The 69,631-nt window shown below is 38.0% G+C and overlaps 2 protein-coding genes and 1 non-coding gene across 10 annotated transcripts in view; 2 read left to right on the forward strand and 1 right to left on the reverse strand.

Moving 5' to 3' along the window:
• LOC137271644 (cell surface glycoprotein 1-like) overlaps nt 1-3,384 on the forward strand; it is a 7,305-nt gene extending 3,921 nt beyond the window's left edge. The window contains exons 5-7 of the mRNA XM_067804079.1: nt 598-660; nt 1,710-1,772; nt 3,285-3,384. Of these exons, the coding sequence (XP_067660180.1) occupies nt 598-660; nt 1,710-1,772; nt 3,285-3,384 (226 nt within the window). The remainder of the gene's footprint in view (nt 1-597; nt 661-1,709; nt 1,773-3,284) is intronic.
• Nucleotides 3,385-9,486: 6,102 nt separating this feature from the next.
• Nucleotides 9,487-41,179, reverse strand: LOC137273406 (pre-B-cell leukemia transcription factor 1-like). 8 transcript variants are annotated; one of them, XM_067806069.1, is made up of 9 exons: nt 40,712-41,179; nt 40,512-40,585; nt 30,781-31,025; nt 30,400-30,590; nt 28,586-28,721; nt 16,005-16,146; nt 15,373-15,473; nt 13,438-13,533; nt 9,487-12,781 (listed from the first exon to the last, which is right to left on the reverse strand). In XM_067806069.1, exons 1-9 carry the CDS (start codon nt 40,954-40,956, stop codon nt 12,722-12,724), a joined length of 1,290 nt encoding a protein of 429 aa, XP_067662170.1. In that variant the 5' UTR covers nt 40,957-41,179; the 3' UTR covers nt 9,487-12,721. The 8 variants fall into 8 exon arrangements, with proteins under 8 accessions (XP_067662170.1, XP_067662169.1, XP_067662167.1 ...); XM_067806068.1 differs by having other exon boundaries at nt 40,700-41,152; XM_067806066.1 differs by having other exon boundaries at nt 15,349-15,473; nt 40,712-41,134.
• Nucleotides 41,180-49,336: 8,157 nt separating this feature from the next.
• On the forward strand, nt 49,337-49,409 carry Trnar-acg (transfer RNA arginine (anticodon ACG)). Its single transcript has one exon. It is a non-coding gene; the product is annotated as a tRNA-Arg (tRNA).
• Nucleotides 49,410-69,631: the final 20,222 nt, after the last annotated feature.

The following is a 69,631-nucleotide window of genomic DNA, read 5'->3' on the forward strand; positions in this document are numbered from 1 at the left end:
GTTACAGCAATCAGTTAAGTGATAGCAACTGAATCTTATAAATCAAAGATATACAACTGAACAACGAAGAAAATGTTCTTGGAAGATGTAATGACTGACATGACTGATGATTGCAAAATGATCCAACGCTTCAAACTGGTCAAAATTGTCATTGAGGTGTTTCCTATTCTATCTATATTTATGTTAAACCTATACCCGTATACGGGTGGTATAAGGGCGTGATAGTGTTACATTAATCCATCTATTGAACGTTGAGGAAGTAGCGAAGGTTGATGCCACTTTGAGGGATGGGGTTTAAGCCATACTTTAATGAAATGTCCCTGTGTGACAACGTGCAACATACTTGAACTAGTCCAGACTTAAACTGGTTTTATGGTGTTAGCTCACTTAAATACCATGCCGCAGTTAAGTACAAATACCCCACTCAGTCACATGCTAATACCGACTCCGAACCGATCAGTCCTTTTTGTACTCATTAATGCCAACCATCAGACAGGGACCAATAAGTACCATATATTAACATCTTTTGGTATGACGCGACCGGGGATGATACCACACTGTGATTATAGACTGATATTTACCTTTATCTCTACGCAGGTATTCTTCCTCTAGCTCGAACAGCAGCACATTCTCAGTGTACTACACAGATGAAGAGGACAGGTAACTCTTTCACTTTGTGTACACGAAAACTGAAGAAACTGAGCTACGAAAAAATGACCAGATTATAGAGAACACAATGATTATTATCTTACCCCTTACATAAACTCCGGCACTCCGTATAATGATCTAACACCCATGCTTCAAACTGGTCAAAATTATCATTGAGGTGTTCGTTAAGATAAATACGTTGTTCACTGGACACGAGTTCATTGGTTCATGCTGAACACCAGGGTTTGATTCCCCACTTGGGTACAATGTGTGAAGTCCCCACAGTGATATTTCTGGAATATTGCTAAACACGGTGGAAATCCACACTCACTTGTTCACTCTCTAACTATGCACTACATTCTGACATCGACAATGGCCACCTGGATACAGAATTTTATATGCTCATGCTCTATCGTGACAGCGGCCATAGTCAATCCTACAACGAATGTCGGAATTATTGTCAGACACTTTCGTTATAACTTTCAATACAATATCACATTTGCGAGAGCGTAAGATATTAACTGTCAAGCGGTTAGGTTTGTCGTATAAATAGGTTAGAATATTGTTCGACTCTATCTATCTTTATGTTAAACTCTATACCCTACGGGTGGTATAACGGCTTGATTGTATTATATTAATCCATCTATTGAAAGACGTTACAGAACCTGGAGGAAGTAGCGAAGGTTGATGCCACTTTGAGGGATGGGGTTTAAGCCATACTTTAATGTAATGTCCCTGTGTGACAACGTGCAACATACTTGAACTAGTCCAGACTTAAACTGGTTTTATGGTGTTAGCTCACTTAAATACCATGCCGCAGTTGAGTACGAATACCACACACAGTCACATGCTAATACCGACTCCGAACCGATTAGTCCTTTTTGTACTCATTAATGCCAACCATCAGACAGGGACCAATAAGTACCATATATTAACATCTTTTGGTATGACGCGACCGGGGATGATACCGCAATGTGATTATAGACTGATATTTACCTCTTTTATAGGCATTCTAGAAGTTGCTTAGATGAAGAATGATATTTACCTTTGTCTCTACGCAGGTATTCTTCCTCTAGCTCGAACAGCGGCACATACCCAGTGTACTACACAGATGAGGTGTACAGGTAACTCTTTCACTTTTTGTACACGAAATTGTAGAAACTGAGCTCTGAAAAAATGTCCAGATTATAGAGAACACAATGATTATTATCTTACCCCTGACATCAACTCCGGCATTCCGTATAATGATCCAACACCCATGCTTCAAACTGGTTAAAACTATCACTGACGTGTTCGCTAAGATAAATACGTTGTTCACTGGTCATGAGAGGAACATGGGTTGATGTACCCTCTATGTTTGATTATGTTCCCTGACCTCGAAGCCCCGAAAAAAACCAACAAATTATAGAGAGCAAAATAACTATTAAGACCCTAAAATTGTGTCAACGAAGAGCACTTGGATAGAACAGTTTTCTTCAGCATATAATACCTGCTGAATGTCTCATACTATCCACGAACATCCATTTTGACAATGACATATGTAGCTCGCTTAATTAGTTCTGAAAAATAATGGCTTGAGAAAACCAAAACACTCAATTCGCGCTTCCGGTTACGAAAATATTTTAAGGAATTATTTTACCGTTCACCTGATTCCGTTTACGTCCGTCTGTATATGCAGAGTATCATTTCTGCTAGGAATCACACTAATTCTATTGTTCTCCGTCACATTGCAGAGTTCCAGAAACGGAATCTGTCGCCGTGTCAGGTATTACATATGGGCAATCGTTGTAATGTTTCCGTCCTTTCGTACACTGCAATACATACCTGACTTTGTGACTGAAGTTAAACTATAATGAAAATGCCAAATGCTTTATTCATTGGTATCTCTTCAAAGGAGTCCTGGTAGAGCCAAGAATTGATAGAATGACGTGTAAAATGCTCGAAGTTTGATTCGTGAATGGGAGATGAATGAATGTCCTTTCTTCTACAGGCAAATCCAGAATTCGCCGCATGGGCAGGGCGATTCTCAGGGTAAGGACATATATAGGTGTATAAACGAAACGCGTTACCTCCACTCATTTCGATGCTGCAAATTATAGCGATTCTGAGGACAAGGGCATATATAAGTGTGTCAACAAACGCCCTACCTCATCCATCCATTATAGCGTTTGATAACAGGGTGGTCCTAACGGTAAGGACATATGTATAGGTGTATAAACGAAACGCAATACCAGCTTCTATTCAGTGCAATGTTTGATGAATGTAGGCAGAGCGATAATCAAAGTAAGGGTATATAGGTCTATAGCTGTAAAAGGGCGGTGTGGTAGCCTAGTGGTTAAAGCGTTCGCTCGTCACGCCGAAGACCCGGGTTCGATTAGCCACATGGGTAAAATGTGTGAAGCCCATTTTCTGGTGTCCCCCGCCGTGATATTGCCGGAATATTGCTAAAAGCGGCGTAAAACTAAACACACTCACTCACTCACTGTATCTGTAAAAACGTGTTACCAACGTTTCATCCAATGCAACATTTGATAATGCCATGAACAAATCTATGAAATTCGTTTCCAACATTTATTTAATTTATTCTAGTGTGTGAAATGTCCAGTCTCTACTATTGTTGTTTTGCTCTGTTCCAGGGACTCCGCATCTTGGCCCGACCATTTGTTAGCTGCTGCTGCAGCTGCCGCCGCCACCGGTGCTGAATATGACGTGTATGCTGACGAGCTGACATCCTGATATTGAAGAAGAAAACAGCTGAACTCAGTTTCGATACATTTTCATTCACATGGGAAATATTCTAATTGGAATAAGTAACTGTAATTTCAAATCTCTGACGGTGTCTGGTTCTCGTCGGGATGAGTTGTCAAGCCAGGAGTTGACCCAATACCCGGAAATGGTTGACCGGGTGACCGAGCTGTGATGTTCCTCCCCCACCCTCCGACTGTTTGACGATCCCAACCCCTCCCAAGGAGGAGGACTCGTCGGTCAACTGGTCAGTCTATCCGGGTGTTGAGTTGTACAGTCCTGATTGAACTCATCTTACGATAGTCGGGCTCCGTCCTTCAACCTCAAAATTCTAAATTATCATTGGACTATTCATATTTCTGGAACATTGGCACATTCTTGTCTTTTGGCGGTAACTGTAGGATGTAAGTTTGGTCAGCACGCTTATATATCACACCACAATACACGGTGCATTATGTAGATCTTTTATAGCAGTTTAGTATTATATTTGTTTACTTGGATTATGTTTTATTACACACATGAATAAATGTGCGGAAATCTTACCGAAATGCATACTTGGTTTTCTCTGAGTCTGAGATGATGCTATATATAAGACACGATCGCTGACTTGAAGATGTACTTTGCTTCAAGGCAATGTTCAGGGTGAGTGAGTGTAGGTTACTTCTCCTTCAAGAGACTACCAAGTGTACAACGGTGTGGAGGCTGGCTGTTGGGGGAAAGCCCGAGGTGATGCCAGTTTTACGCCCTACAACTTTGGTGAAATCCACGAGGTGAGTTGAAATGGGGTTTAACGTCGTACTTAAGAATATGTCGCTCACATGACGACGTGCATGTATGTGTGGCTGCTTGTACTAGGCCAGACATAAGCTAGTTTTACAGTGCTAGCTCACTGAGATACTATGTCGCAGTTAGCATGAATGCCCCACTCAGACATATTATATTGACTCCGATCCGTTAATGCCGAGCGCCAGGCAGGGACAAACAAGTAGCATATTTTAACGTTTGGTATGACGCGGCCGTGGATCGAACCCGCGACCTTCCGCTCTTCGTGTGGACGCTCCAACCACTACACCACGGAGGCAGTCCAGTAGGGTTTGGGCAGGTAGCCCGGATACCCGGGACAGGTGAGTAATGAGTTGTACCCGGGTACCCGTCTCAGTATTCGGACCCACTATGATCAGATGACTAACAGATTAAACAATGTCGAGCTGCTGTCATGTTGCTGGTTGAGGTTGTCGTTGTCCGAACTGTCTGTCAAGATGATCCGAGAGATGCTCTAGCGGATTCATATCCGGAGATCGTGCTGGCCAGCGCAATAGGTTCATGTTCACGTTGCTGTGGTAGTCTTGTACGAGCCTGACGTGCATTGTCCAGTTGCAAGATCAAACCCCTCGACACCGGTCTCAAGACTTTGTCTCTGTACCAGTCAAATATCCATGATGGATGACAAGTCGTGTTCCCTGCTGACCTCAAATCTGACCCCACACCATGACACCGCCACCAAAAGGGTGCACCTCTTGGACACAGTTTGGCGTCAGTCGCTCACTCCTATTTTGGGTAATCACGACTCATCATGACTCTCGTCTGTAAACAGAACTCTCCCCCAGTCACGTCACTGCAACCGACGTACAGTTCGAGCCCATTGTAACCTGCGTTGATAGCGTTGACGGGTCAAAGCCTTTCCACGAAAGGGACATTGAGCTCTGATGGCAGCAATATCGGGTCGTCGTAGCACGTCTGCCGACAGGGACTCCCACGGCCGTTGACGAATCTGTTCCGCAGGTGTGTAGCCCGGATGTAGCGGTCATCAACTGGCAGGGTAACCCTTGGTCTACCCGTTCTTGAAGTTGCGGAACAAGTTGCTGATGGTTGCTTGGCTGCAACTGATGACTTGAAATGTGGCGAAAAAATGTGAGGCTTCCATGTTTTGCTATACCAATGATTCTGTCACGTTCGGCTTGTGAAAGTCTCGACTTTTCTGTGCTCTTCTGGTTTTTTTTAAATAAAACAATTTATTGTCCGACAATCCCTGTTACACGATTGAGGATCACCTCAAGGGTAAGGGTGACACTCATTGGTACGGTAAGAATTCTTACTGATTGTACATCCGACATTTTCTATGAACAAATAATGCAACCACACAAACAAAACAAACAATCTGTGCACGTCTATGTTTATGCAACAATTGTGCACCGGTATTTTCAGCAAACTTATGTTATTGTCTTGCAACTTCTGAATCATATGTTTGCCGGCACTGTGATTAGTTAGCCGTTTGTCGCCAGTGACGTGTGCTTCACTTGTCGCTATCGAGCCGAATTTATTTTTACCTTTTCTTGAAATCTCATATCGATAAACACGGTGTGTGAAAAATTGCCTGTTTGTACCGTTTTGTATTTGATAGCATTTCATTGGTTTGTTCTCGTAGTAGCGAGACTGAACATTCGTGGTAAATTTGTAGTAAAAGGTTATGAATGAAAAAAGTAGTTCCACATTCCAGTGGGGTCATGGAGGTCATGGTCGGATAACTGACCAATGAAATTCGTTTTAGGGTTTATTACACATGTGCAACATATGATTTGTATGTACTCGGTTATGTGTCACTGTATGGATAATAAAGCGGCGTGAAACCCAACTCACTCACTAACGTGTGTTCTACGAAAATGCTTTTATAGTCCACGGATCTGAAGAATGAAAAGACGAATTATACCTCATGCTAAGTGCTTATTTTCACCTTACAATACTCACAGTCATGGAATCTTGAATTTAAACCATCAGGCTGATACTTTAGTCATTTGGAAGAGATCGTTTTTATCAGTGCTAATATTAGTGAAATAGAGTGGACATTCAGAAAATGCTTTCTATTGATCTTTAATTAAAAATATAATATTCGTCCATGTTTGATCCCGGCTTTAACGAAAACATAATAGATATATATATAATTGTGACGAATTTAGATAGGCACAGTGACGTTTAATTTGCATTGTTTCGACGACTCAGCATTTTTATGTTTTGACAACTTTTAGAATTTTGGGGTCGATCCACCTTACAATCTTTTCCCCAATCGATTTTTGTATCGTGACCCTTTCAGGGCGATGAATTACAGGGGCGCGATGTTACAGAACGTGACGAGATCTTACGAGAGTTTCGTGAAACGGCCTCCTGGTTAGCAATCCAGCGACCTTGGAGATGTCGGGATCGGGCCCTCCTGTGACCGGATGCAAAAAAACCCATAGAGTGAAGTTAAGTGTGCAGACTCTTTCATTGTTACAGGCTCTGTCACGACCCACAGGGTTCAGTACACAACCCAGTGCACTTAAAACAAGTCAAGAATGACCACTGGTGGTCAAATGAACACGTGCAAACACCTAGTTGTGAGTATTCAACAACAGTACTACAGTACAGCAATAATGGACAAAGTTCTGTCACACCCACCGTGGCTTTTCAACTGCGTAGCACAAAACACACGTTCTTACGTTTTAAAATTTCAAAAATGTTGTGATTCAAGATGTTTAATTTAAACATTTAATTTGTTTTCATGTTTCTGGTTTCTACCAAACACACAATGATGAGCACTTTCTACCTGTTATGGTCGGTCCTTTTACGCTTCACACACTGGAAATCCGACAACTCAGGGTTATCTCCCTTACTCATTTTCACCACATTAAAAGCATATACCTCAGTTACAGGAGGAACTTACAGGTCTACGATATTTAACAACACGAAGGAAGGCCAGTCCAAAATCATCATTTCCATTTTAGATTTGAACAAATTCGTTTCATTATGCTTTCGTTTCTGTTCGGTGTTATATTAAATCCTGTCATGACCTTTTACGCAAGGTCATTTGATGAAATTAATAATTAGTTATTTTGTTGACGTCTGCTGCCTTATGTCTTTCAAATCGATCACAATTTGGGGGTCGCTCCAGTTCAAATCTAAGAAGGGTAACACTGTAATTTCTGTCGTGCTGTGAATGGCATGATGTTATAGAATAAAGGGGTCTCCATATGTGACAGAGGGTTTCCAGTGAAACCCCATGGTTTGCTCACAGACATGTTTTGAAATAAAAAGCTGGAAATTACCGAATTATAGATCCAGTGGGGTGACTTATCAAGTGATGAATGAAAGTGGCGAATGATACTGTGAAATACTTGTAATCTGAAATAATTTATCCAAATCACTATAAACACTGTTCAAACCTAAATACAATAATTAGATCAATGCATGTACATCTTCCAATGCAATGAAAGACTTTTACAGGTGTATTGTGACAAAATACAGTGGTTACAGTGCTGTGATATCACACATGGATAGTGTTGTGATGTCATACAGGGTTACAGTGCTGTGATGTCATATATGGTAACAGTTTTCAGTGACGTCATATATGGTAACAGTTCAGTGATGTCATATTTAGTTACAGTGCTGTGATGTGACACAGCGTTACAGTGCTGTGATGTGACACAGGGTTACAGTACAGTGACATATATGGTTACAGCGCTGTCACAAAGGGTTACAGTGCTGTGATTTTGTACAAAGTTAGTGCATAGTTAAATGGCTGTAAGGTAATGCATAAATGTTACAATGCCATTACATCAAACATGTTAAAGTACGGTCACATCACTGTGTAAAATCACGGCTGTGATGTCACAAGGCATTTACAGTGCTGTCACCATAGCTAAAGACTTACAGCATTACCTATTTTCACAATTCATGTGATAATTATTTGATAAGTAACACTATTCCTTACCACAGCACCAGTGGAACCAGTCACAAATCATTAGAGAAATATGCATGTGAAATGACGTCATGAGAAAGGGCTGTTTTTTACCATACACACAGGAGATTGTGATTTTCTTTGTTATAATCATTTGTTTAGGTTATCATATAGTTTATTATTTGAAAATAATCAAATATTACTTCATCATTATCATTTTCAACATTGACAGGGTAGGGGATCTTTTATTTCAGGATTGTCCATGCTGACAATCCATGTTTGAATTATCCTGATTTGGTGTAATCAAATGGAAGACAAAAAAATTAATGAAAGACATCCTTGAGATGTTCAACTTGAAACATGTACCATGGTCCTGGAATAGGTTTTATTGTTATCTGGTGTTGTAAGAAATGTGATTTCCTATAAGGTGAATGATGACATCGTTGGGAATAGGAAAGTATAGGCACAGCAAAGTACTGAGTATGTAGGCCTGCACTTCACTGGAAAGATCTGACCTTTCACAAACTAAACTTCACAAAAATGTACACTTGTGACCATTATATGGCAACAGACCTAACAGACTTGTTTTAGCTTCATCCATGTCTGACCAAGCTATCAATAATGAAAACATTTGAGATGGACTAAACATGGCTTATCAGTTTATCAAAGGGTCAGAAATTCATGTTCTTATGGGCAGGGGAACTGGACGTTTGTTTCTTTAAGCCAACAACTGTAATTTTACCAATCAGGTGACCCATGAAGGTCAGGTGGTCAGGCTTGCTGACTTGGTTGACACGTCATCAGATCCCAATTGCAGATGGATGCTCATGTTGTTGATCACTGGATTGTCTGGTCCAGACCCGATTATTAACAGACCACAGACATATAGCTGGAATATTGCTCAGTGTGGCGTGAAACTCCACTCACTCACTCATCAAACAGGTAACAGACTGTCACTGTTCGACTGACTAATCATTATAATTGAATAAAATGCTGATGAGTACGGTCTAGAAAAATTTGCTATGCTCACTTACTATCTTGGAGAAATTCTTTCAGATTTGATGATGATTGTTTAGTTTGATGATGCCTTTTATGGAGATTGACCACCTCAAACCCATCCCATAATTTCCCAGCATACTCTATAAAATTGTGACCGCTAGTGCATGGTTACAAAATTTCACACATGCACACAAAACCATAAATTATGATCAGTGAAGGAAGGAAGGAAGATATCATGAATGATGTTGATAAATGTCCTACTGGATATCCATGTAAAGTACATCAAAGGGACACGACTCAAACTGTGGCACACAGCCAGGCCACTATGTGATCAGTGACATACGTCACACATTTCATAATGACATAAATAACACAATTCTAAATAAACGTTTACACATTTAATGCATGTTTGTCTTTTTTTTTTGAAGTACAGTACACAAATTTCACACAATATAGGACTGAAATGACCTCATGACCTTTGAATGACCTACAAAGGTCATGCCAGTCTGGCTGCAGAACAATAAACCTACAATTTGGCTATCTTTGTTATTGACTATGCAATTACTGAAATATTTGCATGCAAGCTAGGTTTAATTTTACTTGTTGGTTTGACATTTTCTCAATGATGAGGTAGCACCGCATATTAATCAATACGATAACTTGGCAATCAAATCTAGATGAGTGACTGGCACCAAATATCTCAACAATGGAGGTTAAGACCATGAAGACTTTGGTATGATCTGTCCAATGTGTATTCACAACACAATGATAATGAGAATGGGAGATCAAGATAATGACAACTTTCGCGAGAACATGAATTATTTCAAATATTTTACGTAATGTCATGATTCTGACAATGATATGAATACATAATGAATTTCACAAAGATGTCTAATGAATTTCACAAATATGTCTGACTATTTTTAAAGTATTTTTAGCAATATATTGTTACACTCACTGTATGATCTTGCCAGCTTTGAACATTTGTTTTTAAATTACACTGTCGCAGTAAATGATGTTGAATTGAGTATGTCGAGAATCTGACTTCCCTCTAACCTCCTTGCCTTAACTCATCTAGATAGGATGCACATGCTATCCCAGCTTAAGTTTTGGAATGGTCATCATTAAAGCTATGTACCACACAGTATTCACTAACAAGTCCCTGTGATTATGCAAAGAACAAACTTGTCTTCCACATACAACTCTCTCCAAAATGGCTTCATGACCAAAGGGAGGTAATTCTGACATCCATAATATTCATGTATCTTTTGGCTACTACCAAATATTGCAACCACATTTCAAACATCCAGACTCATAACAGAGTAAATGTATACATAATTTACGAAATAATTCAGTAACAACAAAATTCTTCAAAAAACAAGCAAAGTGAACATTATTGTTTCGAAAGAACAGTCACAATGTTTGGTTCAGCCAAAATCTGGATATCATATGACAATGGCACATACACTTAAAAACATATGAAGACAGTTGTATTTGGAAGTAGTAAGATTTGGACAATAATTACAGACGGACGAAAATTAAAATGACACAGTCAATGAAACAGGAAAACAAAGCATCTAGCAGCTCCTCGTATTTCCTGCAGCACTTGATAGTCTTTCAATATAAGTTATATATCAGCTGACATGGCACCTTGCACATAGTGTTGACAAGCAGTGTTAAGTCATCCTTCAGAAACTCACATGCGTCAACAATCACCAAAACAAAGTGAGATTGATGACGGATCAATGATCTGATTCATCTATCCAAACTGGGTTGTTCCCTGTTCAAGAATCAAGATATAGTTATTACTCTCCATAATGTCTAATGTTTCTTTAATTGTGCAGTTTTACTTCAGAATTATTGCTAACCTTCAGAAATATTGCTTATATGAACAGACCCATGTGTTTCATATACCTGATATAAAATTTGAAAACAAAAAATTGTTCCATCATATGTAGAAAGTATCTTCAAATTTAGACGGACACATCACCACAGTTCCGATTCACCTGAATCTTCAACAATGATGCAAGAATAATTACAGAGAAGTTTGAAACAGTGGTCGCTGAAAGTAATTATTTCTGGTGCCAATGTTTGCCACGTCTGACAATTGTTGTGTGAGATTTCTGATGAACAAGTAAACAACTCCTGCCACAACTACAACCAATCTTTCATTCTTAAGAAATAAATGTTTTCTCATAACAGAAGGTAAATGACAATACAATAATACACAATTCACTCTATTCAAGTATGGGTCAGCCTGCTTATTTTGATTTCGTCTTCTTCAAAATACTACTGGCTGGAACCTACTATATTTTACCCTTTTTTCTCCGGTCTACGTACAATACAAGCTTTCACTTAGCCTTGAAGGCATGCTATCCACATGCAAGCATAATCACTATCATGTATGCTTGGTGCTGCCACAAGCTTACATACAACTGCAAGCCTGTTGTCCAAGACTAAGTACATACGTAACAGTTCCTGTGCTTGCAGCTTACATCCAAGCATACACTGTTAAAAATCAAGCATACATGATGAAGTGTTTTTGATGTTATAATGCAAGCATATATGTTCACGAACATGCACACACCAGTGTGCCTGATATGAACATGCATGCACATAGTAATAGTGTGCTTGCAGTCAACATGCACTCACATATTTAAATAGTGCGCTTGCAGTTAACTTGCACTCCTATATTTCAATAGTGTGCTTGCAGTCAACATGCACTCACATATTTAAATAGTGTGCTTGCAATTAACATGCACTCACATTTAAATAGTGTGCTTGCTGTCACCGAGCATGCATACACTTCATATGTGTGGACATATTAATATAGACCTGTATACTTTCTATGAACTGTCATGAGCATTGCGTATGCTTGCTGCAAACAATCAAGCACACAATCTGTCGTCAACAATGGCCTTTGACTTACAGTGCGACAAATCACTGTATGATTTCTGCCTGCATACTTGTCAACACACAAACATGCTTTGCGCCTATGCTCACTTGTACCAATCATCCTGAAACTAGTCTATGCTTGCTGAGATGCTTGGCAGATGTAAGACTTATTTCTTTACAGAGGACAAGATCACACTTTATTCCAAACTAGAACTATCAATATCTGTCCGTAAGAATGCTTCTTGGTACTTAACAGGAAATACCACCAGTTCTCATGATGCACGACTGTAGATCTGAACACAAGTTCCAACTGTCCCGGCACTTTGACCATAGCTCTTATTATGAGCTTCTTTGGTTGATATTCTTTGTTTTAGAGTTCAGCATTTTTTTCAGCATATTGCTATGACTTTGAAAAAATCTTTCACATCCACGAGAGGTTATTGCATGAATCTTCAAGTGTACATTTTTAGAAATTTGACAATTCTACAAACAAAACAAATTGACATTGACTACAACCAAACATAAAATCATCCAATAAAAATTTGCATGTTTAAAAAATGTCATGATATAAATGTATGTTGCCTTTAAGTCTCGTAAAAACTGCACCCAGTCAACAGTTCTCTCCTTCAAATAATACTAATTAATGAGCACTTAAAACGTAAAGAAATATATCTTCAAGAGTCATGTCTACGTAACGTATTTGCTACGTTCTTCTCAACTCCATCAGTATTGCTGATCCTCTTCATCATATGCGTCCGATTCGTCCCCGCTCAGATGAAATTTCTGAAAATAACCGTAAAATGCAATCTCAAAATTTACCTCTGATTTCACAACACGTCCTTTGGATCAAATCGTCTGAATTTTTATTTTTCTCGCATTTTGCATCATTTTCCTAACGAATGTTTGTGCACCTGTAAGCTGACATGGAGAGAAAAAGCAGCAGCCCACAGCTTGCAAAAATATTTGCAGGAAATTTGCTTAAATTTCAGACACACTTTGATTTAAGTGTTTCCGTCTGAAATTCAACAAATGAAAAAAATACGCTTCTTTATTCCAGTTCAGTAATGCATAACGAGGAAGCCATCTAATATTAACTTTATGACAAACTAAAGAGCCAAACTGATGAGATAATAAGCAAAACTTCCACAAAATAGTCACTCTCTTTAAAACAGTTTGATCCATTGGCAAACATAATCTTTTCTAACAACAAATCATTAATATGGTTGAACTCATTTACAATTTACAAATAAAAACGCAAATTTGAAATTATGTCATTGTAAACAATTTTTAACCTAGCTGAATTAAAGCATGCACAGAAAGCCCACAACATACATATATAAATATACATATAAAGACAGAGCTGATGCAGACATGCAAATTGCTGCTGAAGGTGCAAGGGTCAAATGACAGGATATTGAAGGTCATGTGACAGGAAGTACCTGTTGTTGCATGTGATCGTACATGCCAGTGCCTCCTGGGATACCATCTGTGTTGTAACCCCCAGTCTGAGATATAACATGCCGTAGTGCATTCACCTATGGACGAAAGGAAAGTTGTTTACGAACATGCAGCCATTCCGATAGTGAAGCAGAGCAACAATATAAAGGCAGTCTGGTCAAAATCACGTTAATCATGCACCAAAAAAAGGACTCTAAAAGTTTTATTTGCTAAAAGAAATTTTACATTTTTTTTATAATCAAAAACTCACATTTTGAAGAATTTTATTTAAGTTTGTCTTCGACAGGTTCATCTTGACTGAGACAGTTTTAATAGTTTCAAATTTTAAATTTCAAAGTCTTTGGTTTCATGATTGCTTGAAAAAGAGGTTCTGTAACTTTCCGTAAGTATTTGGCAATAATTTTCACCTTTTTTTTTCTCTGACCAGACTGAATAAATAAGCAAGGGTGACAAGACAACATACAAAGCTACACACATTCAATAGACAATATACCCACAGCAAACACTGTACATTAATTAAATGAAAACAGTAGAGAGAATATCTGAAACTGCAGGATACATAAACATATCTTCATCACAAGAGGACAAAAGGAGAGATTTTGAAGTCAGACCCTTCAGAGAACTTAATTCATTTACCTCCTAGAACAGTGAACAGCTTTTGAACATCACTCATTAGAAAAATTGCATACTCTACGTTTATTTCCTTAACCTTTATAACACTGAACACCCTCTAAACACTACACGGTCTTTAGATTATTGCATATCTTCATAGCACTGAAAAACACCTAAGCATTGTATACCTAAGAATGAAGATTTTTATGGATATCAACTTCTTTATGAGAGAACACAACGTTTCGGAGTTAATGCTTACTCCTTCATCACCTGATCATCACTCCTTCATCAGGTGATGAAGGAGTAAGCATTAACTCCGAAACGTTGTGTTCTCTCATAAAGAAGTTGATATCCATAAAAATCTTCATTCTTATGTATTTTCACTTCTAAATGACATTCAAAGACTTCATTGTATACCTACTGGAAGATTGAACACCTGCTGGTTAAAAATACCACTTTGCAGATTGGACATTTGAGATCGGAACCAATATATACCCAAAGTCTGTATCTATACTCCAAAACCCCGAATAGACAGATGCCAGATCAAGAAAATCATATTTTAATGACATTAGCTAGGACTAGATACAAATGCCAGTTTAAAGAGCGTGACTGTAAATGTCCATTTCATACCAAAATGGAAAGTGCATGCCATGGTCTTTGCCAACAGTCTGGATCAGGATCTAATGTCTCTTCAATCCTATGACCACATGCTTGGATGCATAACATGCCATGTATTCACATTGTGTACATAACAAGCAAACAAACATGCAAGTAAACTGTATAACCCATACAGTTGTCAGGTTTCATGCATAACTCGCACTTGACATTTTTATAGAATCTGGATTTGTTTTCTGCCCCATGAGAGTGGGAACAAGTAAAGCGAAACATGCTACCAAAAGCAAAGCGCTATGAAACTGTATTCAAGCTCAACTGAGGTTTCCTACATCTGCTGTAGATTTCAAGATTGTAAGATTTGTAGCAGTAACATGTAGTTTGAATTGTGAAAGACTAAACAGCAATAAACAAACAACAAGAGACAAACAACAGAACATGCCACAAGACACAGATAATGTTCAGCGTTTCTACCATTGGTAATTTCATTGACGTTTACCTTCAGTAGACAGTGCTAGACTTTGGTATTTGACTTGTTTATTTGAAGTTAAAAAATAATTAAAGAGGAAGTAAATTAACTATTTTTGTGGAAGCATTTAGAGATGTTAAATGTTTGCCAAATGGGGCACTGTCTACTGAGAGAAACAGTCGGATGGAATATTACCAACCTGTGACTGAACATTAGCTCCTACCGAGTTGTCTCCCCCTTGATAACTCTCTCCGTTGAGGTTCATATACATCCCCTGTTGTTGACCCACAAGTCCAGACTGGGAGGTCGCAAAGCCAGCTGCACCTGGAATGTCAAGAGTACTTCACTGAACATAAGGATTACTAAGGTCTTACTCCACACTTAGAGAGTGACTGTTGTTCTCTTGTAATTCAGTAATATTCCAGCAAAGCAATGGCTGAGGGTCTGACAAGAGCTCCAGCTAGGTATATCATAACCACTCAGCTCACAACTGCCTGTTGCAGGTACAAACTAGAGGTATTAAGGACCTATTCTACCCAGAATCCTACTGCCCCTCGAGCCGTGATTCATGTAAGAATTTCTAAGTTGGGCAGTTTCTGCCAGGCTGGTCACTTCAGTTTTGTCAAGAGCATTTACATTAAATTCTAATCAATGTCCAATTATGTTTCTTTATAAAATTTTAACAGACAATGTAATTTAACGTTTTGAGGAAACTTTTGATTTGTAAGGAGACTAGATATATTTTCAGCAACAGTTGCAAAACTAGATGTTTTTTTAACTACAAGCTTAACATGATTTTCTGGATAAACAAACATGGCAACGATTTTTCATGAGGAGATGTGACCATCGTCTAACCTTGAGCTGTAGCACTATCTCCGCTGGGGTTGTTTGATGCGGCTGCTGAGGCAGCCTTGGCAGCATACAGGTTGGCCTCTTCCTGTGCCTTGCCGATGTTCTTCTTGTAACGGATCCGCTTGTTGCCGAACCAGTTAGACACCTGCGGAGACAACCAAACATGTCATTGACGGTCCAGACAATTCACGAGGTATTCTGTAGAATATCACTTGGTTCACATGATGTGAAAATAATGAACAGACCTGATAGTGGATAAGATTGTCTGATTTCAGTTATCCTTAGAAAAGATGTAGATTTGGATTGCCTAACAGACCAGTAATCCAAAGGACTCCTTGAATATTCAACAGATTAACAAACTCAGTTATCCATACAACACAAGAAATGTATGTTTGACCTCAGTTATCAATACAACACAGGAATGCTCTGACTGATGCCAGTTATCCATTCAACCATACAATGCTCTGACTAACTTCAGTTATCCATACACTTGTCCATTATCACCTGTCCATAATTTTTTGTATTCTTTTTGGTAAATCCGACAATACAACTTCCTACAATGACCAGTGCAAGTTCAACATGTCAGTACTAGGACAAGGGGACTCAAACATCTGGCTATCAATGACAGGCCACTTCAGTGACTTAGTGCCCAATATCAGGAGGGTTATCATTATCATCCAGAGATAGCATATTCACAGAAACTTGAAATACTACACCGAGTTAGTATTGACAGTCTTTTTTCTTTTGATGGATTCTAACACATTTAAGTCATTTCTATATGTGCAGCTGAGTGAGTGAGTGAGTGAGCGAGGCAGCAATCTCACCCTGCATCAGCTCACTTTAACCACACACAGAACTTGCATCTACTACTGTGACAAGATCAATAATTTGAATCACACAATTTGTATGCTTTATCTTTGAATCAAATCAAATTAAAAAAAACACTGAATGTTTAATCCATTCCTTTCCCGTAAAGATGTCTTCTATATTTACATAATTAAATTCACAGTCATGCTGCAGCAAAATTTGGTTGTCAAGGGATCTGGATACTCTCGGAGACAATTTTTTAATGTCAAGAATACCGAGGACGATATTGATTTTTTTCTCTGCACAGGCTTAATTTCTCTCCTGCCGTCTTGTAACTGACCTATCAGTCAAAATGTTGATCCCAAAGCAAGAAGATCAAGATTTGTTCTTATTGTATCTTAGGTTGCCATAGTAACTAGTCAATGGATTTTTTCACTCCAGCCTCTAAGGATTGTGTAATTTTTAAGTACTGTGGAGTTAGCAGGAAGAAGGTACAGAGAAGTCATTCAATGAAAGACATTGTTCCTTCACATCTGACTCTCAACACATCGATTTACTTTAATCAGTTTAACACTTTTCTCACACTGACTTACAAAAAGACACTTAGAAAATTCAGTTGGCAAAAGAGAAATTATAAACACAGAATTTCCATTAAAAAACAACATAAAGAAAATACATGATCGAAACGAATATGAACGAAAATGTATGTTGAAGATCTTTCAACATACTGCACATTCCATAAACATCTCTTAATTTTCTCTGTCACTAATCAATCAACATTACTATTGCGTGGTGCACGAGCTGTAATCATTTTCTCCTGGAGGGAAATGATCATCAGCTGGTATGCTGTCATCATGTGCAGTAAAACCTTAGTTAAAACACCAGTACTTATCAGCCTTAAAGTAGAATATTAGAAACTATCAAATACTACTTCCATTAAATATGTCCTGCATTTGTTTGTTTAATTCTTACAGTTTAAATCTACATTATACTTCACAATGATCGGTCAACCATATGTCTGTCAACCCTACACATGGAAATCAAGACATTTCTGTATCTGCCCTTTTGTTTAAAACTTTTGACACATTTCTTTAAGAAAAACACATTTTGATCATGTATATTTTACTTTAAGATGTCTCGCCTTTAACATGTAGCTATTTTAATCACTTTCATACATATATATATTATTCAAAACATCAGTTTTGAAAACACTGTTTCAACAAATTTTCTTCTATCCTGAACATGTACAATGAAGAATATCAATGTTATCTGGTCAGATATTAAATGAACAATGCATTTACCCTGTCTAGCACTAAGATTCCCTGAAGCTAAAATGAGAGAAAACACAATGACAAATGCATCTGCTGGGACATATTAATGTGATCTTCACCTGTTATTCAAAAGGTTGTTGAGTGTTCGCAGTGGTGTGAGTTTTGTCTATTGGAACATTGATAATCCTACAGTTCACTTACTGTCTATCCCATATATGATTCAAAGTAGATAAAAACCATATTAATTGTGTTAAAAAACTTGAAAGTCAGCAAAGCAGGCTGTTGCTCTCATGAATCATATAATACATTTACCAGTAAGTTCATATTCCACAAATAGTGTCTTGGTGATTATTTCAGTTTCAAATTAATAAATATATGTGCACTAAATTTCCAGAATAAACTGTTCAACAATGACTCAGCTTTCAAAAATATTTTCTAGTTTGACATGACATATATATTTTCTCCACTGAGATACTAAATTGCTAGATATCACAAGCTACATCATGCTCTATGAATTACAAAGGCAAAGTTCAAAATGAAAACTGAATGAATTAGTTCTTGAAGATGTGCCATATATGCCCAAGAAAGTGCAATAGAACATAAGTATAGTATGGCAAAGTATGGTGAGGCAAACGTCTTAGCACATATCAAGGCACAACCCCGATCAACAATTGAGAGTTTCCTCAGCCATGGGAGTCTGGCTACGCTAATACAACTTCTTTTCTCAGCTTTTCTTTCTGGTCCCTCCGGCTATTGGGGAAGACAGGCTTGATTGATGAGGGAGAACATTTCTACCAGAAGGCCAGCCAGCACAAGAGACTATCCCTTGACGGATTACCCACAGTCCCTCTGTACAACACTGGGCTGGTTGTCACTATCAACACTTGTAATGCCTGTGGCAGTCTTTCGTACACCCAACCCTTTCACTTTATTGCTTTGGAATATTAAGTACCTTAATATGTAACGAGCTGATTACACTAGCCTGTGTCCTTCAGAGTATGCCACTGTAGAGCCCATGCGGTCTTGTAATGAATGTCAGTTCATTTATACTTATCGCTAGGCATCTTTCTGAATTAAACAATACATGTTTGGACCACAAGACACCTTTTGTATCAGAAGCATCTTTTTAAAGCATATAGTGACTTATGTACTGAGGGTAACCTGAAGTATTAATGGAGAAGAACAGATTAGATAGACAAATTACTGCATTAAAGGGTAGTAACTGAAGGCCAACCTACTGTATTACAGGGGAAGAACAGTAAAGAAGGGCAACCTACAGTATCAATGGGGAACAACAGTACTGTAGGGTTACATACTGTGTTAAAAGGCAACAGCGGCAATAAAGGCAATCTACAGCATTAAAGGGCAACAACAGCATGAAAGAGCAACCTACTGTATTAAACAGCAACAACAGTATTGAAGGGCAAACTACAGTATGAAAGGACAACCGAGTACTGAAGGACAACCTACTGTATTAAACAGCAACAACAGTATTGATGGGTAACCTCCAGCATGAAAGAGCAACAATAGTATTGAAGGGCAAACTACAGTATGAAAGGACAACAGAGTACCGAAGGACAACCTACTGTATTGAACAGCAACAATAGTAATAAAACTTATCTACCTGTAGGGCAACCTACACCATGAAAGGGCAACAGCAGTATTGAAAAGCAACCTACAGCATTAAAAGGAAACAATAGTATTGAAGGGCAACCTACGGCAAGAAAATTCACAGGTCTCTAGGGCTGCAACGAATACACTATGAGGTGAATATGATGTGCATAATAAATATTGGGAAACGAATACGAAAATATTATTCAAGAGTACAATATTGATGGATGCACAACATGGAACCTAAAGTTGACTATTAATGTGATCTGACAGGACACCCAAGTTTGGTATGTAATAGACTAAATACAATGTAGTTATAGCCCAAGATCATGTGCAGCCAAACTAACATGACTTCCACTACTGCAATGCTAGAACATAATCCATTCTTGCATATCTCACATTGAAACAGGACATAAGGCCTCAAGTAGAACATGCTCCACTAATATATTGTAGATAATCATTCATATTCAGTTCTGGTGACCACGAATAAGAAACTGAAGTTATGAAAGGCTACGGTTTGATTCAACAACTATTCGAGTGTATCGTAACAGCCTTAAAGAACTGACAAATTTGATATACAATCAGTGGAAATACATATATCAGAGGAAAACTGAGAGATAACTTTCTGGTTTGCCAGTCTTGACACCCAAAGCCTGGATGACTTAAGTAACACCTGCCCTACATACATCACAACGCCATTCTCAGTCTGGACACATCAACATGGACACATCTCACAAAACAATAAATATGTTCAGGTAAACATTGTGGTGTCCTAGTTAAGGTCTTATCCAAAAGCCTATGTCCAAGTTGATTATGGAATGGCTGCTACCTCGAACCCAAATTATTCTGACTTCCAGCAGTATCTTGTATGCATATGTATGTATGTGATATTTTGATCTTACAAAGAGAAAGTTTAGTTTTACACTGCTCATAGCAGTATTCCAGCAATATCATGGCATGGGACACCACAAATGGACTTCACACACTGTACCCATATGCAAAATCGAAGGTGAAATTGCTATATGAGCTTACTTTAATATCGCTTTTAGCAATATTCCAGGATTATCAGAGTGGCGGACACCAGACACAAGAAATGGGCTTCACACAAGTGGAGAATCGAACCCTTGTATTTGGCATGATGACTGAATGCCTTAGCCACTATGCTACGCCTCGACGCCCAGTAAAATTACTGAGGGGCAGTCCGATCTGTATATCCAGAAAATAGCACAGCAGGCCTACTGATGACAAAAAATGTGCTTTCTGTTTCTCTTCACATGACAAAGGAATAAACTGAATACTTGTCTAACATTGACAGTTATGGCCAAGCTTGTAGAACTTCTCAAGTGAATGCTCTCACAGGTTATACAACACTGTCATTTCTAACACCTGTACAATAAAAATCAGGTTCCAGCCAAGCAATGACACATTCCTCATAACAAAACCTTAACTATCATAAACCTCTTTTTAAAACCAAATCCAAAAATTTACTTGAAAGGAGTATAAAATGGTATGGTTAAAAATGTTACAAAAAACCCTGATACATCCTTCATCTTGACACCAACTGATATGCTGATAAAGTTATCGTAAATGTTGATTCTAGTCCTATCTTGAAACCCCCTTGTGTCAAACAACAAGATGTGCACTTAGGGAGGGTCAAGGAACAAACAGTGCAGACACTTAAATGAAATTTTCAAATCACTAGAAATAATCTTTTCAGACACATATTTTTTTCCATGACTGCACTGAGATACCCCTAATTTCAGCAAAAAATATTGTTGGTTGCAGTCTAGAGAATTCTACCTAAGCTCTTCTGTATTAATCTAGTGTAGTGGACCAAGATGCTTTAGTGTGCATGGAGTTTGATTGGCACATTCATTATCACAGTGCTTCAAGTTCCCTTCCTACTGTGGGGCTCTATAGGAGGGGGCCCTGCTAATGATACTCGGTTTCACATGCTGCTGCATAGCTCTAGTCTCTTAAATTCATTCTTCTCATAAAACATTAAATGTAAAATTCAAAAAGATAAACCTCGAAATCTCAAGACATGATTCTCTTTTTGAGTAAAAAATGATTATTTATGAGAAATCACTGTTTCTTTGTATTGGATACCCTCTAAGGTATATGATACTTCTAATTGGGTCTTGTCATAGTTTGTCAACATTACACCATTATTCACCCATGATTAAAGATTTGGCATCATTATATAAAAAGTCCTTAGATAGAAGACTCTCCTGGTATATGATTCCGTTAATCACATAAACAGCTGTTCTCGAAGTTTTAACAGACTGTGTTAAATACCCAGCCAATTTATGGTGAAGCAATGAATCACACCCCAGAACATGTTGAACAAAGCTTAATGTTCAGAACACATGGTAGAAATAGTCACATTTAAAGTTCAGTTAAGCAATAAATTTATTTTAATTTATATACAGAAAATTGTTCAAGAACTGACGATTTCTTCATTGTCACACAGAACACATATTTTACATTAAAAATAATCAGCCCTTTCACAAAAAAGATGGTTTTCTGAATGGCAATAATCCGCTCAAAATACAGAGACATACTTGTCAGCAGCTTAAGTCTTTCTTACCCACCATTACAACCAAACAATAACCCAGAACACAGGATTTTCTATTTATCTCCTTTCAATCCAAATTTTGATTTTTCAAAAGTCTCCTTTCACATTCGTATCTTGAATAACATCCTAATATTTAAATTCAAAACATGCTGAAATATTTCACATCCCATCAAAAAGCATTATTTACATTCAATTCCAAACAAAGCTGAAATATTTCAAATCACATCAAGTTGCCTATTTACATTCAAATTAAAACAAATGTTGAAATATTTGACTCCAGAAAGATTAATGTATGATGACGGACTGAGGTCAGTGTTGTGTTCCAATCTTAAAGAGATGAACTTCATCGCTACACCTGTACCAAGGTGTGAAGTCACAGAATGGGCAATGTGTTTGATATGAGAGATATACCAGACCCTGTGATGCTGAAACGTACACACGTAACAGTTGGTTGATAGCAAACCTGTTATCATCTGCAAAGTTTAAACCAAGACTGAATGCATGTTGAGAAGAGGCAATCTGAGATATTTCCCAAATAAGATTTGTTTTGAAAATAGACTCTGGTTTTAAATCTGAAATTTCCAATTACATTTTCAGCTCAAGGCACAATCAGATAATTGAATCATATTAAAAATCTTCACACGAATACTGGTCCATACTTTGTTTGTGCATATTACAGACAGTTTACTAAAGAAACGTTGCAAAGAAGGGTGTCTTTTTTTTAAATAACAATAGCATAAATGTGTGGTTGACCAATCTCAAACATGCAATGTTGCCATGTGTATGGAATTAATAAGCCCTTGGAAAGTAAGTCTATTGGGAATAACTCATTATTTTGTTAAAGGTAAGTAATATTTTCATAAATTAATATTTTCAAACCCTATATAATCTTACAGCGCATTCAGTGCAGTGACTTACATTGACTTACATGTCGCCTTATAGAATTTGTTTAATACCATCAGATGCATCTCAACTGTTATGTTTAGAATCATATTTTTGAATATTTTACAGACAGCTGCTACAGACTTTCAGCTGAATAATGGCTTCAAACTAAAAACTTCATTTTGAAACATCTGTGTCTGCTCAACAACAACCCTTTTCAAAGCCATCTGTGTCTGTTCAAAAACAACCCTTTTCAAAGCAACCATCTGATGTGTTTCAAGTTATACAGTCTACAGATAAGGGTTAAGGGAGATAACATAAGGATATAACCTAACAGTAACAAATGTACCAGTAGGTATGGTAGCCACACAGTCAATAATTCAGCTCTGAGACAATGGGGGACCGTGTTTGATTTATGATGATCACAGTACAATTTCTTAAATAACCGACCTATACATTCTAGTGTTGGGAATCGTTGGAAATCTGATGATTGATGGTTACTTCATTACCAACGAACAATCATCGAAAAAGAGTTGGCTTTTTGCATTATCCTATTCAGGTTGTTATTGTAGATGTGTATAACATGATGCAACTTTCTGAGAATTAAACAGGTTTTCAGGCCCTTAAAACTTTGAAGACATGTTTCATCATCAAGTGTTTTAAAGACTTTTCGGTGAGTAAAGTGAGTTTTCTAAGAATTAAAGAGGTTTTCAGGTGCTTACAACTTTGAAGATATGGCACAGGCGTAACTCTTTCCAATAATTTCTTACTACTGTTAATGCTTCACTATGACACCAGTAACATCAAAAGATGCAATCCATTTCAAATCCGTATTCTTATAAACAAGTATCTCTCAGTCTCAAGACATAGAATATTACAAACCTCCAAAACAACTTCAACCTCTAACACGAACATCCGCTTTCTCCAAATATATATACTTCCCCATTATAAAGACTTATTATCCCTTATGACTTGCCTGAAATCGATAATTGAAACTTCAAAGCGAACAGCTTGCAAACGGAGAATATTTGCCACATATGGAATGTAACATCTCTCTAAATCGAGAACTGTCCGGTTTTGTCCATGTTTGCCATACTGGTTTCGATCACACGTGGTGCATAGGATATTCGTAAAGAGCCCTCTAGTGGGCATAACTCCATGGTGTTCGCTTAAAATAATGTTCTACCTTTAAAGGGCACTATAGTTGAATTAATGCAATATTACATTAATTCATTCGAACTTTTTAATTAAATATTTTAATTTAAAATTTGTAATTTTTGGAGAGGAGTAAACCATATGTTAGCTTCCCTGGGGTCTGAAAGTACTTTTCAGAGAAATGTAATATATATCTTTAGAGAAGTGTGGTATGATACTGTGCCTTTAATGTGATCAATAGTTCAGATCTCAAGAGGCAGCGTCTGTGATGTAAACTGCAGGTTAGCTACAGAACTCTCTCTCCATTCCACACGCAGTCGATATATATCCGGACAACCCGGCTTGAGTGACAGATTCATTATCAGACCAGTTTCCATATTGCATTACCGTCTCTCGGGGTTCGGAAACAAGGACACAACTAAAGACTGATATTTTCTTTGGTTAAAAATAATGGACTTTATCGCCAAAATCAGGACAGACAGACATTTTCCTTAATTGAAAACGAGTAATTTCTTATCATACATCTCAGCCAGAAAATACTTCACTTGTTTTCTGGTTTATTTGATGGTGAACCAACCTTAAATTCTTCAGTTGTTAATTACTCATAAGACGGGTATCTTTTAGAGTGAGAATGCCAAAACATAAAAAACAAAGGCCGAAAATGACCCCTTTGGGCAATGTAATCAATGATACACATCAATGAAACACTTAGCTGATACATTTAAGGCAAAAAATTGAATATTTAATCAGTTCCATGGTGCCCAATCCAATCATGAATGTCAATATCCTTCCCTTTCTTGACCCAGTTCACAGACTCTTAGAAATTCTTTAGATATATTCTTGAACCATAACAAACAAAACAAATATCCATGACAACATTGTTGGAAAGGATTGAGAGCAGACTGTTATTTGCATAGTAATTTCTTGGTGGCCATTACAGTTTGTGCAGGAAAGGGAGTTTGATTGACAGGTTCATTATCTGCAGCAGCATTCAGCCAGTCTTGGATGGGGCTCTGTACTAGTGGGCAAGAAGGAGGATTTTTTTTTTCAAAATTTTAGGTGTGTTTTTTAGCGTGCTACTAATAGGGATGCTGACCTTAGAATAAAGAGAGTCTGATTCATCACAAAGCACCATTCTTCAATATCCAATTGAGACATTTTATAATCTTACAGTTCAGCCACTCTATCTTGAAGGTACCTAGGATAATGAAAGCAATTTTGTCAAGAAACACATCAAACTCTGCTTTAAACAAAAATATAATACAGTTTCATGAAAACTAAACATTCTTTTACAAGCTAAAAAAAAACCCCTGATGGATAAAATTTTAAATTCTTCATCACTGTTGGTGGAGCGAACAGATTTACAAACAAATTCACCTGCTACAAGCAACATAATGTTTCAATATCATACTGACTACTAAATCCCTGTATTTCACCTCAAACAAAGCAGTAGTGTGACAATAAACCCTTGCTATACAACTATCTCTGTCAGAACTAAATATATATTATTAAACACTAAACTGCCATAAGATTTTGTTTGAGATTAATGGTTTGAAGACCAATTAGCAATTTTATTAGATTTTTATCATTGTTTCATACCATTAAGGAACTTGAACAAAACCATCATGATTTTAACACTAGACAATGTACTGAAAAATTATCCATTGTGAAATCCTGTTCCTCTCACCTTCCTGGAAAAATCATTGCTTGATCTGTCAAACAACAGTTGCTAACAGACCGGACAGATACTGATGACATACTCGAGCTCAAAACAACATTCCCTTCTCTAAAAATGTTCACAATCTCAACAAAAAGGAACTGAAAAATGAGCGAACTGGCTACATTACTTTAACTGTCTATCTAGTATACACAGCAAATATGTCAATGTATGTCAGTCGAAACGTTTCTTCGTGTGTGCTTAACACTAAGGACATTTTCACAACTGTGTTGTATGCATTGTAAAATTTAGTTTTGAAGTAATTATGCACAAATTAAACATTTTTCATGAAAGTATGACATGGACACTGTAACTTATAAAAAGTGTCACCTATGCATTAACTATTTATTAATTATAATTAATGTTATAAAACAAGACATGTGGTTTAACCAAACCATACACATGTCAAAATATCTGGATTCTGCAAAAAGGCATCAACACAAATTGAACTTAATCATTCCTATCCATGGTTCATTGTGAAAAGATGAAATATGTTTTACAACTCTGAAAAAGAAAAATAAAGTTCTTCCTTTAAAAACATACATCAACATGCCATGAGTGTCTATGTTCTCACCAAACATAAACATCATGACAAAATCCCCAATTTGTCTCACAATTATCTGAATAACTTACTTCTGTCAACCTGAGTGAAACTCGATGCCAGTACCAGCCTGACAAATTCCATACAGAGTGACCTTCAGTTTCTCCATTAATTGTGATGTAGAGCAGAATTCCTTACAAGTGGATATGAAACTAATAACACCTTGTTTCAAATAGAATCGATTGCAGTGACTTTTACATGAAATATAGAGTATCACAGAATATTTTTGCTATTCAATATCGGTCTCTTTTCTTTTTCAACTTATACAATAAATTATGTTGATAAATGGAAACTTGAATAATTAATATGTTCAGTATTATTTCAGAAGTCTACTACTAAGGTAATATCTATGTACATAGAATACAAGATTCAAAGACACAGAATACTTGTCTGATCTTCTTACCCTTATCATTTTTTTCAAAATCACATACCTGATAAATTTTACAAGTAAACAGATTAAAATTTGAATCAAATTACTTCAACTTATTTTGGTGACTTCTTGTCTCAAAGACTATGTACATCTCCAAGAAATAAATACCATTTGTGATGCCACTTGGAGCACCGACCTTATGTTATTACGAACATGTTGTGAATCTTGCCATGCAAATGTTACCAGGATTCAAGTTAGTCATTACTCAGTTCTATTATTAACCAGCCAATCAAGCTATAATCATCTTTGAAATTTGGATGCAGGTCAGAAAAAATCAATTCCACTGCCAAAACGTGCTTATTAGATTTGACAGCTGAGGGTCCAAATTGGTGGAACTCATTTCTCTAAATTATACACTGCATAAGGCTGAGATATCCCTATCTTTAAGAATCAATATGATGTTACGATTTTCATGGCTGTAATATAAACATTAGTTTCGGAATGAAAAGAGAGCAAGCTACCTTTGTTACTTACAAGGTAATTTTGTTATTCAGAAATTATTATGATATTGTTTAGTTTTGAAAATTTTAAAATCCTTTCAATTGTTTTTCCCCTAAACAACATCATTTGTGAATAAACAGAAATTTAAACTTACTAGGATAGCAGAATGTTGATTTGTTGACTAAATACTGTTACACAGGTTGATGATATGAGGTGTGGTCAGTTAGAAATAAGCATAAAGGATGGCTCACAATGATTGATGATTCATAAACACGTAACGTTCAGCTTTAAAACTAAAACACAAATTAAAACTCAAGAGCACAAATATCCACTTGTGAAGCATTCAATTCAGTAAACAAATTGGGGACGGCAAAATGAGAAGAAATATGTATTGCTGCATCCCAAATTGATGCTAAAATCTTGATGTTCTGAAACAATATCACCGCACTGTCTACCAAGCATCATAGTGTCAAAAGTAGTGGGCAAAGGTTTTGGTAACTGCTGCAATTGACCATGCGTTTAGTTAAACAGAAAACGTACGTATGTATGACTTTACTGACATATTACTAATTACAACTACATTGGAACAGAATAAAACACGATCCTCATTTTACACTTTGTATGCAGAAACCGAAAATATGTTACCTTACGACTTGCTTAACACCAGATCTTAAAGTATCAAAGGAGACAGTTCATGGTGATTTGATGAACGAACTTGTTATATCACAATTTTTAAACATGCAGTGTTCAAAACAAATCTCAAAAATATACAGACAAGTTAAGTTAGTTACAGCTAGCCAGGAACAAATTTTCAGTTATCGCCAACACGTTTACAGTGAAATCAGCTTTAATGAGCAAAAACTAGCTTTTCACATTGCAGCAACATGCATAATATATTCATATTGAACTACATGTTTTCCGGGTATGTTGAGATAAATGCTCTAGGCCACGTACGGAAACTAAAAAATGCCAATGAAAGCGTCAAAAACAGCGTAAACTAAATGTACTCAACCCAACCACGTGACTCTAAGTCTACTTGGCCCAAACAGGCAGTTTATTATTGCAGTAGCCATCACGATCATAGCACCAACCTGAGACACGGTAATGCCACACTTCCGCGCGAGCTCTTCTTTTGCTTCTTCGGAAGGGTAGGGGTTACTGAGGTGCGAGTAGAAATATTCATTCAGTATCTCTGTTGCTTGCTTGCTGAAGTTACGCCTCTTTCTTCTGAAAACCGTAAGTGAAACTTTCATTAAGACACACAATTGGGTCAAGGTCAGGTCAGGAATGTTTGTATATTTTTTCACCCATGTTACATTTGCTTTGCATTATTTGAGCAATTAGTTCTCATTAAAAATCAAATTAAAAAAAAATAAGGGACATTCAGGTAAAGGTCACATAGGCGAAGTACACACAGAGGCACAAAAAGGACTTGTGACATTGTTGTCAGTAATACAAATGCATCTCTCATAGCACATGATCTGTTAACTTGCACATGATCTGTTAACTCAAGTATCTTATCCAAAGCTTAAATCTCTGTTTGTTACATAAATTACCACAAATTAGCTGTATAATGCAAAAAGAAATATTTTCGAAGATTTTACAGAAGATTTCTCCTTGGAATGTTCAATTCAATTTCTTCAGGCACCCTCCCACCCCCTTTTCCAGTTTTATCATGAAAACATGCATACTTCTTGCTCAATCTAACCTCAAATTAAACTCAAAGTATGCATAATTCATCATAATTGCCTTCTGATGACATAGCTTATCACAGTGCTAACAAATCTTTCTTTAATGGTAACACGACAACCCTACCATGTGGAACTATCTCTGCACAGCCCTATGAATATTTTAATACGTTCTACACGATAAGGAATGGTTGTTGTTTTTTAAGATACCAGCTGTGCTGGATTTTCAAGTAAACAAACATAAATGAACTCACTGAACATGTGAACTGCACATTTAAACTTGGTTTCAAAGCAATTACTTGAAAAACATCTGAGCGTAATCCTACATCATAAACTTCATCATTGTCAGCAACTGAAGCGTTATCATTCAGATTCTACTTTCACAGTTCCGATTCATAAAATATTCAAACAAGTGAAATAAATTCTACTTCAAATGGTGCACAGCATGTGTACGTCCAGTTAATGTACAGTACACATGCTGAGATTTGTCTGGAATTTGAGCTAGTATATACAGACTTTTCTAAACAGGGCTGGAAGATAACTTTTGGGGTTGTGGGTGTACTTACACCTTGTACTGCAAGTGGAGGTTACTGAGAATTTTAAGGGTGAACAGACATATTTTTGTGTGAGCAAGCCGGTCATGTGACTTGCAATTCAAGGTATTAACAACTTTTTAGCTATTTAACTTTATATATTGGACAAAATAAATTAGGGATATTGGTATTTTTATGACTGACATCTTATCAGTCAATAAATAAATGTATCACTGTTAATTACTAGTATTTCAAAATAATTCCTAACTATATTGGTTAACTAGTATGTATTCCTAACCATTTTTTGTCTGGATTATGTGTTAAACGTACAAAGATACGTAAATGAGTAAAGGATAAGTTGAAATCTTACATCATGTCGTACAATGTAACATCATTGATTTTTAGGCTAACATAACATTTGTACGCCCTTTATCTGTCCATATAAGAAAACCTGCAGAAACAAAAAGCTTGTAACTGCCATAAGTGCCTCTGTAATGATATCCTGCTTGATACAACTACTTTTTAGATTGTGCTAAAATTGGACTGGACAGAATGAGAGCAAAATTCTCACATTCTTACTGATATATCACATAAAACCTGATTAGCTGCTCTACTGGACAATAAAACTTTCTACTTGAAGTGCAGAAATTTAAACCTGACATCACACAACTTGAAGAAACTTACCTAGCATCTAAGAACCGTGATCTGAGGATCATCACAGCTTCACATGTACTTTGTTTCAGTTGCATTTCAATCGCTGAGAACTTCTTACGAATAATGCTGACCATTCTTTCAATTTCCTTCGGCGCTATCGGTCGCGTTCGACTTTGTTCCCGTAACAAGTTGACCACGTGTGTTGTAAATTCGTTACAAGCCTAGTAAAATAAAGACATATTTTTTTCAGTAAGGATTTCTAAAATGTAAAGAATTGAATACACATTGCTTTGACATTAAAATAAGCATTACTTTAAAGAAACTGGGAATGGGATGGGAAATAATGACAAATTATTAAGACAGATCGGCCGCTATTAATGGAACATTGCATGCAGATGACTGTGGGCTCACCTGTTCATATTTCTCTAACTCAGTGTGGTATATCTGTCTGATCTGGGCCAATTTGGCCCTGTAATCTGAATGTTCAATGGCGCTGTCTGGCTGGCCCCCTGATGCGGCAGCTGTTGCACTGGCCGCTGCTGATGATCCACCCCCCTTTTCTGGCCCTGCCACCCCCTCAGCTATCAGCATATTGTCCAGTCTCATGAGCTGGGGATCTGGGGGCTCCTCTTCCTGTGTATTGCGAATACTCAGTACTGGAAGAAATCAGGTTAAATATTAGTGAAGAGCAAATGTATAAAACTTCATATCAAATACATTAATTGTTATCGGATGTTATTCAAATACAGGAAACTCAACGATGATTCAACAAAAGTACAGTGAGTGAAAGAGTGAGTGAGTGGGCAAGGCGAGGTGAGGTGAGGTGAGGTGAGGTGAGGTGAGGTGAGGTGAGGTGAGGTGAGGTGAGGTGAGGTGAGGTGAGGTGAGGTGAGGTGAGGTGATTTTATGCCATAGTTTTAAGGCAGAGGTCATTTGAAATAGGATTCAAACATCCTACCAATGAGGAATCTCAAACATGAGCATAAACAAATAATTGCCCATACGTCCCTAATTCACACATGTAACAAGCCAGACAGACTTGCATATTCTACAGAGCAATGTATGAAATTAAGCATGATATTCAAGGGGTCCAAGCTCTAATGCAGCAGGTGGAAGATTTAGGGTCCCCTCATTATGCTGACTGCAAGGACTCAAGAACTCTGGAACACTGCATTCTGTTTCTGTCGCTGACTAACCCTATTTTCACAAATCCGGACCGTGCATCACATTTGATGCATGTTTGAAACGGTGTCTTCCTCATCAAAAAACTACATCATAAATCCATGTAATAATAACATACGATAATTACCATGGTAACACTGTACATTCCTATGCAAGTTTTTTGAGAACAGGCCAAACACCACTGAGCAGATAACAGCTGGCCCGATACTATTTCTGCTGGCCCTGGGCCAAAAGGCCAGCAACTAAACCATACCAACACTGCAAGACCTTTTTCATGACCATTAGCGACAGTTCACAGACACAAACTTCTGTTTCACGCTTGGCAAATCTACCTCAGTTTAGTTTGACATGGAGACTTTGAAATACCATCTTGTGGCATAAAACACACGTGCAAGCCAGCATTTATACACACGGCCATTACCGACAGACAGATATCAAAACTCATAAACTTTATCTGACGATAGCGCCACCAACTCCCACCTTTTTCTACACAGCACCAAATACCATGATGCAGTAACTGGAAATAGATATTGCAAATCTGGTGCACTTTATGGCTAATCCTATTCCATAATTGTGCTGCTTAGAAGCAAGGAAAATACACAGCGATGGAGGTTATCTGCCTTCACAACAAAATGTGTATATAATTATCCCCTGACAGGCTAAGTATAGCAATGCTGTCTGTATAGACTGTTATTTGATCTACATCAAATCATGCCCCCCCCTAAAAACGATGTCATTAATTCCACATTAGATAAACATGTTCTCTGTAATTATCAGCTATTGGTGTAATTACCATGGCGATGATTAAGCTCATTTTCACTCGCCTGGATGGAGAGTAATTTTGTGTTACAGTAAATTAAGAGCAAGAAAACGAAGGGTTTTTTTCACCAAGGAGGTACAAAAGGTGTTTTTGACACTATCTCTAAAACAGGAAATGCCATGAAAATCTTTTGATCTTTTGGGCTAAATTTAACCATTAATTTACATGATTTTATCAGCTTTTTGGAATTAATGGCTTCCTCAGCAGTTCTTATGCAGTCTTATCATGTTTAATTTTTTTCCTTGTTCAAAGTGTCATACCTTTCGAGCTACCATTTTGGCATTTATCGAATGTCAGGTTTAAACTCGGTAAACGTGAACACATTTCTTTACTTGTTAAAACATTGGCACCAATTACACCTGGGATCATTTTTGTGCTAATTCTTTTCTCTGCTACTTACGACCAGATCGTAAACTTTTCTGTATATTCCTAGCTGTTTTTCGTGAAGTGATGGTAGTGTGCTACATTTCCAAAACCTTAACATCAACTCATCAATGCCGCTGTGTACATTTGTCCACAAAAAGTCATAAAAAATACATCACATTCAAAACCACTTAGATTATATAAACAAATATTCTGCAATTACATTTTCTTTCTCTCGGAATGATTTATTAATATAAAATATTTCAATAGCTATTCATCTCACAAACTCACAAACAGATGCAATCATGTATTTCACATGCACTTAGGCAGAATTTCATAATTTCAGATCGGTAGACCATGCTCAAGTTTTATATCTCTGTCTGCAAAAATCCATCTATCAATGCTGTCTAACCTGTCTGTGACTTGACAGTTACTTCGTTTGATCATGTCAATCTGCAAGTCTGTCTATGTTGTGTTCATTTAATCTTTAATATCGCTAACAGCAGAAAACTTTACCAAGAGGAAAAATTGGCCTTGCAACAAGAATCATCATTTTGTTGCATCATCTTGTTGCATCCAAAAACAACAAGAAGAGATATCAACCCAGCAACCATTCTCTTGACACCAGAATATGGTGAAATGAATAAAGGAAGAATTACAGAAAGTAAGGTTATTTGGCAAGAAGAGATTCTGAAGTTTTTCTGTTTTTATAACATGTTAAGTTAAGCAATTACAATGTGAAAACTACAGGCCAACTTTAATGATGTCACAAAATTGCAATGGCATTCCTGATTCTAGAAAAATCTGGACTGCAACTCTCCACAGTCAGTCATGACAATAATAAACTGAAAAACAAAACTAGTAAGATTTTGAGATCTGTCATGTACTCTTGTAAATCAACCATTTAGCTGCATATGAATTTTAAACTTTTCAAAGGACTAGCTGCCAAAATGTCAAGCACTTGAGCACATGTCTCAAAATGGCACAATTATCCATCGTAATCCGAGGCTGGTAAATTTTAGGTTGGGTTGGGTGAGTCTTTCATTAGTTAATTAGTTTCAATACTGATGTTATGCCTATGGCTCATGTTGACACACTTAATAGACATTTGATGTTCATTCTGAATTTGCTTAGAATGTAAGTTGCTATTGCATCATACTAATTGCTGATTTCCAATCAGACTGAGATTGATTGCACTCCCCTGGAGCTAAAACTCTGGTCACATGTGTTGCTCTATCTCTGGTGATCTCATCAAAATTAACGATATGATATCATTGTCAATTTCAGACCAGCTGTCATTGAACAAATCTACTTGCAACAGGTTCAGGTGAAATAAATGCAATCTGTGCTTTTTCTACTCCTTTAAAATTGAAATACACACAACATGCCATTATGTCAGAATGTAATCATGGCCACAATTCTAAAATCTCTCATGATAATTACTGAAATAACAAAAAGACAGATTTGAGATTTTTCTGTATTACAAGCTGTTTCCTGAAATCCATGTCGCCATGTCAACAAAGTCACCCAGGAGGAATTCACATCCAGATAAATCCCGACTGTCATGTAGATTTCACTATAGATCATGCTCATTTCAATAACACATTTAGATTCAAGAGCTCACTGTGAGGCAGCCTATCTTATCATTTCAGGGCCACACACATCATTGACAGGTCTTGGATGGGCTTGAAGGGCAGCTCAAATTACGCATAATAATCCCTGACAGATAATTTTCATCCTTGCTGTATCTGGAGCTATCGGGTGACCCCTTAACTTGCCACTGAATTAAAAATCAATAGGCAGAAAAACGAGTAGAACGTGTGATATTTTGTCGGCTCTTATGCTTTATTTACGCTCAGCTATAGAACCCCAATGGTGAAAAAATATCTCATTTAATACTAAGCCACAATGGGCTAATGTGATCTGTGAACACACTTAATATCCATAAAATCCCTTTCGTATCATATTAACCTTTGACAGCGTGTGCCTATCAATTACCTCCAAGTGTGTTGAAGGACATAAAGCAGTGATTTTAGATTCTTTCAAAACGATAAATCTCATAGTAATATCATAAGCCACTGTCCGTCTTCTGTGTTCAAATTTCAAGTCTTATGCACACATTCATTCAAACAAAAGACAAAAATCATCTATCACATACTTTCAAGTTTTTTGTGCCCAGATTCACATATTTTCTATGAAAGAGCAAACAAGACCGAGGACACTGAACATGGTGTGCAAGTCTAGAAAAGCAGTATATATGAATGGTTGCAACACTTATTGGGTAGTACCAAGACACGTTTTCACTATAGTCTTGTAGGACAAATAGTTTATTTGCTTATTAGTGTAGCCACCAGTGTTGCCATGGTAAGATCCCACGAGACACACCAACTAAGGCCAGTCCCTCTAGTTTCATATATGCCCAAATGAGACTATTTTCAGCTTGATTTACAACTTGAAACAGTGATTGCATATTATGCCTCTTATCGGTGCGACTCCTTAAACCAGCCAGGTCTCCATGTCGGCCCAGATCTCAGGTCACGTAGGTTATCTTGGGTAATCACTACAGTGACGTTGCCATTATTTCAAACGGCAAGGTACACATGAAAAATAGAACACATGGAAACCCAGCCCATAAATTTCCAGAAACAATACTCAACACTGCCTCCTGAGTTAAGGTTGTGTAATTCGTTAAAAAAGTCCAGTTTTACAGGCGATAAAAACTTGCTGACTAACATGCAGCGCTCGTTAAGGAAATGAAACCGTTGACCCATACACGACTTAATATGTAACGGAAAACTTAACGATGGCATTAGATTAATGTTTCTACTCGACAGAACGTTAACAATCTATTATTAATTTTCAGACACAACATTCAATCTGTCATAACAAGGCCATATTGAGATTTAGATGGTGCTTATATGAAAAACAGTTTAATGATAAACATGTTTGAAAAGGACCGACAAATTATTTTGGAACCAAAATCTTTGTTGGCAATCCTGAAGTATGATCTCTCAATGGTTGAAATCTTGAGAGAATTTCTGACATGGAAAGAAATTCCAAGTTCTAGTATGAATGAATTACTGTTATTGAGGTATATAATTGTCCTAACTGATCAGTAAATAAAAAACTGTTATAGCTTTAGACAGGGCAGATTGCCTTCAACGAAATACTAGTTTACAGAATACCTGAAATAATGGCTATATTACATCAGCTGTTTTCTTTCAAAAACATTATTGAAAAAATAACTCTTTCTCAAATTCATGTATTTGAATGATTTACACAGGAAGGATTCACAGACTTGACATCACTTATCATTAAACGTTACAATGAACCAATATCATTTATTTATAGAGTTCACACACAAATTCAGATGCCAAACAAACCAAAAATATTAAAGATGTAAATACCTAGAAAAGTGTGAACATCTAAATGATGTCCACATCTTCAACAATATCATAAGGCAAATACACATCAAAATTTTCATTTGAAACAGAATGTATCAGAGGGTATCCTAAATTGTACTACTCATAATGCATGTTGATATTATGTCATTAAATATTTCTCTCCAACTTGGTTCAGTTATTAACATGGATCTACTAGGAAGTACTCACTTGGGGATGGGTCGTTCATTTTATCTACTAAATCCATTTATCATAATTATCAAAAGAAATGCATAAAATCAGCAAATTAAATCCATAACTTATTCTGTGGAATTAAATCAATAAGTCAATCAAGACAATCAAAAAATGTTAAACAGACAAAAAAGTGCTCATAACCATATTATTTTTTTAAATATTCATAATGAATATTTATAATAAACTATGCTTATAATTCTTATGACACTATAGTACATGCTTTGTAAAACAGTGACAAATAAACAAGTTTGCACATTCAATTTAACAATGGCCCGAAAAATATTTCATGTCAAATTATCCACATCGGTCGCAGCTTGGCAGTTTCCAAATAACAACAAAGGAATCACTGCCTTAGTTTGTCCAAAGCATCCATGCCCTCTGAGCATCCAAATCCTCTTTTGTCCTCCTCTGAGAGCCGTAGCTGCTCAGGCATTAACTGGCGATTTTCATGAAAGCACCTTTCTTTCATAAATGGCACATTTTCCACCCCACACTTCAAGAAAGGTCATTTGAAGAGAAAGAAATGGAAGGATCTATTTAAGTGTGGGCTGTAAACAGACACGGGCTCTTGGCCTATTGGTTTGCCTGGTTGAAGACATTTGAACCCCCAAATTGGAGTAAATCTCCACACAATAAATCTGGATTTAAACAAGGACCCTTTTGATTTCAATATCATGACACTGAATGCTTCTCCGTTAATGATTTGTTTACTCTGTCAAGGAACTGCCTGTCTAATTAAATTACAGTGGTATCACATTTAAACTGACAGGGAAGATCCACTAGTGCAAATACTTGAAATGCTTTGTCACTTTCAATGATATTAAACGATTGTTTACAGAGCAGCACATTTACATTTGGAGTAACTTTATGGGAAACCAGTGAATGTTGACAGAACAGAAATTTCACAGGATTGGAAGTTTTTTAACCTTACCAAATCATCATGTATCTGCTCAAATATTGATAGTAATCTCAATACAATGAACACCAAATGTAAAAGGTAAAATTTAGCACAATGAATGTAAAAAAAAAAACTGATAAAAAAAGAAGCTTTAGCAAGTTAGGGAAGACTTGCAAAAAAAATGTGTTCAGAAGGGGATTTACAACTGATGTTTGACAGTTGAAAACATTTTTAAAAATTATCATAAACACCACATGATATCAAAATAATGACAATATTTTCTTTGTAAAACTGGTTTGTTTCCAAGTGTTGGCATACAACATTAATTGTAGTCACTTGAAGCTTTTAAGACATTATGAGACTCATTTTTTAAGAGGTTTGTTTTAAAAACTTTAATTACTACCAAGTGGTGCCTTAAGCTGTGAGTATAATTCAAATATGATGTTCCCATAATCACTGAAAAACTCAGAAAAATGGTAATTGAGGAGCAACATAAGTACAGAAAAATACAAAAAAAATTACATAATGCTACTGCCTTCATCTTACCCATGACCATAAAAATGCATCTTTTCAACTGAATTCTTAAAATATAACAAAAACATGTAAAGAACTACTAAACGTGTTAATTTCATTGGCCAAAATGACAGCCAAGAGACAACATAGGATGCAAAATATCTATTGCACAAACATTTCATATATGAACAGTGACAATTTTCTTTAAACTACATAAAAATATGGTATATATATTAAAATTAGTGAATAGTATTTCGCCATTTTGCCTGATCATTAACAATCCAGGGGACATTACCAAATTAATCAATTTCTTCAGCTTTCTGACATCCACCCCTCCAATTGTCCATCTATTGCTAAGTATCGGGTTATATTCTGAAGACAGTGGCTGCAATCAGTATCAAGACTAGCCCTGTCTGACACTAGGGCAATTTTAGATAGGATAGTCTTCCCCTCCTGCTGTGAACCCAAGGTCAGGAGGTCAGGGTTCATTGTAACCATTTCCTTGAGGCTGAACTGCAAGAACTGGGATCCACCATTTAGTTGGATTTGGAGGCCAGCTATTTGAGAAATTTGGAGGGTTGGAAATTAATTTACCCAGAGGAGGATGGCAGAGTCTGTTCAATGTGGCCGACAGATGATTAGTATCTATGTGGAATTTCTTTGTCAGTTACTGCTATCAGCATGTGTCTCAGTTCAGAAAATCGTTTCCAGGGTTTCTTTGTTGAGGGTTTCAGGAAATTGATTTCTTGGAACAAACTGATAATTAAATGTTTCAGATTTCAAGAAGTAATTTGCTTAAGAATTAACATCAATAAATTGAGTATTTTCAAAAAATTATTCAGATTCCTGTAAATAGTAGATAAAAGACAAAGTTCTGAACTTGGTAGAATACAGGCTTAAAGTCTTTCCTACTTGATAATAAAGTTCAAAAGATTTATCATTCAAAGGTTTTCTAACGCTACCAAGTCTCTGCCTAACTGACTGACTCGTCTTTGAAAGCAAGAACACTTGCTGGCTTCCTATGTAGAAGTAGGCCTTGTCTTCGTGTTGAAAATAATTCACATACATCAATCCTGATAGGTTGGTGGTGAAAGAAATTATTCTGGAGCGAAATGTAAACCCTGAGTGTTCAATTTCCTGTATCAAATATTCAGCAGCCCAATCCATCATAAATTGACAGATCAGTGTCAAGATTGCAATCTACAAACCCCTGCGCCCTCACAGACGATATTCCTAAATCTCATTGCTCTGACAATCTTAGCTAGGAATTCTTCTATAGTCACACTTCTTTCCCATGAAGCTAGAGAATGGCTTCTCATGATACACAATGACCACTGGTCAAAGGGAGTTCAGGGCCACAGTAAACAATGCTGATTAAATCTCTACTGATGGACTTGAAAAACACTCAAAGAGATGATCATCAATTTCAGCGGATCAATAATTCAAGTGATTGATTGAAATGAACTACAGGAAAGTTCTATCAGTTGGAGACACTGAAATTGTATATAACGAGAAAGCAATTAGCTTCCTGCTTCTTTTTTCAAACCCTGAATAAATCTTCAAATTAATTTTCATAATATATACATGATAGTCAATAGAAGTGAAAATGGTTCTGGAAATACACTGTTGTATTTTCATAATTAATTCAGTATTTAACTACTGTGTTCATTTTAGTAGTTTATAGAATATTGCTACTGTTTCTTGATGAAATGCTATGCAAAAACTATCTTATCTTATCTTCAGTGATACTTGCATGTCTATGATATTATTTTCTAATGCTGAATTAAAGATACAGACACATAAATAACTGTACGCCTTTCAACCAAATTTGTCTCTGCAGGCAAACACATAGCAATCTCATTTAGTTTGAAGGAAGATAACAAACCAAGGTTGTCATCAAGTCAACACAATCTACTTACTAGTTCCTCCTCATATATAACCAAAGTGACCATTCTGTATGCCTGCGATTTTCTCAATCGAGTAACTATTTAAAGTTAAGCTATCCACATATTCTGTTGCTCTGATATTCAGCGTCATATGAATGTAGCAACAATGCTGACAAAATCTGTTATTTATTACAAAGGGACAAGTATGACTGACTTTTATTTCTTGTTCATTACAATGAGAAAATATCATCTGGTTGTAACATTGCTATATAGTAGCAAACATCTGCCTTAATTACAAGTCTGACAAGGAAAAATAACTTATTAAATGTTTAGTGTATGATGTTTGACAGACCAAAGTATGTTCAAATGTTGACCATAGACCCTACACTAATTTGCTGTAACATTTTGGTGTGTTTGTTCTGTATGTAATCAGCATATCGCATATCTTGTAAATGAATGTGAAACTGTTTTCGTTTCGTGAGAGTGTTAATAAACATCACTTGATCACAATCACTTCCTGAGTTGAATATATTCATGAATCACACAGGTTGTAACATTTTCTGCTATACAATACACTGACTTGTAAACATTATTATTCTGAAAATGTAGTTTAATGCTTCATAGTATGTGTGTCTTTCAATGTTAATTAGTGCTCAACACATGCTATATTTGTTAAATTGTCTAATCCCTGTCATCAGATTACAAGTAAATTATGTGCTTGCATAAAATAATGTAGAAAACGCGCTTTGAGAAGTGTTTCTAAAAACTGTAAATATTATGAAAAATAATAATGACTTCAACAATATAAAATGTGCTATCACGGGCAACAACGGTACAGTACATACCAGTTTTTTCTTTGATTTCGCACAACACACTGAAAAGCGCTGGTTTCATCCGATGACAATTTAGGGTATGTTTCCTGTATTGAGAAAGCAAATGTAGTTCATTAGCACACAGATGAAACTAATAATCGCGATGGTAAAATTCCAGAAATCGAAATTCGGAAAATATTGAAATAAAAATTTGCACTCGCCTGTCGACCCACCTGGCTTGAGCCTCATCCAAGCTTTGGTCGGTGATTGTCATGATTTGTTGAAGTATATCCCCAATTTCTTGTTTGCGCTGGTCTGGATCGGAAGGATTCCCAGATTGCTGCATGTTTTGGTCGTATCCAGTCTGCTGAGGCATCACTCCACTCGCCATGCTAACTTGGCCCTGGTGAAGAAGTCTTTGTTGATCTTCCATGCCCGTTGTCGCAGCGGACGAGGCGAATCGAACTAAACTATCCATTTGGAGGCGTTTAGAATCAACACAGAAATACGTCACACTAAAGTGTGAATGTCAGTCCTACGTGCACACTGAATTTTCGCGTCGATTGTCTCCTACACATGCGTCCAAAGCTCGAAATCCAAACACCAACCTCACTCAGTCATCTTCATAATAATCACAAATGGCGACGGCGGTGTGCATAAAATCTCGAGCCAGTGCGCGGAACCAACCAATCAGAGCGCAGGACGCACGAGCTCACGTTTAGCGGGAGAGAATGGCACAGTGACCTACTAAAATGTCTGCGGGTTTCAGAGATATCCGTGGGGCCCCGTTTTAGCTAGTATTACAATAAAACGTCGATAAAACCAACACTTGTCTATGGCTGCATTATACAAACACTGCATTTACGAGACAGTTTCACGCCGGTCTATATCCGCTCGTATAAATGCAATAAATGGGATTTTTAAAAGGGTTAACTTAGGTGAAAGTTTGGTAACACCCTCATGCCCGTCAATAATCAAGTTGATGAAGATTGACAGTTATTGACATGTGTGTAAATATACTGTAATGCTCTCAACCAATCAGTGGAACTGTCAAAATTCTTTTGTATTGGTATCTGTTCTAACAGTGAAAACTGCACAATGACAGAATTTCTCATTTTAAGGGCTAATTCGGTGAATTACGTTGTGCATTAATCACTAATACAAGTTACTATACAACAATACATATCGGAACACATTTCGTCAGTTTCTTTTGAAATTTAAATTTAAAATCTCAAGAAATTTTAAGTCGAAAAGTTTCTTTTTACGTCCGTGTTCTGTTTGGTTGTATCTGGTTATCTGATTTGTTTACATTAACAAATTACACCAAAATGTTGCAGCTTTAGAATGGTGGGTTGTGTTGGTTTCGGGTGGGTTTTTGGTTACATTTTTTTCGTGTGTGTGTGTTGTTTTTTATTTATTTATTTATTTATTTATTTATTTTTGTTTGTATGCGCATGTGTTCTACTGTTTAACTTCGAAAATGCCAATCAAACATTTGGCTGAAACAACAGTTCGCGAGCTTGGAAATAGCATTCACCACGTGATATATGCAAAATGTCAGATATTTCACCAAGAGGAAACAGGAATGACAAATGGGTAGTTGAATTCAAGCTTTGATACAGTCCTGGAATTTAAAAAAATAATTTTAATGCATATGGCGCTATTCTAAAATCCTGCTCGGAGTCATGCAGCTTGACAGTCATAACTCACTCTGAGAGAAGCAGTCAGTTTGGGTCGTGTGAAGATCTGCGATAGAGTCCGTTATCTTCGTAAACATTTTCAACATTAATCCACCCGATACACAGGTTTCAGCATTAAAGTTTTAATTTTGATTTGTAACAATTGTGAAAATAAATGTGTCTTACAAGGTGACATGTTTAATATAATGTTCAGAATCTATGTTTCTGACAATCTTATTTGTATTTACTTGGGTTTATTTAAATGTCATTTCATTTTCCAAAATGTTTTCCACGTACAAGTGACAAAATTACTCATAAGTGACTTCTCACTTTGCTGTCTGGAAGTGATGACATTTATCACTAACGGTTCTTCAGACATATCAATTCCGCACCTGTCAAAACAGATAAAGATTAACAGTAAATCCTCTAATCCGATCTTGCTGGGGATAAGGGTAAAAATGCCACGGATAGGGCATGGCAGACTGTGACCTCACCTCCATCCATTTTGTTTAAGCCAATCAGCAATTAGGAACTGCGCCACTAATTGCTCTAGTTTCAGGAGTCAATCAGTAACGGTAAGCAAATTAGCTTGCAGGTGTCATCTCAGTAAGTGTCGCCGGGTATATAAAACTGTGATCTTATCTGAGCTCTTACGCACATAGCTGATAGCTATTAGCATACGGTATGCAAGCTATATTGCTACCTGTTGAACAGGACCACCCGGAGACAAATGGCAGTTAATTCAAATTACAGACAACGAGTTTTTGTATTGGTGTCGGAATGTCAATTTAAGCATTATCTGTAATAATATTTTATGTTGTATATTCTTAGAATCGATGATTATTCAAAACACAACTGTTTCATTTAGAATGGAATAAGTTAATTTAATTTTGTCTAGTCGGAAGTAAATTAGACAACAACTTTAAATTTACAAGTTCAGGTTTCAGGATAAATCATACACGTTAAGATCGAAATTTATTAGCGCATTTTCGTTTAACAAAATATTTCCTGTTTATTGATTTTAATGCCAATTTCTCCAAATGCTGCATCACGTGCACTTGAAAACCATAATACATTAACTCGGTGTACTTAAAATCATTTTCATTACGAAATCGCTCTCTGTTCTTTCAGAAGCAATAGCAATGTGATTTACATTTTCAAAAATGTCAGTGCTTTTTGTCTTCATACATCGCAATTGTGTATTGTCTATGTGCAGCAACCCATGCTTGCTTGACTATGTCGAAAGATCAGGATCGGGTCAGGCTCGCTGACTTGGTTGACACGTCATCGAATCGATGTTCATGCTGTTGATCACTGGATTGTCTGGTCCAGACTCTATTATTTACAGACCGCCGCCTTATAGCTGGAACATTGCTGAGTGCGGCGTAAAACTAAACTCACTGTCTATGTGAATCAAGTATATTACTGCACTTGATGTGTACTCAACATTATACCTAATGAAGATAAGAATGTGCTATATTATATTTCAGCGATGGCAATAACCGATACACCAAGATATACTTCCTGTCAAAAGTTTAGACTCACCAGTGAATATATAGCCACTTCCTTCAGGCAACTGTCCTAAGATAATTTTCGCAAAATATTCCATAGTGTTAAAAAGGTACTCTCTACATAAGAACTGAAGTATTGTAAAATTGATTTGTAACGTTGAAGTGATTATTGTCGTGAGTTCAGTAAATGATAAAAATCAGTGAAAATTGGTGAATTCTGAACAAAAATTTGCACATGCTTTCCAGCAATTGGATGCATGATCCTCGTGCGAATTATTTATATATTAGCATATAGTTTACAGTTGGATCGATCTTCGATATACAAATGTCTCTCGTTCTCTCTCTCTCTCTCTCTCATGAATCAATACTATATATATATTGCAGCAGGAAACGTAACTAACAACATGTAACAGATAATTAATATATTTGTAAACAAACACTTTTCACACGGTTTTTTTGGTGACCCTTTAAGGTCAAAGGACGTTTTGTGAGCATGGCTTGACCCCTTGGTGACATCTTTTGTATGTGTGATAGGTCGGTCAAGGTCAACAAAGTATGCATAAACAAGAATATGTTTCCATCTGTGTGAACACATGTGAACTGCCTCGGACACATCAGTCTACACCATATCACACGCCACAAAGACTACTACTACTACTACTTCTACAGCTGTCGCTGCTGCTTCTATAGAATAGCAGCTGGTCTCTGAAATGAACATAGTTTGCTGAAAAACGATCATAGTGAAAAAATAATATAATGAAATGGGGCCCTGAGACTTTCTTCATTTTCAGAAGCTAGCGGAATCTAGACTTGCCATTTTTTCAAGACTTGCATTGGCTTTCTTGGATATATTTGCTTCAAGGTCTGAGCGACAGACTACCGCTGCTACTACTACTACTGCAGCTACTACTACTACTGCTACTGCTGCTGCTACTACTGCTACTACTACTACTACAACTGCTACTGATGCTGCTACAACTACTACTGCTGCTACTGCTGCTACTGCTGCTACTACTACAACTGCTACTGCTGCTGTTGCTACTACTACTGATGCTGCTGTTATTGGTGCTGCTATTACTACTGCTACTGCTACTGCTACTGCTACTGCACCAGAGTAATAATAGAAATCCTGATAATAATAATAATAATTATCATTATATGTGTTCTGTCTATCCATTTAACACCTCTCCAACATTCATGTGCACCTCGAATGTGGGTTATTACACGATCTATATTCATGTGACTTGATCACTTTTATTACTATATTTATTGTTGTTTTGTATGCAATAATAAAAATACCACGTGTATACATTTCTCTTGACAACACGTCAGTAGTGATTTTGCAACATTACGACCGCTTAACCATCCTTTAACCAGTTTAAACGCTTCGTTACGGAGACACCCGACGACAAATCGGAGACACCCGAAGTGAACCTCGAATTCTCAACTTAGATAAACTGGCTTAAAGTTTGTGAAGTAAGAAAATACCGGTTTACAATATGACCTGTATAACTGCATGCATCTATTTGGAATGAAACATATTTGTTTCTAAATATTTCTAATCAGACACTAGTGAATCAAGCACCATTACGTCGAGTGTCGTTACACATGTACAAACAGGTACGGTTGACAGGATAAAATATGATCATATATTTATGGTTATATGTTTTAATATATACGTCGTATACACATGTTATAAATTACAACCTAGCAGTTTCCCCTGTCTCACAAACGTCCTTGACTTCACGAGAATTATTTGACTTTCAGTTGTACAATGTACACCACTGTTTGGCCATCTGGACACCTTGACAAAATAACGGTGAAAATGGTCCGTATCTCTGATACAGGATTATAGGTCACGTTTTGCCTTCCTTCAGTTTATCATAAGGAAAGGAAAATATATACATATTTCGCATCAAATATGTCACTTTGATTGACAGTCATAGGTGCCCCTTTGCGAATAAAATGACGCGGTGTAAAAATAGACCAACCCACAGGTCGAATTAAGTCCAGGTTTGCGATGCGGGACGAGGGGTGACAACAGTGGTGTTAAGGGGGACGTGGGAATGGTAGGGCTAGATGGGGGGCACTGAATAATTATTTACTTTTATTTATGACTGATGTGAATTTAATGACATGTCCAAAAGCCGCGGTGTTCAGGAAGACAGAAGCACCTTTCATGTTACTGTATTGAATCAAAAAGTACCGAACCCAAAGCAAAGCTGTCAATTAACATTGAATACGCCACAACAGACTGATAAAACTTTAACTGGGTATATAATCCATCAAACCTTTTTCAATTTTTCAAAATTTTAAATGTGTGGTGTTTTTGGATTTGCTTCATGTCTTATATGTCACTATATCCAGTTTTAAAAATGGTTTATATAAAGTGTATGAAGAAAAGGCCAGGGTTTAGAGTACAGGCCATGATTTATAAATAAAAACAAGAGACCGAGCACAAGATCTGCACAGTTTGAAAACTGGAGAAGACTTTCAGAATTTGATACGAAACTTATCACATGCTTTCACAGAGGTCAGAACTGCTTTTGTAAAATATGTCAATTTAGCCAATATGTATTCTTTGGAGAATGTCTGCTAGAGAAGGACATTACCTATTGTATGTTGTTTACAGACGCACTCACCAGCTCTATGTGATCCAGGGCCTAGATTTTCGATGCTCTCTCAACTTATGGCTATCTTAGCGCTAAGAGAGCTTCCAAAATCTAGGTCCTGGTCCGTAAATAACCGAGGCTGGACCAGATCTCGACAATACAGTGATTAACATCATGAGCATCAATCTAAGCAATTGGGATACAATGACATGTGTCAACCAAGTCAGCGGGTCAGACCACCCGATCCCATTAGTCGCCTCATCCGACAAGAATTATTGTTGAAGATCAACTCTTACCCGAATCTTCACAGTTCTAGTATTTCGTTCCAATATATACAGTCTCAAGGCATGTATAATTACATCTTACTAACACCGTTTCATACTTTTCCAGAAACCTAAAAAAAAGCCAAGGCACCCCGACCCCGAATCCCGAAAATTCAAATGTTGCTCCCTTATTGTTCATTTTAAGACTAAAATGAGTCGACGAGACAGGTTTAAAATATATAATGAAACTTTAACGCTAGATAATCGTATTATAATGACATAGAGTTTAAAACGGAAGAAAGATACAATAAGATATCATTTTAACGTATGTTAGACATTCTTCTGAGTCGGTTATAGAGATAGGCAATTGTATAATGTCTGAATTGTTTATGACAGCATTTTCAAAGATTCGTAACATTCAGTTTACGAATTTCCAGTTGAAGGACTGTTAACCTGTATAATTTGTACTTTGTCCTTAAATTTTTGAATTCTGACTGCCTAAAACTGAAATTTCTATATTATTCGGATATTAGTCACAAAATCATTTGAAAAAAAATCCCTTCTTGTATCAACATACTCTTGTTCAGTGACAGATTCAACGCATTATCACCATCACCTTTATATCCGGTGTTATCTTGCTTTGCATGGGTTGCACGGAGTTATAAATGGAATCGGGTTCCGCGTTGACAAGAGGTGCTCGCGAGGATTGACATTACACCACGAGGACTTCATGCGTGAAATTAGAATGTGAATTAAATGGACTGAGAAATGTTTTTGTCGTTTACGATAGCAGACAGCGCGTCGCGGATTAGATTAAGCAGACGTAGATATCCCTAAACAGTTTTACCTACATTAGCGATAAGTCTAGGCGTTCTCACTAAGTAACATAGATTAAAGGGGGAAAAATAAACATGAGACGTCATTTAACCCATGCGTATGTCGTCCTAGGGGGTAAGTATTTTGGCGTTTTATCCGATCGCAATGTCCCCAGTAGCATGAGTTAACTGTGATGTGTGTAGACTTTTAGTAGATTTTCAGGATGGGACATGCGGATTGTCAGTCTGGACGTGAAATATTAAATAAAAGTGGCATGAAATATACCTTGCATAGAAGAGTATAGTATGCAGTTTATCGCCATGCAAATGCAAAGGTAACTCTGAAAAAAAAAACTGAAAATGGATAACAATTGTAAAGAAGAAGGTTGACGTGGCTTCATTAACTGATATGCATATTCATGACGAATGCTTAATAAACAAAAGTAACTTGATGTTGTTTTCAGTGGATACATATATAATAAGTGGGCATTTGACCATGGCTTGAGTTTCAAATGTGAAACTTTGCCGTTTTTTTTTTTGTTTTGTTTTTTTTGTTTGTTTGTTTTGTTTTTTTGGGGGGGGGGGGGGGGGGGTGTGTGGTTAAAAAAGACGAACGCCTATACATTTTGTTCTGGCGCGGTTGGAGTGTCATCAGTTTTGTATGCAAGTACTATGGGGGAAGGGGTGGCAGCAATTTTTGCACATAAGAATATGTGTGAAAAAATGCTAAAAATATGGGAGGGACGGTCATTGTTTCTGTACATAACATGCAAGGGGTCATTTACTTTGCACATAAAATTTATAGGGGTAGGGGTAGTCATTCACATTGTATTTACTTCTCAAAATAATGATCATCACTTTCTACCCATGAATTATGAACTGTCCTTATTAACCTTACTTGGACGCATGATGTTGATTGATTCACACAGTCATTCAGATCCTACATGATAAAGATATAACAGTTTCGTCATGTTTTGAAGGTTAATAGAGAAAATCGAACCTATTTTTTTGTCTTCTCAACCTTCTGTCAGTAGACCTGTCCTGATTCTAATGTTCAGGGAATGAATTAAGTTGTCTGTCAGTTCTGATGTTACACAGAATCACAAGTCATATACAGAATTTGAATTTGTTTAAATTCATGTATGTTTGTTAATATTAACGTATTCTTTGTAAAGCCTGTGGGATGAAGATAAGACCTTACAAGCGCCTTCACAAATTCTTCAATAACAAACTCTTCACGCAATGACAAACGGATCTGAAATGTATTGAGTACACAAAAATAAATATGACTGCAATAGGTGAGTCCGCGAGTACCAATACACAAACTGAATATTAACCTTACCATAGGCAGGGTAATCTACAATTATATATATATATAGTCTCCCTGCCATAGGTATATAGTTCTTATATTGTACAGAAATTCTTTAAATCTTCGTCTCCAGATCAGTACGTATTGTCAACACCAGTCTGTCGTACAGACCCTGAAGTATAAATATCCACGCAAGTCTAGAAAATGTGGCAAGTCTAGATTTCCATAGACCCTGAAAATGAAGAAAGTCTCAGGGCTCCATTTCATTTTTTTTCACTATGAACTTTTTTCTGTAAAATATGTTCATTTCAGAGACTAGTTTGTCTATGTCAACACAAACATAACAATGTTTCCATGTTTCCACAACGGGTGCACAAGACAGAAATATCACTACTGCTGTACGTCATTCACGAGCTTTGAGAATGTAAGATACGTAATTTCAGAATAAACTATGCGTTACGCATACACACTGAGTGTATTTACGGTACTGCTTTAGCACTGATCCGAAATGTCATAAGAAGTATTAGTAGTTTGCTGTAGATCAGTCCGAAATAGAAGGGCAAGTACTGTGAGCGTTGGTAGTTGTGCTAATTTTAACACACCAACGGGTGTTTCAAAGCATCGAGACTGTGGCTATATATAGCTTAATTTTCCCCATGAGTGTCAGCTGGGCGTGTGGCGCAACGGATAACGCGTCTGACTACGGATCAGAAGATTCCAGGTTCGAATCCTGGCACGCTCGAACTTTTTCTTTTTTTCTTTTTCACATTGAAAAAGACTTTCACTTTTCTGCTCCATTTCCATACAGAATTAAATGCGCGAAAATATTTTAGTGTAAGAGAAATTATCTGTATGTGTACAAACATTGCTTATATCGTGTACATTCCTAAACAATACTGAACGAACAAGTTTTCTTATTGGCTCAAATTCCAACGTAGCTATTATCGTACCAATTAATTCATCCGACCTCTCTACTCCATTTATTCCGTGAATTAATCTGGATAAAGCGACTAAAAAGATGCTAAGTAATCTCGTGTCTGGTGCGTTGATCTAGATAATGTACACCTAAAACTCAGCAAGCTAGTGTAATGTTCCACTCGGGCGCTCCCTCCCCCTACCTCAGAGCCCCAGGGTAGCTGACAGACAAAGGGTGCCTGTCGGGGGTTGATTGTGGAGAGACCCCGGGGGATAAATGATGTGACACGGCTAATCCATCACGGTTTAAAATTAGGCTTAGCTGAGGTCTATTACGTAAATAAAGTCACATCCCTACTACATTTTTCCTCCAACTGCCCAAGGATATTTGCCGGTAATTTGTAGATTTGACATGATCAGGAGCCATGTTTAGCTGTTATCTTTAGCTATCTTCAAAACAGTTCATCAACTGCTTATTGCAAATTGACTTTATTATCATCAGAGGGGACGAAGGCCTCACTGACTCGACGTCATGTTGGACAGAAGCGTGACTTTTTTAATAGGTCTGTTACAGTCGACGCAGATGCCTCTGTATCAGTACATGCGAAATTTTCATGAACAAAACTCGCACGTGAAGGGAATGACGAAACAGAAAGCACAAACATATTGTTTGCAGAAGTCAGATTTCCTGTCTGGAAATAAGTTACTTCTTAAATGTCACCCCCAATGAATAATTTATATTTTAGAAACATGCCTCAAATTGGTAAAAAATGCATTTGTCACAAATAATAAGTATGTGTACATATTTCCCCATATCTGTATGCATATACATGACTCTTACATGAAGTCGGTTGAGTTTTATATAAGAAATAGGTGTAACTCGCACTCGTAAGGTAAAATGAAATTTCGTGTTTGAGGTAACTGGTTCTGAATACATCTTAAGCATGAATATGTTGAGGGATAATAAGTGAGTGAGTGAGTTTAGTTTTACGCCGCACTCGGCAATATTCCAGCTATATGGCGGCGGTCTGTAAATAATCGAGTCTGGACCAGACAATCCCGTGATCAACAACATGAGGAACCGATGACATGTCAACCAAGTCAGCGAGCCTGACCACCCGATCAAGTTAGTCGCCTCTTACGACAAGCATAGTCGCCTTTTATGGCAAGCATGGGTTGCTGAAGGCGCGGGACCTTCACGGGTCTGAGGTATAATAAGAAATATGGACAGATGTAGTACAGAACGATGATGTGCTCATATAATACAGCTTTCCCGTAAACAGCTTTAACAGATATATGGGAGCTAGGAAAACGTAAACAAATGAAAAAGAGCCGTGGATAGTTCGTAAACAGTTGACGTACATCAAAGCTAGGTACAGAAGAAGCAATATATCACAATAGGGATGACGTGTATATATAAACAGATGTATCAGCTCCACTATGTACGTAAAACAAAAAGTACACGAATCAATGTGTATGTCTGTCACAATAATGATAATAACTATAAAGTAATAACTGCCAATCTATAATGTCCCATTTGTATGCACACGCACAAAGCGCTAATGCACAATCTGAATATTATTGCCTCGGATAAACCAACCTGCCGGTGAGACAACAGAAGCTTAAAAGTTACATGACTTAACCCACCGGGTACCCATTTGGTGGTGCTGGGTGAACATGGTGTACATACCCATTTATAAAATATTTAATTACACATGTCACATAGTGTTCAGCAATAGTGTGGATTACACACACACACACACACACACACACACACACACACACACACACACACACACACACACACACACACACACACACACACCACCACCACCACCAGTTTTGCCAGATGTAAATTCTTTTCCCAAAACAGTGATAACAAATAGCTACGATGAATGAATACATATTTATCATTGCCAGAAACTGTACATAACAAATACATCACAACCAGCTACAGCAGCTGAACAGACATGTCACAACAAGCCGCAGCGTCTCAGTAAATAAGAGTATATCATGTCCAGGAAAATGTGTCAAGTGACAGATACTTCATAATTTGGAACAGTATAAAGTAGACATACAACGACATTCTACAGTGTCTCTTCGTATATTTTATAACTAGAAAGCAGATACATTGAAGTTAGCTTCCTATGCTTCAAACGGATACATCAGAACTAGAAAAGGTATACACATGTGGTTGGTTTGTTGTTTAACGCCCCGCCCACCAATATTCCATCGGTCTGCAATATTACAAACAATCCAGTGATCAACATCACGAGCATCGATCAACACAACTGAGTATATGGCAGATACAGCACAACTGGCTGCAGTGAAAACATAGTCACATAATGAATAGAACACAGTATAAAACATTATATATTATACCAACCTACGGTATCTCGTAGATTTGATCTCGTCACTATAGCGACTAGAATAACGCATGTGCGACGTAAAGCCAACTCAGCAAATTATGAACTAGTACGCATTGCTTGTAACGATACCAATAACATGTACCATATATACCACAAAACGTGCGCGATATTAGATTTACAAGACGGATAAAATGCAGTTGACGAAGCCAAGGAGGAAACAGATGATGAAGAGAAATCAAGGGAAAATGTGACAGTCTATTCCATTTGCTTTGGAAATTTTTCATCTGTATGGGTATATATTACCATTTCTCATATGCATTGGCATTGGCTAGTGGTACGCTCGCAAAATACTTTTTGGAGTGGTATATGTCATAACCAGCCAAAGTTAAATGGACATATTTTGACCAAAATACAGTTTAAAACATATATATCATAAAGAGTTAAGTACAACGTGGAACCAAATATGTCGCACCAAGGAACGCAAGAAAGAAATGTAGTATAGACTGAGGGCGCTTAGAAAGAGAACCACGTAAAAGACAGAAATATGTGAAAAGAAAAACATTTCACGACCCGTGTTTTTTCTTCTTCTTTTATTGAGAATATGGCGACTCTTCACGTCAAATCACGGTCCGGTTTTGCGTATTGCTGAAAATTCAATCGGACGTTTTTGTCATAATCAGCGGTCACCAAGCCGCATTCAGTTAATGTCGATTGCAATTTGATGAGACGGACGGGTTTAACATATAACGGTACGGAAACTATGGATTTAGCACATCAACACCATTAAATCTCATTCCATCAAAGTAGAAATAACACAGCTCTAATCAGGTTGGTTTGTACATCAAACCGATCTCAAAGTGTGATATCTTCCTTGCATTGTGTTGATTGGCAGCTGTCATGTAATGTTGCAACTTAGACGAAAGTTCCGACACAGAATTTACACCCTTTGACAGAGGACTTGCATCGTGGCGTGATAATTTATGAAAATCGATCAATCTTCCTTCTGATGTTTACCGAAAGTCTTCTGCCTTTTCGGATGACCAAGTGTTGCGTCAAATTCGACAAACGGGGATTTCAATGACACTAACACCAGCTGTAGAAATTGCTGGCCTTTACGGTACAGACTGACAAATGTATCATTTACCCAACACAATACGACCCTTGTCTTCATTCAACAGTCGTTAGTGGACACAATGACCACTGTTATCACTGACCAATCGTCCTATTTTTCAGTTCCGCGCTGCGAAACGGGACTCCTGTAAAAGTCAACAATGCTACTGTGTTTGAGAAGACCCAACCCTTAGGGGGTACTTGTTGGACAAAAGGGGAACTTGAACCCACGTTAATGATTTATTTCATAATCAGGGAACAATGAATCCTTTTTTGGGCTCAAAGGATCTGTTTCCACTTTACCGTGCAATGGCCAGACACACCGTCTGTGTTGATATGCGATGCTGGATTTTCTAACCGCCTAATCTGCACATATACAATGAAATTGAATAGGTTTTAAAGAGTCCCGGTTTGTTTATGGTTGAATTAGATGTAAGTTTCAAAGATGAGAGTTTCTGCTGTAGGCAAAGGATACTTGGTCCAAATAACATCTCATAGACAAATACAATCTCGACGTCAAGCATTGGCGGTTCGTTTTGCTTGAAATAAACAATTTCTGAAAGACGAATGTGCTAAACGCTAAAACACTCATTTTCATATATATAGAAACTATTTATTTATTTATTTATTTATTTATTTATTTATTTATTTATTTATTTGTTTGTTTGTTTGTTTGTTTGTTTGTTTAGATTAAGGGCTATTTATATTTCATATAATACTACCATAATATATATAATATACATTGTATATACAGCTGTATACTCTGCATTGTGTATCGGCCCGAGGCCTTCGTACTAGAAATAAACACTTGACTTGAAGTAAACACAGGCTTCAAAACTGGAGAGTTTAAAAGAATGCAGTGAACAAAGATAAAAAACATCTTTTGCGATTTAAAACTGTAATCCCAATATTTCCATCGACGACAAAATATATCTTCATATATATCACGTCGCAGAGATGTCATGAACAAGTCGGAATGTGATGAACTTCATTGTACTGAAATACGTTCCCCATTCTCGTTACTGTGTTCAATACGATGTGCAGCGCATGATTAGTTAAACACTGGATATCTGTCTCCATGTACGGTGGCAATCGTTTTCATAGCAACGGTTAGCGTGAATGAGACAAATATATTTAGAATAGACTCCCAACACAAAATGAGCACCCACTTTATCGAAGAATGCCTCAGAGGGTATGGGTTAGAATCCTTAATGGCCTGAACTTTCAAAACGTACTAGACTCAGAACTTTGCAAAGAATGTGTCCTCCCAAGGATTGTTGAAAACTGTTTTTGACCGTTTCTTAGACCGATGACCTCAGCGCATCAGTGAGTGAGTGAGTGAGTGACTCTACGCCTCCTTTAGCAACAATCAGGCAATATCACGACGGGGAACACCACAAACTGGTTTCACACATCGTGTCCATGTGGGGAAGCGAACGCTTTAACCACTAGGCTACCTCACCGCCGCAAGTCCACTCTCCTCTCAGTATATGAAGCTGGGGGAGACAACAATGAGGACAGGGGGTTATCATCATAATGACGGTAAATGTACAATTTCCTGTGGGGGAAGATACTTTTTGAGAATTTGAATTTCTACTCAATTTATATCTGATTGAATTCTTTATTTACAACGGATATACTGCATACGGGTACATGTACAATTTTTCTGTGGGAAGATACTTTTGAGAAATTGAATTTCTACTCAATTTATATCTGACTGAATTCTTTATTTACAAGGGATATACAGCTTACTAGAACATTATTAAAATGTATACATGTTATTGGAGTGATATATTCTCTTTAACTGCCAGGGGGCGGTGGGGTAGTCAGCGTTCGAAATAACCGCTGGTCCGGAGGCCCAGCGCTGCTTGTTATTGTATCGGGCCGGCATTTTCAAATATTTGCAGGCCCTTGTGGCCACCAGTACATAATCTGTCAGGGTTTGTTTTCGACTGGAATCTTTCCCATTTTTCTAATCAACGTTCGGGAATTCTTGATCCACCACGATACAATAACTTCGTTTAAGTTCCTGGTATTTCAGCGCTTTGCGTGTAGGAATGTCAGCACCAGGCTTTGACGAATAAAAGACTTCACTGTGTGCCATAGGCTTTCGCTAATTGATATTGTAGAAACAACGGGAAAGTGTGTAGTCTATTTCGTTTTTATTGGCTTGAATTTAAGAAAATGAGCCTGCAGATTTCATTCAGGGCCTGTTGATTTTAAAGCCCGCAGGCGGCAAATGACCCTGATGGCCAACTAGCAAATTAAAGTATTGCAAACGCTGAGCAGTCTTTTAGTCAGTCGTAACTCCGCCTGTGTAAAATATTAGGTAAAATAGCTGACCAGTATTGATTTCTACAGCTGTTGTGTTCATACTACACGGAATTTCTGTCCGGAAATATACTCTTCCTAATGAGAGTGAATGCACAGCTGTCCTTCCCAAACAATATTACAATGAACTGATAAAATGGGAAATCATGGATAGACACAGTGGTTTGGGTTGACTAAATGTTACAGGACTTCTGACACCATGCACCCTGAGTTGGTGGGTTGGTTGTTTAATTCCGTGATCAGCAATGTTCCAGCAACATGGGGGGCGGTCTGTAAATAATCGACTCTGGACCAGACAATCTAGGGACCAAACACAGTGTTCCTCCTGACGTTTCTTTAGATTGCAAGATGATAGCTCCGACCCAACATTCCCCGGGTCGTCAAAATACCTTCCACGTAGAAATCTGACTGAGTGATTATGGTTTTACACCGCTTTTAGCAATATTCCAGCAATATCAGGACGGGGAAAATGGGCTTTACCCATTGTATCCTTGTGGGGAATCGAACCCGGGCCTTAGGCGTGACGAGTCACCGCTTTACTCAACAAGTTACCCCAGTGGACCCAGCAGAGATCTGAGACAATTTTAGTAGGACCGATGTGCCATAATGGTTTACTTAAAGCTGAAATATAGACCAAGACGAAGAAAAATAAATATTGCCTATCCGTTTAGACCTCTTTTGATACGACTTGGCCTATCTTATGGCAGAGAACAATGGGGATAATCCGGTTTGGGATTACCTCGCAGACCCAGCATTACAGTCATGGTGAGATGCGTGAATATTGTACAGAGTGTTCAGAGTTATCTGCCCACGGTTATCCATCCATCCTTCTACCTGTACGCTACCAGTACCAGCACCCATGTAACATGGTTACAAAATGACGCTAATTAACATAAACTCTGTTTAACCATCAACAGACAATCATGGCGATTTTAGAAAAGTAAATTGAATATGTTCAGAGAAGCATCATTGTAAAAATAAACTCTTTTGAACATTGCAGACTAGAATTTGTGCATGTGCAATAAAGCTGTAAAGCTGTATATCTACAAAGAACAATGTTTATGCATTTATGCATATGTTTTGAGCATAACACCATGTGCCATGACATGAGACATGTACTCAAATGACTCACTTGCCTTTACTACACTTTGTCTCAATATAGTGTTGTAAGCAAAAATATCTTATATTTTGCCTTTTAAACAATGATTAAGATTTGTTTGTAGAAATACCACTCGACACTAGTTTTAAGCTTTTGGTGCAAACCAAATGTCAACCTTTGCTTAGTCTATACAGTAGACATGCCCCCTCTCCGTAAGCAACATTTCTGTAATCCACAACCATAACATAACTTTCATACAGAGTCATCAAAATTCTGTGACATATTTTGACACAAATCTTCAGGTCACGTGCAGACATTAGGACGACACTCAATCCGTACCCCGCGGACACAACATGCCGCTCTCGGACCTCGCTATGGGCAGGTAACTCTTAAGGATATTCGTGTCAGCTCGGGGACATTGTAAATGGACTGTGAGTTTAGCCAAAGGCACAGTCGGTCAAGACTTAGTCACAGTTCTATAAACGGATAATCATCGGGTAATAATCTCAGCTATTATGATGTCAGATACAAAAACAATGTTCGGATAATGAGTTATTAATGACAACTGAAGCTTAGTTCAGGCCGGAGTGTCATGGGTTAAATACCTTAATCGGCCCCAAGTAAACTCAGTTTTAGCCGAAGGGTTTTTGTTAATTTCTTTTTGCAGTGTATTTAGGTTTTGTAAGTCCATTAACCTTTACCCTACCGTGCAAACATAGAATAACAAGGGCAGATAAAGTTTCTAATGGTTTCTATCTTGGACCATATATAACATTAAACAAAGGAGGGGGATGTTCCATTTTGCGAGCATACCACTAGTCAGTGCCAGTGCATATCCATACACACCCGTGAAGGTCCCGGGGTAGAATAGGCCTTCAGCAACCCATGCTTGCCATAAAAGGCGACTATGCTTGTCGTAAGAAGCGACTAACGGGATCGGGGGTCGCTGACTTGGTTGACACATGTCATCGTTCCCAATTGTGCAGATCGATGCTCATGTTGTTGATCACTGGATTGTCTGGTCCAGACTCGATTATTTACAGACCGCCGCCACATAGCTGGAATATTGCTGAGTGCGACGTAAGACTAAACTAAACTCACTCACTCACTCGCATATCCATACATCTCAAAGGGAATAGAAGAAATTGTCATATTTTCCCTTAACGTGTCTTTATAATCTGTCTCCTCCTTGGCTTCATCATTTGCATTTTATCAATCTTGTAAATCCAATACCCCCTACTTTTTATTAGTATATATCCTACAAAAATAGGGATCATGATTGTTTTCGGGTATATTTGTTCAATTTTGTTAAGTCTTGCCTATTATAAACTCAACAAAAAACATTCTCGACTGCTTTCTTGTTCAGCAATACAAAACACGGGTTGTGACGAACTGAAAGAAACACTTCTGTTGAGGTAATTATTACCAGAATGAGTTATTATATATATAAGAACGTTTAGTTAACCTTCGACTGCGGTGGAGTGGACTGTGATTTGTTAGAAATGAGGGGCGGTGAGGTAGCCTAGTTGTTAAACCCTTTCGCTCGCTTAGGACAGACAGACACACACAGACAGACAGAAGTATTTTACTGAATTATCACAAGGCAGTTGTCCAATAGTTAAAAAACTCTTTTTAAAATAAACTGACACCCAGCCATATATTGGCTTAAGAGAATCTTAGAATATTGGATATACTTAGATATAACAGTAGGGAATACACGTTTCATAAATCACATAACTGAATGAAACAATTTTGATTAAAGTACCTGCTTAGAGCTTAATAAAATCATAGTTTGACAAACATGACATTAATATAAACGAGTGTTTGTCATTAATAATGTTCTATTAAAATCGAATCATAGCTCGAAGCGTTCATAAGTCAAGTCAGTGTAGAAATATCAGTTAGTTTCAAAAACAATTTTTGCTTCAAGGAGCAAGTTGTCGATTCAGCAGATGTAACTGGTGTACTGTACCTGGTGAGTGAGTTTAGTTTTACGCCGCACTCAGCAATATCCCAGTTATATGGCGACAGCCTGTAAATAATCGCGTCTGGACCCGAAATCCAGTGATCAACTGCATGAACATCTATCTGCGCAGTTGGGAGTCGATAACATGTGTTAACCAAGTCAGCAATCCTGACCACCCGATCCAGTTAGTCGCCTTTCATGGCAAGCAAAGGTTGCTGAAGGTCTATTCTTCCCCTGACCTTCACGGGTCTACCTACTGTACCTGGTATTGACGTATACCTGGTATATACTGACACCATGTATTAAGAGTATACCCTAAGCTAAGTTTGGGCTTGACATTTAAACATGAAACGGCGTTAAGACATGAAACATTGCGGAATTAGACCTTTCCTGCATGTATCATGGCTACAGCGGGTGGATATTGCAACCGTCGTTGTACTGCACAGGTATCATCTTTTATACTTTGTGTGAGATGGTGATCTTAGGCAGGCAGGGAGCTGAACGGTAAGTCGATTGTCAAGAGCATATTTCAGTAAAACACCTCTTTGTCTGATATTTGAAGCACGAGGTATAAAAAAAATGTGATCCAGTAATATTATATAATATAATTGTAGAACAAAAGATCACTTAAGAATTATCCTACTCAATAAGACATTGAATTTACCTGATAAATTATGTTAATTTCGGTAACTCCTCGTCATTGACTTTAGAAAGTTCATTGTATCTGTCAATCATGCAATGTTTCTCGTGGTTGCTTTGCCGCTCAAAATTAACACCAAGATAATTTATCGGCATAATAAATCAAGGAATATGTCAGAAAGTATGACTGGGCAGAACATTTCTAAAACATTACTGTTTTCATAATTTGCATCACAATGCACGTTTTACATAAAGCCTCCATTCCGGCATAGTAACAGATGCGTGTTTGACACCGGTGGAACATTTGTACACACTTCTGAATGAACTGTTGGTGATAGCTCCCCAACAAAGATGGCTTATAACGTTATATTACTTTAATCTGAATGTTAAGGCTGCTTGATCCGCTTTCCTATTTTGAGTGATTTATGGCATTTTGGCTCCAGCAGTTAATTTAATTTAGCTGAGAGAGAGAGAGAGAGAGAGAGAGAGAGAGAGAGAGAGAGAGAGAGAGAGAGAGAGAGAGAGAGAGAGAGAGAGAGAGAGAGAGAGAGAGAGAGAGAGAGAGAGAGAGAGAGAGAGAGAGAGAGAGAGAGAGAGAGAGAGAGAGAGAGAGTCTACGTGGCATATGATCTTTGATTTATCCAAATCCGCTATATTGGGTTTTGCCTCAGTATGTATCTGAAGCATCTGTGATGGCTGAAGGTGATGATAATTCGGTCCTGATCAAGGGTGTTCGATCCCAGCGTCTGTGGGCGATGCTGATAGTTGACAGAAGCCAAAAGCCGCTCGAGTCGACATGATCTGGGGCAAGCTGAAGGACTGGAAGGAAAGACTGAATTACCAACCGTTGATTAATTTACGAGAAATTTGCTTTTTTATGTTCAGACTCAAAACGTGTTTTTTTCTTCCATTTTACATCACAAGGACTACAGGCCCCAGTCATCCTGGCGGCAGACGAGAAATTACAGCGCGTGATTGACATCAACATACAGACGCGCCACGAAAGGAAGACCCGCTCGATGGCAGAGACTGTCGTCTGTTGCTGAAGCCTTTTCAGTTCGGAGAGGCCGTTGGGCGGGAAAAAAAGAGGCATCTGCTGTCCAAGCTGGCTAATTTAGAAACGCTTGGAAGGAGAAAATTGCATTGCATGCATTCGACACTTTGTTGAAGATTCCCCGAGTATTCATTTCGCACCAAAAAATCAATACCCTTCCTCTGTGTGGTTACTTGACCTTTGACCGCTTTACGCACGGGTTTCACGCATGAACAGCGCTCGGGTGAAGAGGGCGCGGTTGACTGGAGTTCGCCCACGGCTACGGCAAGAAATACGAGCTTTAGAGCAAGTATTTTATAGCCCTCGAATGTTATGCTACATCGCCTGCGTTAATTTTCTCGTTCGGAGTCCATTATAACATGGGGTGATTTGATATGCGTGTCATCCCGAGTTTAACATGGCCACCATCAGTGCAAGCGCCACTTCAAGGTCTCTTTAAACGCTAAATGTTCAAATTTCAAGATATTATTAAATAGCACTTAACATTTTGTGTACATTCACCCGTGGAGAGTTTGAAAACCAGTGTTGAAGGTTGCTGTGCTTGTACAAACGACTGGGGTGTGTCGACAAAAGTTGATGACATAGCCATTCGAGGTAGAGAATTGGAACCTGCATTCACAGTGTACATGACTCAGCTATGTATGTAAGAGATGCTTGGTTAATTTATGCTTATTGTTTGGGAAGGGGAAGGGGAACAGAGGGAACCCTTACCAGATGGGCATAATGAAAACTGAAATCTCATGAAAAACTGGTTTCATCATCAGTTAAACTCATGGAAGCACACCACCAAACGCAGATCAGAATATGACATAGAGATTTTATTATAGAAGACAGAATATTATGGATGTCAGCTTGTATACTGTATACACGACGTCAGTGGGCCTCTCGCTGGCCCTTTTTCGGGTTAAACGTTCTATGTTTACTCCATAAATTTTATTTGACCTAGACTTATGCTACACACCATATACGTATGTGCATATGTTTTCCCCCGTCAGATAAGCTGTTAAGGCTGTATATTGTGTCATACCCTCGTCATGTACAACGCTCAGAACGCCATTTAAATGTAGTGGGCCTAGAACACAATGACCGTAAGGGTATTAATGTTGTTTTAGCAACATGCTCCTTTTGTGCTTATGTTGAAATGTATCCTTTCTGCAGAAAGGGCGTTTATAACATTTCTCAGGAGCATGAACATAAAGTGTTACTGCCAAACACGTGTAGCTGGCTGACGAGGATGTGTTGTGTCATTACAACTCTGGACATTGTGACGTACAAACAGACAGGCAGGTAGTGTATTAAGGTCTCCCCTCATTACATAATTAGAAGTATGTTCGCACAAAATTATGACAATAACATATGCAATGAACCACTCTTTATAGGATTTCGGGAGACACAAACTGATTGTGTAATAGATGCACGTACATGAATAAAATACAAATGATATAAAATGTTATATAATGAATAATATGAAAATAAAATGGAGGTAATGAAAAACGAATATGCTCCATTCTAGAGAGACCTGGAGCATGCTAGCTTACTCTTCAGTGCCTGTCCCAGTTACCACCAAAATCATTATCAAAGAATCCCGATATGGCCTGTCCTGTTTTTGTGACGAGGGCTAAGGCAAGGAATGGTGTTACCTATCCTTGGGGATCGGGTGGTCAGGGACTTGGTTGACAGATGTCATCGGTTCCCAATTGCGCAGATCGATGCTCATGTTGTTGATCGGGATCGGGTGGTCAGGCTCGTTGACAGACAGTCATCGTACTCCAGTTTGGTACACCGGTGCTCATGCTGTTGATCACTGGATTATTTGGTCCAGACTCGTTTATTTACAGAGCGCCGTCATATATTTTGAACATTGTTGAGTGCTACCTAAAGCTACACTCACTCAATCACTCATATCAAGAGGCAAAGGAATGGAGATGGTGGTCCAACTCGGTTGATACGGTTGACGTCTTTTCGACATGCCCTGTCGGTGTAGAATCAGACGATCGGTCTTCACAGTATCAATCACCTGATTCTTTGGTTCAGATCTGGATATTTTCAAACCGTCGTCATATTGCCGAATGCGGTGTTAAACATCAGAAACACAAACACGTCTACCAGACTGCAACAGTACTCCCCAGACATCGGCATTACTGTCGTCTTTGTGCTCGCTCACACAATCTGTGAGTTTGTATGTGTATTTCTCCAGTACACTCTCAACTCCCTGAAATGTCAACACGCATGGGGATATTTAAACAACACAGTCATCGTGTTAGCTGAAATGCGTAAACACAAACAAACTGCATTTATTTTCAAAACAAATCGTGTCCTTTCTGAAAACCTTCACATGTAATCCAAACCGGATTCAATTTTACAATGTTTTCTCATCGTCCATTATATGTTACAAAATATCCTTTCCTCCCATTACATCTTGCCAGTCGATATAGTTTCTGGAAAAAGTCAACAAAGATTATCTAAGCATCCTCCCAGTAACCTTACTGTGAAATTGTGACATTTTTACAACCCATTCGCGATCCTATTTGTCAGGATCGTTAGCGATGTTAATGATTGTCTGTATTTCTATCGCCTAAGACGGAAGATAAAGGACTATAATCGCATGCTGCCCGAAATGAAGCAAAGAAATAGACAGGATGTCATTTAGAGATTAGATCTAACTGTACGGCATGGCCACGCTTGTTTGTTTTTATTCAATTAACCAGCACGGAAGTAAACGCATTTCGGAAATAAAAGTTTACAATTTCGTCTCGATCAATATAACTTGCCTGGTTGGAATACAACCCAACAGTTTATTTTCTCACGATACGATTTTATTGGTTTAGAGTTCGGTTAATTTAATTCCGGTTTCCAGACGTGTGAATGGGAGGTACAAGTCTGGGCAAATTATTTCGAATTATATACCATACATTTTATTCACAATCTCACAGTTCCTTTGAACTGGATTGTGTAAAGCTCGTTTGATTTATTGACATGCAAACATATCGATTTACGTACTAAAAGATTAACAGTTTGCAACCAAGGTGTACGAATGTGACTTCAATATCGGCATATCAAAGGCCGACTGACTGAACGTGTTTCCTATTCGGACATTTCTTATTTGATCAAAGGGACGCATAGACTCTCCTTATTCTAAAATTCCACATAATTTCTATCATACAGTTTTGATTAGCAAATACACGTCCACATTACCGCAGATGTATCTCGTAAATGTTTGCACTTCAAACAGTGCATGAGAAGCGTGAGCGCAGCCTCTCCTCACGTCACAGGTCACCTGGCGTTGTTTATATCACATCCGAGACGACACCCCGTAACAAAGGCTTGCTTGAGAGACAGATCCACCTGTGTTGAAAGTAAATTACATAATCTCAGTGGATGTGTCTGTGTTTGTAAAGTAAACTTGAAACACATTTGCAAAAAGATATATTCTATTTTGATTCAATAATTACGTTTCAGTACGTTTTTCAACTTGGACGAAAAAGACGAGTGTAGATATCTGACATTTTTGTGCGTCTCATCACTCAAAAGTAAATAATGACGTTGTCTTTACCTTCAAGTCCTTCGCAGGCAACTTTGGTTGTATACTCCTCAAGATGTCGAGAATGTAAACCTAGTACACATCTATCCACTGACTCAGTAATAAGGTAGCTTGTTTAGCACACACTGAGGTGTAATTTGGCTCATTATAAAAGCGCACAATACCAACCCGAACCGAGTGAAAGTCAGACGTACTGATAGAAACAGGATAAACTTCTTTATCTCGACTAACGGGTTCGGTTGGTCAGACTTGGTATCTTGGTTGACACATGTCATCGTGTCCCATTTGTGTAGATTGTGCTCATGCTGTTGATCACTGTGCTGTCTGTTGACTCGTTAGCTTACAGACATATAGTTGGACCAATGCTGAGAGCGGCGTAAAATAAAAGAAACTAAATATCAACCAGAGGTTTTGTGTAATCACGTGATTAGCATGTGATTGTTGTAATATACTTTTGGTTTTGTTTTCTTTCATAGTGATATGTGATGGTATGCCGTGATCGGATGTCTCGAAGTTCGGATACCTCGATATTTTTTCTTGGTCCCATGAATATCGAGACAATGGTGCTCAGCTGTATATCCCGTTTCTTCGTCTACAACTTGCGTCCTTGCAGGGAAAGCTAACGTCATGCCACAGAGGTAAAGCTAGTATCATACCACATCGGTTTTCAAGCACATTTATTGGCTCCACGTTTCCCCCGGAATACCTCTGTTCCAAACGCATCATTCCACACCTGAATATATCTCGATATCCCAGCGTTACAAACCAGAGTACTGCGTTCACAAGATCAAAAGCCTCCGTGTAAATTATCTACAGACGAACTAATCTTTCACTACATAGCATTGCGAAAAACACACACACAAAAACAACCAGTTCCCAATTGCTTAGGACATTCTGCTGCAGTCACATCTCCATGAACAGTCAGTGTGTATCATGTGTTTATATGCTTATATGCAGTACCCGTACACGGATATACGTTCAAAAAGACAGAACTATTTACCTTTCGTTATTTTGCTTACAAAACATGAGGGGGTGTGGTGAACCATCAAGTTTCGAAAGACGTTACGTTGGTATACAAGTGTGTCTGAATGAAAAGGATAGACAATGGAACCTTAACTGTCCGTATGTATGACTAAATTTCCTCAAGGTTTACGGTCTGCATTTGAAAGAAATACCGAAAATAGACACAATAGGATGTCACTATGGACCACTAAATGAAGGAGCAACAATCATGAGTTCGAATTCAGTTTGGACAATAATGCTACTTCCTTCAACATGGTAATATAGCAAGCAGCTGTGGAAGAGCGGAAGACGTTGATCCACCAAGAGGATCCCAGATCAGGAGGACCTACAACTAGACGTAGTCTGTCTCACAGTCCCTGAACCACCTTATTTTCCGCGTCTTTCAAGCCCTCTCTGCAGTGCTAAAGCCCTCAATCAGTCTAGATTTCCTCAGGTTCTGAATCTCTGGTCTCCCAAGGGCTCCTTTTCAATTTATATGGGTTAGTTTGTTACTATCAAAAGGGGTAATTAACAATTGGTATTTTAGAACATAAACTTAGTGCTTCTGAATTTTATCTTTTCGCTGAGGCACATCTGAAAATGATTATGAGGATGGTCATCCCCACATACGACAAACAGGCATTACTTAAAGTACGTCAATGCATCTAAATCCGCTGACCCACCTTCCTGTGATACATAACTGTTCCCTGACTTGACATCGTCAACGTCACAGCCCAGATCACACACATTCACGTGATTCGGTGTTCTCTTCAACTCGCGCGCAAAAACATATTCAGATTTCTACACATACTGTTACAATCATCATTGTGGTGCTCCATTCACATCGGCTCAGGGCTGACATGTACAAAGCGATCTTAGCGCTACAGTGACTGTAACTGCCATTCTTCAACATAGACTTTAGATAGTCGTACCACTAAACTTGCTTTGAGCAAGTGGGCCCAGGTCATCAAGTCTCGTAGTCAGTATGTTCCTTTGGACTGCAGCATAAATCATTCTCATCATCACTTGACCTAACATAGCTCCCGCCTCTTGCAAATACCACCAGTTGAGCAATTCGATGTTAAAAACAGTATTGTACATTTTAATCTGGACGACAGAGGAGAACAGAATATCAGTATTAATTTTCCATGAACAAGGAAATCGACCCATTCGTGGAAAGGTGTAATGTGTCGCTTCACCGAGGTTCTTGCACGATATTGTAGTTGTAAATCACCTGTGTGAACAGCAGCATTCTCTAACTTACCTTGTTTAAGTAGCCTTGGTCATCGACTATCTTTCCAAGCATTGGCATTGCTTTCTATATAACACCCGTGAAGGTCCGGGGCAGAATCGGTCTTCGTTAACCCATGCTTGAGCGAAAAAGGCTACTGTGCTTGTCGTAAGAGGCGAATAATGGGATCGGATGGTCAGGCTCGCTGACTTGGATGACACGTCATCGGTTCCCATTTGGGCAGATCGATGATCATGCATATATATATATATTTGACTTCCTGTATGTTCGTACCCTTACAAAGAGGAAAAACAACATGATGTAAGAACGTGTAATTAAGGTCTTGGTTATATTTAAGTGACCTCAAAACTTTCCGAAGTTTGCCTACGTTGCCTTTGCGTTAGAATTGGTCTTCAGTAACTTATGATTGTCCTCTGAGAAGATCCGGATTAGAAGAATTGGTCTTCATGATCAGTAGCCCATTTAGTGTACAGGTTTATTTAGCTGTCAAGATCCGTGAAGGTTTGGGCTGAAACTGTTCTCCAGCTTGTGAAAAGCGACTAGCAGGAACAGGTTGGCGGGTATAATTCAACAAAGACTTAAGACATTAGTAACGTTTGTGACCTGTGAAGCTCCCGGGGTAGAATAGGCCTTCAGCAACCCATGCTTGCCATAAAAGGCGACTCAGCTTGTCGTAAGAGGCGACTAACGGGATCGGGTGGTCATACTCGCTGACTTGGTTGACACATGTCATCGGTTCCCAATTGCGCAGATCGATGCTCATGTTGTTGATCACTGGATTGTCTGGCCCAGACTCGATTATTTACAGACCGCCGCCATATAGCTGTAATATTGCTGAGTGCGGCGTAAAACTAAACTCACTCACTCACCCCAGTAACGTTTGTGTGCCCGTGATTTGATTTCATGATAGTCCACTTGCGTGGATTGATTCGCAGAACGTCCATCACTGCATTGTCTTGGACAGACTTGCTTATTTACAGAACATCGTCATCGCCTAGGATATCGCTTTGTGGGGCGTGAGCAACATACAACGGCAGTTTTTGTCCAATAGATGAAGATCACAAAAACCTAATTAGCCAAAAAAATGGTTGTCTTGATCCGCGTTCCAAACTCGCTATTCCACTTCTGAGAAATCACACTTGTCCACCAAATACCCGTATATACAATTTACCCAACGGATACTTACAAGCAGGCCATCAATCTGAATGACAGATCATGCAAAAGGTAGCGAGCACAACTTCTCCGTGCATTGTTTGTAAACAAGGTTCCATATTTGGAAATGTTTTGACATGTGTCAAAAACAGGTAGTTCTCAGGTGCACTTTCATGTCATCCCTCACACTGTCTATATTTTTTCAAACTTGCGGTAAAACATGATATTTTATCGAACATACAAATGAAAAACAGCGGATAGGTGAACATGATTGTTAAAAAAAACAAAACAAGATTTTTTCTTGTGCCGACATCATAGCGAGTCACGTTTAGCAATATTCCGGCAATATCACGGAGAAGTACACCAGAAATGGGCCTCATGCATTGTTCCCATATCGGGAGTCGAACCCAGGTCTTCGGAGTAACTAGCATACGCTTTTACCACAAAGCTACCCTATGTTCATAGGTCATACAATTAGCGATTGTCAGTGTAATTTGATACCTCTAAATACCCTAAAATATTACAACACTTCTACGAAGAATTTGTACTAATCAAACTCATTCACTGGTGTCATTGTCACAAATATCCGGAATTATCATGCTTATTAGGGGCGCCATTGTCCAACAACGTTCCATCCCAAATGTATTAAGTCACCCCGGATGCCATGCCTGCTCAATTACATTGACACCTCAGCGTTAAGTCCTTCACAGACTCGCCACTGAATGGGGTTTACACGGGTCGTTGGACACATCAATACAGGACTCGACACAACGCCATGACACTCTGTCACTGTATACTCCGGGTGAGCGCAGCCGACTACAGTTCCGTATGCGTTGCGCTAAATGGGCGACACACGCGCCTTGAGTAAACTAGAAATACATAAATACGGTGCTATGGCGAAACCTGAATCTGGCAATGGGAGCTGAAAATGCCGTTTAATCTCTGGGGCGTTGCACAGGAGGAAAGGCCTGAGACTGAAATCCTTTTGTCAGCAATCTGAGGCTTCATGATTCATTTACACTTCCATGGTGTTAATAGAGGCACTGGGACACGTCACAAGTACCCGTTTAGTGACGACTGAAGTGGGGATCGGGTGTTTACAAAATTCCCATGGGCGTCGGGCATCCATCATGATCTCAGCGTTTAGACCTAGTCCGGCTATATTTTCATTCAGATGCCCCTTCCTGGCCGCATTTTAATGTTTATAAAATTCGAAATTGTTTATTAGTTTAACATATTGTACTAATGTAACGATTAGAGCCCTGTCTCAGGCGCGACGAGGTAACTCGTCAGCCATCAAGCCCACATGGAATCGATGGTAAAGTGTCATATTCTTTACAGTATGTACACATACAATGTTTAAGGCAGTTTAGACCAGACCAATTTTACTTCTTTTTTTGCAGAACCAAATTTTTTCCCCGGCTCTATACTTCTCTATACCGGTACAATACTTTGAGTACTTAGATGGAATATTACTTTGATGTGTGATTTTTTTTTTCTCCTGCCTTTGGGTTTTCTGAGGACATAAATCCGTAAAACAAGAAATAAAATTGGTCTGGCCTTAGCGTATTTTACAAGCCTAAAGTGAGTCGGTCTTTATAGCACATATTCCTGACAGGCATAACTGCTGTAATTTGCCCCAGTCTTCCGACGTTTATGACCGCATTCTCAACGCATGTTACATTCGTTGATGGATCCATGCACTGTGTTGGAGGCGTTGGGTTAGCCTAGTGGTTAGAGCGTTCGCTCATCACGCCGTAAACCCTGGTTCGATTCCCCACATGGGTACAATGTGTGAATTCCCATTTCTGGTATCCCCCGCCGTGATGTTGCTAGAATATGTTGCCAAGTGCGGCGTAAAACTAAACTCACTCACTCACCCCAGTAACGTTTGTGTGCCCGTGATTTGATTTCATGATAGTCCACTTGCGTGGATTGATTCGCAGAACGTCCATCACTGCATTGTCTTGGACAGACTTGCTTATTTACAGAACATCGTCATCGCCTAGGATATCGCTTTGTGGGGCGTGAGCAACATACAACGGCAGTTTTTGTCCAATAGATGAAGATCACAAAAACCTAATTAGCCAAAAAAATGGTTGTCTTGATCCGCGTTCCAAACTCGCTATTCCACTTCTGAGAAATCACACTTGTCCACCAAATACCCGTATATACAATTTACCCAACGGATACTTACAAACAGGCCATCAATCTGAATGACAGATCATGCAAAAGGTAGCGAGCACAACTTCTCCGTGCATTGTTTGTAAACAAGGTTCCATATTTGGAAATGTTTTGACATGTGTCAAAAACAGGTAGTTCTCAGGTGCACTTTCATGTCATCCCTCACACTGTCTATATTTTTTCAAACTTGCGGTAAAACATGATATTTTATCGAACATACAAATGAAAAACAGCGGATAGGTGAACATGATTGTTAAAAAAAACAAAACAAGATTTTTTCTTGTGCCGACATCATAGCGAGTCACGTTTAGCAATATTCCGGCAATATCACGGAGAAGTACACCAGAAAT

This window comes from Haliotis asinina, chromosome 2, assembly GCF_037392515.1.
Source record: "Haliotis asinina isolate JCU_RB_2024 chromosome 2, JCU_Hal_asi_v2, whole genome shotgun sequence".
NCBI classification, from domain to species: Eukaryota; Metazoa; Mollusca; class Gastropoda; order Lepetellida; family Haliotidae; genus Haliotis; species Haliotis asinina.

Bases quoted from the DNA above. Each gene is read 5' to 3' on its own strand.
- LOC137273406 (XM_067806067.1), bottom strand. From the start codon at position 40,956: ATGGATAGTTTAGTTCGATTCGCCTCGTCCGCTGCGACAACGGGCATG. The intron at 28,722-30,399 runs GTAAGTTTCTTC...TACGGTTTTCAG, and splicing joins TCACGGTTCTTAGATGCTAG to AAGAAAGAGGCGTAACTTCA. The intron at 12,782-13,437 runs GTACTTCCTGTC...GGTTATTTTCAG, and splicing joins ACGATCACATGCAACAACAG to AAATTTCATCTGAGCGGGGA.